This window comes from Lagopus leucura, unplaced genomic scaffold (genome assembly GCF_019238085.1).
Source record: "Lagopus leucura isolate 7727_CA_CO unplaced genomic scaffold, USGS_WTPT01 Super-Scaffold_100001, whole genome shotgun sequence".
NCBI classification, from domain to species: domain Eukaryota; kingdom Metazoa; phylum Chordata; class Aves; order Galliformes; family Phasianidae; genus Lagopus; species Lagopus leucura.
This window is the reverse complement of record NW_024962262.1, coordinates 45,285,844-45,357,932: the sequence shown is the minus strand read 5'-3', so window position 1 is coordinate 45,357,932 and position 72,089 is coordinate 45,285,844. Positions and strand designations below refer to the sequence as shown.

At 39.4% G+C, this 72,089-nt stretch overlaps 1 protein-coding gene across 1 annotated transcript; it reads left to right on the top strand.

Moving 5' to 3' along the window:
* The first annotated feature begins 35,010 nt into the window (after window positions 1-35,010).
* Window positions 35,011-67,948, top strand: MRPS9 (mitochondrial ribosomal protein S9). Its single transcript, XM_042868064.1, has 11 exons — window positions 35,011-35,117; window positions 40,921-41,100; window positions 49,086-49,148; window positions 49,244-49,274; window positions 51,583-51,662; window positions 57,757-57,839; window positions 60,550-60,625; window positions 63,281-63,449; window positions 65,424-65,532; window positions 66,353-66,522; window positions 67,744-67,948. The coding sequence occupies exons 1-11, from the start codon at window positions 35,049-35,051 to the stop codon at window positions 67,833-67,835; spliced, it is 1,122 nt and encodes a 373-aa protein (XP_042723998.1). The 5' UTR covers window positions 35,011-35,048; the 3' UTR covers window positions 67,836-67,948.
* The last annotated feature ends 4,141 nt before the right edge of the window (window positions 67,949-72,089 follow it).

Below are 72,089 nucleotides of genomic sequence, written 5' to 3'. Positions count from 1 at the left end.
ACCCTGCAGTCTCAAATTACCCTCAGACATTGTTTGAGAATCCCAAGGAATATGAATGCAAGTAGCACTACAAGTATGTTTTGTACATCAAAACAAAAAGAGTGTTACAAAATTAAAAAAAAAAAAAAAGTATTGGAGAACTGAAAGGAAAGAAATAACTGCCTGCAGCCAACGTTTCCGTTAGGGGAAAACACTCACTTGCTAAGATCTAGATAAATCTTAGTTACAAAATCCATGTACAAAGGTAGACATCTGACATGCGGCTAAAGTATTTCCATCGCCTGGCTCCTCTTGCCTCCCCCCTCTCCCTGCGGAGCCAGTGCAGCTCTGGCAGCTCATGCTGGCTGAGAAATGGGCTTCTACTCCTTAGGCTCCATTCTTGTGTGCACGTCTTCTCATTCTCACATCTTCAATTCTGCTTGTCTCCAAGGCCGAGAAATCTGCTTTTGGAGGAAAAAAAAAAAAAAAGTGGGGAAGATCATTAGCAATTTGTTTAGAACATGAATGTCAGTGTAGTCACTTATGTCTAAGTGACAGAAAAATGTATGAGTCTTCTGACTTTCAGCAAGAGATCCAGTGTTCTAACATCAGAATAAACAATATAATTACTGTGTGTATGAAGACATATTGGTCTCCGTATAATGAGATATTCAAATCTGCTCTACTTGAATCAGATCACAGAGATATATTAAACACACATGGCAAAAGAATTCAGTGTAAGGGTAACCATGTGTTCTGCCAAGTCTTTCTATGCATGAATGGGCTGCCAGGGCACCATAGGCTACAGACAAAGTACAGGAGAGCTGTGTTCAGAGGTAAGGAAATGAGGTTGCTAAGGTATTTCCTCTTCATTCCCTCTAACATGCGAGTGTCTCCCATTTCTCTTCCTCTTTCACAGGCTGGTGCACCTCAAAAGCAATTCCACCGGAATTTACTGTAACATTACTGTATCATGGTTTCTTGCTTCACTCTAGTACTGGGTATTTATAGCACCTGGGAGTGAGCTAGCTTCTTGAGAGGGGTAGCTACTGCAAGGGCTTTTCTCAGTTTGGGTTGCAGAATTGTTTTCACAAGTTCATAGCGCTGTAGAAAACACACCTCCTTCTCCAGGATGGCTGCAGTTATTTTCAAGCCAGTCTGCTTGGACTCACTGGCTGTGCATGAGCCCAATAGGTGCTGAAGGGTGATTGACGTGTCGGGGACCTGAGGCGTGGGCCCCTTGCTGCGCCTGAGATCATGTATTGCTACATGCCATCAGTAGCAGCCATTGTCAAAGCATAAGATGTTGAGTTTTTTGGCAGTGTTATTTCAACATCCAGATACTATGAAAAACATGGGAAGATGAAAACAGTAGCTGCTTTGCTTACTTGTAGGATTGTCTAAGCATGGATACCATAGCAGATTGAGTTACGCCCAGCTGCCAAAACAGACGCGGAGAACATTTCTGCGGGTCAGAAGAAAAGTCGTAGAGGCAAAGCGTGCCGTTCCGCGGGTGGCTGAGCTGCTGCAGGGACCTCTGTGTGATGGATCAGAAAAGCGCAAATGGATTGAGGCCATGATTCCAATCTTTATCAGTCACGAGCTTTGCGGTTATGTGGGCAAGTTTCTCTGCTGAGAGTGCTGACAGGGATTTTAAAGGGGATTTTGCATTGCTTTTTCTGTTCCTGGGGCATGTGTGACATATATGCTGTATTAACCATTCACTGCGCACAGCTGCCTGCGTGCCTGCTGGCGGGTATGGGCATTTGCAGAGGATGCTTCTCTTTCCCATGTGTGACAAAGCAAAATGTTGGGGTGGTGGAAGCAAGCTGGGAAGGCATCTGGAACCCATTCCTTGCTCCTTTCTTGGCCATGGCTACATTCAGTGGAGCACTTCTCAGTTCGAGGATGGATATTTGCACAGAAAATAGGTGCTGGACTGAAAACACCCCCTCCTGAGGCTGCCAGAGAGACAAAGTTGGGAAGAGATTTATCAGGAGATGCTTGGCTGATTTTAGGAAGTGAGAACTCACTATTTCAAAGCAGAAAAGAGAATGAGACCTATCTGTCTTTTCAGTAAACCATAGCTGCCAGAGGGAAAGGTGTCAAAGAGATGTGGTTACCAAACCCAATGTCTAAGAGGCTTCAGTGGTAGCTAGGGAAGAGGATATTGGGGGTTTGGGAAGATTTAATGGGAGTTGCAAAAGCACAACAACTCTTAGAACAAAGCTCAGGCTTTGTACTTTATTTCGCTTAGAGATGAACTGCATAGTTTATTTTTGCAGAATCAATGAGGTAATGCTGCAGTTTTAGAAAAAAAAACAAACTGTGGATGGCTTTTTTGATTCATAAACTCTTTCAAGTCTATGTGAAGTTTTAAATACTGAGCTAGGATTTAGATATCTAGCTTTGTTTTTAACTCCTGTTTAACAGTTCATGCATGGAAAGCCTGAACACTGCAAGAAGCTTTTTTCAAAACACTATTCTAATAGTGAGATCAACCACTGGTGAGCTGTAATATTGAGGTCAACTCTATGCTACAGCTTCAGTGAAAGGAAGACCTACGCCATGGGTTAGTATGAAAGTTCCCCACTCTGGCTTTTAAAAAAGCAGATGTAGTAACATTTAGTAGAGAAACCAACACAATGGTAGATTTCTTCTTTCCAGAGCACGAGGTTGCCTCTTAGTTTCACCAAATCTATCTTAAAAGGATGTGGAAAATCAAAAAAGAGATGGATAAGCAGATAGTTAGGCTGGATAGATACACTGACTTCATCAGACAATGTTAGTCTGCCTAAAAACTGCCTTTCATCATTATGAGAGTCAGCTCATATCCTCACTCTGTGGAAGTGGTTAGCTTTTAATTCATTCAAGAGATGCTATCAAAACAGAGGGAGGCATTTTTTACAATCCCCGAATCAAAATAATACTGCTAAACAATACATAATTCATATCTCTTCAGAATTCTGAATGTGGCCAGAAATAAATAGCTGTGCAGGCATTTAAGAGATATTCTCGTAGAAAAATGTAATTAATTGGTGTTATCCACAAATTATTTCTTTGAAGGGGGGAGCCTGCATTGCTTTAATTGCAAGTAATTCTCAAAATCATGCAGCTCATAAATTGTGCAGGCTAGACAGCGATTATGCATCAATACACTAATCTATCACCTTCATTATTTTAGTCATCTGGGTGTGATCATCAAACTTTGGAGAGTAACCCAGACACCGAACCAGACATAGCTCATGCTTCCATTCTTTCCAAGTCAGTTTGTTTTAAAAGAAAAATTCTGCATTGGTGATGCAAATTTCAAAGCTTTTGTTTAAAATGGAGACAGTAAATTAGATTAAATTCCCCTTTGTGTGTTATTAGGCAGTGACAAGGAAAAGGATGTTCTTGTGCCTACATGCTGGCATGGGGGACTTGGGACCCCCTTGATATTTCTGAATTCTGTCAGAGGCTCTCTTTGTGGACTGGGAGGGGGTTTCACTTTTTGTGCTTTGTTCAGACTGTCTAGCAAGCAGACTGGGAGTTGGCTGCTGAAGATCAGGAACTCCTTTCTCTCTCCATGCCAGACACCAGAGTGGTGATAATGCTGATGCCAAACACTCTCAGGTGCTTGCCATCAGGGAAGGAGAATGACTTAACCTCCTTTCAGCTCAATAATGAAGGGAGCCTTAAACCGTTAGCGTATGTACAGCTTTGAACTTCAACTATTTAAAATAATTTTTAAAAAAAGTAGCTAACTACTCGCAATTTATTATTACTGTCATTGCTTTTATCATTACTAGATGGAAATAGAGCTGAGTTTGTTATTAGCTGAGACAATGCTCATCCCAATCTTTAGCTTTCCGTACCTGAAGTACCATACAAATGCTCATGTAGAGCAGAGTTAAGCAGAGGATTAAGTGCTGTCCTGCATAAAGATGGCTTAAGTACATGTTTCCTGAAGCAGGGCATAAGCTGGCATTTTACTACTGCTTCTGCAGTACTGCTTTTTCTACCTCATTAAAATGAGAGGATGCTTGCATAAATTCCTCATATTGACACACAAGACTATGCCTGTCTCCCTGAGAATTTGGAGATTTCTCTCCTTCTCCCCCAAATTAATAAGTGCTGTCACCTGCATCGCTAAACACCAATTCACTGCTTACCGCTAACAAGACCTCCACGTAATGTAGCTAACAGTAGTATTTCAAAAATAGAGCTCTCCTGTTTCCAGCATGTCTGACAAGAATACATTAGAGGCACCAGTCCCTGGCACTAATATTTTGTTTTCTCTTTTATGCAAAAAGGAAGAAATCTAAAGCACTGAAATTTTCCTTGAAAGTAAGGTAAATGTGAATGCACTAATTTCTCTTCCCATCCTGTGCCCTCCCTTTCAATGCTCTCTAGCTGGAGGGAGAATTCTAAAAGTAAGCTGACATCAGAAACATATCAATTTGGGTGAAAAACTAAAATGATCTTTTTCTTACTGATTTTCATTTAAAAACAATCAGGCAGTAAAAAAATTTTTAATTTCATTTGGGACTGTGCTTATCAATTCACAGATGTAAATACATCGTATATCAGTAATACTGAAACAAAGCCATCGTATCTGTTATCTGGGCCAAGGCCACTAACACTGGTACAACAGAAATTCAATATTAGTAAAATCTAGGTATTCCCCATCTCAAAGGGCGTAGCAGAGCAAAACACATTTTTGTATTCTTGAATGAATTGCAAGAATACTTCTGTAGGTTGTGGGATGGGCTTTTGTCACTAACTTTAGACATTTGTCCTGTATGTATTAATACCTCAGGTAGATTCTTTGGATGCCTGCAGTGTGGATGTCCCCTCCCCAGAGGCTTTCAAGGACAGGTTGCATTGGCCTTTGAGCAGCTTGGTCTAGTAGGAGATGTCCCTACAATGGAAGTTGGAACAAGAAGGTCTTTAAGATCCCTTCCAACCAAATGGTTCTGTGATTCCATGATTCCGTCATCAACAGAGTGAAATCATTATTTTGAAGACTCAGTTATCTGGCCAAATGTAGATGCCAGCCCTAGAAGATAATGAACCTCCTAGAAATGTCCATTTCTCTGTAGTGACTTCAAAAGGATCCTGAAGCTATCTGAAATGGAAACATCTACTTTTCATTAAATGAGTTCCAGGATGCTAGGTGCTCAGATCCATCTTCAGACTTCAAAAATCCGCTCAGCTTCTCCCGCTGGGATCAAACTTCATCCACTTGCATTCATTTTATTTGGATGTCTTCTATTAGAAAACAACTGATTTATGCTTTTGCCCCTGTGAGAATTACAGTTGAGGATGACAAAGCTTTTTTTTTTTTTTTTTTTTTGCCATCTGTTTTTTTTTGCACTTCTGTTTAGGCTGCTTGTGATTTTATTCAGTTTTCCCCAGCATGAGGAGCAGATTTGAATAATCTTAGAAATGAATTTAATTCTAGATCAGGTTTAGTGCAGTCCCAACGAAAAACATCTGAAAGGCATCTACTGACCAACAAGGAGACTAGACTGATTCTCATAAGTGTGCTGCCATGAAACCAGCCAAGACAGCACTGTAATTCAGTAATAGTAGATCAATTTCAGTCAAATCCATTGACAGTAGTTGAGAATGCAGATGTAAAATTGTTTCATTTCTTATCCACCTGAGAAATTAAACATGTTATAGGAAAGAAGGGAATATCCAAACAGCACATTTGTATTTTTTCCCACATTTTTTTGGTGTTGCTGTCATGTGAAGAAACAGAAAATGTTGCCTCATTTTCTCTATGGTTTATATGGGATTTGAAGTAGGATCTTTTGTCTTTTTCAATGTCTGCTCTCAGCCCAGCCCTGCATTCAGATAAAAGCAGACCATTTATAAAAAAATAAAACAGCAAAATAAATGGAGTAACAGAACTTTCTGAAAAGCCTGTTTACGACTTGCTGCATCTGCTTACTCAGATTTGATTCAGTCTCTTTATACATGTTTCTACTCAGCTTTTTAGCAGGATTTCCATGTATGTGGCTTTCGTGCACCTGGTAGCCCTAAGACACTGCACAAACCTTGCAGAAGTAGCTGAGATAAATTTTTATAAGGTAAAAGGAGAACAGAGCAACCCCAGTCTGAAGTTTCCCTCTTGTCTGTTTTCTTAAGTAAGAATCTAAATGCCGTTTGAAAAAGTTGTGCTCTTTAATGAGCAGTTCACTTTATAAATAATAAGGTTGTATCCATTTTCTTTTACGAAGTTAGTCATCTTTTGACTATTCCATCTGCTTCTAGATCATGTAGTAATAAGAAATAAAGGCATTTTATGGATCTGATTTTCCAAACACTTACCTCACTGTACAGCAGAAGTAACTCCCCTGCAGTCATTAGGTCTGATTTCTCTCATACTTCATTCTTGCCTGGCTTCCAAAAAACTGGGGTGTGGGGAGTGGAGGAGGATCTGGACTGGGCAGATCTTTTGTCCTTCTCGTTCTTGGGCTGCTTTTAGCTGTGTTTACCCTACCAGCTCTAGGGGGATTATGGTGACCCTGGAGAACAGCTGGAACATAAGAACCACTCATGGTTGTATATCATTCCTTTCCCAGGACACTGAGGTGTCCTCTAAAAGAGAGCCTGGAAAAAAGTTCCAGCAAGCAGCAGTGATATCATTTTCACACAGGCCAGTTGCACAGGTGAGAGGGATGTACGGATTGGTCTGTGCCCTTGCAGTGTCTCTCCTCAGCCTTGTGCAGCTCTGTCATCCTCTGGGATCACACTGCTGGGAAATAGGATCAATTAAGAGCACTTTCAAGCCTTAGAGAAGGCCCTTTTAACTTACGTAAATGTTTTGCAGTTACATTAAGTCTTATTGTGAAGAAATAAACTCTGCACTTTGAAATTGGGACAATTTTGGTTTGTCATCTTTTGTGTTCATAGTTATTAAAGAAAGAAGTTTGACCCTTCACAAAAGTGTTAGTTTGCTGGAAAAAAAAAAGCTGCAGTGAAGTGACACTTTGATTATAATTAAAAACTTTTCAGTTGATTTAACAGTTCACTTTAGGCATTTTTGGGGCTGTGGAAATGGCAGTGCTTTCAAGTTAATGAACATTGTATGATTGCTAATGAAATCCACATCCACATACATCCACATATATACGCGGTCTTTATGCTATGCATATATCCATCTACATACATATATGCTACTTTTAGGTTTATTTAAAAAGAAATCAAATGGGAGGGAAAGCACATTTTTCAAATGTGTCTCTAATTGTCTTTTGTGCGTGTTCTGTAGATCATTACTGTTTACAAACCTCGCTTGGAATGGCTTTGCAGTGATAGAGGGGTAACATATCTTCATTGTTTATAAAATGACAGCTCCTAATGGACCATATTAGCTTTAACACAAACTATTAAATCCTTTTCATTAAATTATTCTGTGCTCTATTTTGGAATCTTGTTAGCTCTGGGAAGTAGGTGCAAACTCCTAAGGAAACTTGAGCACACATTGAGACTATTATAGATAATGTTTATTAAATAAGCCTCTGAGGATGTTTTTCTTGGGTTGCTCTCAAGCATTTTGAAGGAGTCATGTTCCATGTTTGAGGTCCCATGTTTCTTCCTCTTAAACTATGAGCAGCTGTAGCACATGACCTACTTCTGTAGAACCCTGTAATGATTTCCTTCCTTCAGTGGCTTCAGGAGTCCCTCTTCTGCCCTGTGAAAAAAGGGACAAATATTTTAATCCAAGCAAAATGCTAAAGCAGGTTTTGTTGGTTTCAGGGAAGAAACTCAATACAGCTACATCACCGAGTGTAGGCCTCAAATTGGAACCATCTGGTCCGCAGAAGCACCATGAGATCTTTGGGGAAGGCATGGATATTTTTGCCTTGGGCTGTAACGCATACACCTGCAGAAAGGGTAGACATGTTGGCAGACAAGCCGGACTCGTACAGGAATACAAGCCTACTCTCACAGTGCCGTGGCAGTGCTGGAGCTTGGAAATTACACTGACATGTTTAATAAACGCAGTCACTGTGCTGCACGCTCTCTGGGTAGCAAATGTTCAGCTATGCTCTCACATACGTTAATTCAGGCAGGAGCCATGCCAGGACCCACGCCTTTTAGCCCCCTCGCACTGACAGCCCCTTTGAAGGCAAAATGAGGACAAGGGAAGGAAGACAGCAAGCACAAAAACAAGCATTACATCTTAAGGCTGCCGCTTGCAAGAGGAAGCCTTATGTGATATTCATGTGAACTGGATTAGACTGAGGAGAGATTCTTGTTGGTAAATATTACAGGTCTTTGGGAATGTGTAAAGCTAAAAGAAGGCAGGCAATGTCGTGATCTAAAACCGTCCATCCACCTCCACGGGAGGTTTGTAATGTATCAGGATGGGGAGCACATGGACAGTGAGGTCTCACTCGGGCTCTGAAACTGTCAGGAAGAAGCAGCATCCTAACCCAGCCAGAAAATGCTAATGCACATCACAGAAGCAGGAGGACACGCATCTTCTGTCTGGCAAGCTGCTAAACAATTAGGAGTGCAGGTTTTCACAGGCCTTTGCATGGTGCCTGGGTTTCTGTCTGCAGCCTGGTGGGTGGCAGTGTGAAAGATCAGAGCGTGACATTTGCACATTCGTGGTCTGTAGTTGCATGCACTGATTTGCACCTGCAAATGTGTGCCCTGGTCCTACGGGTGCTCTTCAGACGTAGATCCCAGTGGTCCCTCAGGACTCAAAGGTTAAAGCCTGTGTTGATAGACATCAATTCCGTGCTATTATCTTTTGAGCAGAGTAGTGTACACGGCATTCTCAGCAGAATTTTGGGTGTTATAAAGTGTTGCTGCATCATGAGGCAGACAAGTCACAAGAGAGCAATTTTTCCTCAGTCTTCTCCCTCCCCATATAAAAAGTGCTGCAAAAGTACTCCCACTGGGAAAGTTTACATCCAGAATCATAGAATGGTTTGGGTTAGAAGGGACCTTTAAGATCACCTAGTTCCAACCCCCCTGCTACAAGCAGGGACACCTCCCTCTAGACCAGGTTGCTCAAAGCCCCATCTAGCCTGGCTTTGAATGCTTCCAGGGAGGGGGAATACACAACCTCACTGGGCAACCCGTTCCAGCGTCTCACCACCCTCACAGTAAAGAATTCCCTCCTCATATCTAGTCTAAATCTACCCTCTTCCAGTTTAAAGCTGCTTCCCCTCATCCTGTCGCTCCTGCCCTTATAAAATTTCCTCCCCAGCTTTCCTGTAGGCCCCTTCAGGTACAGGAAGACCACTGTAAGGTCTCCTTGGATCCTTCTCTTCTCCAGGCTGAAGAGCTCCAGCTCTCTCAGCTTGTCCCTGTAGGGGAGGTGCTCCAGCCCTCTGCTCATCTTTGTGGCCCTCCTCTTCCCCAACAGCTCCTTGCCCTTCTTGTGTTGGGGGCCCCAGAACTGGATGCAGTACTCTTGGTGGGGTCTTAGGAGAGCAGAGGAGAGGGGCAGAATCACTTCCCTCAACCTGCTGGTCACACTTCTGTTGTTGCAACCCAGGATATGGTTGACCTTCTGGGCTGCAGGTGCACATTGCTGACTCATGTTGAATGTTTCACTGACACTCCCCAGACCTTCTCCTCAGGGCTGCTCCCAAGCCATTCTCTGCCCAACCTGCATAGGCACTTGGGATAACTTCCTTCTGCATCTTCCCATACCCCCACAGAACTCCAAGGAGAACATTTGGATCCATCATTTCTTTCAGGGTGCTCTGTATTGCTACCACCTGGAGCCATGGGCGTGGGCTATCCCAGCAGTGAGTTGGAGAATAAATGCACAGCATCAGCACAGAGTGAGACCAGAATATTTTTTTCTAAGATCTACTGAGATATGGTGATTTTGTGGACAGTGGAAATAAATGTAATAGGAAAAAAAAGTCAAGCTACGCTAAGGATAGCTTAGTACTCATCTCAGTCCTGTCTGATTTTGGAAAAAAAATCCGATGTTATGTACTGACATGTAAAATGAATGCGATACAGTACGTGTTTCTGGAGGCAAACATCCTCCTGTAATCATATCTGAGGTGTTTTGCTTTGTTCCCATCACCTTGCTGTACTCCTGACTGCTGCCCCTGCAGCTGGGATAGCGCTGCCAAATACACAGCTCCAAAAGTCTCCAGCCCTGCTTCAGCAGCAAGATGGGAGTTAATGAGGCTCAACACACTTCCTAGCAAACTTTATAGGGGAAACCCCTCGAGTGAGAGCAGGAAATCCATCCTGTAAGCATTACAATGCGGTCTTAGTTCCTCAGCTAGAAACCAAAGAAAATACTGATATTTTCCAAAATATCAAACAAAATATGGAGGGTACCCCAGCTATATTTCCCTTTGGTTCAGAGTAGCTATTTTTCATTTCAGTGCTGCTTTGATTTTTGAAATAATTAATTATATACTTTAATAATATACAGCCAGATTCTGCTGCCTCTATTTGCTGTGAGTGTGCGTAAGCAACCCAACTGACTCTAGGAAAAAAGTGCTGTTTACCATGAAGAAGACTGAAAGAATCAGCCCCTTCCTAAAAGCCTTCTGAAAGATGGGGAGAAGCAGAAGGACCCGTGTTTCAACAAGTGCATTTTGACAAACTGCCTTGCAATCTCAACCAGAAAATGGGAGGCAGACTGCAGCCTTTCTGAATGCTGAAATCCTCCCCCCGCAATACACACACGGGGAAGAACATCAGAAAAGGAAATCTTTACGAGGGAAAAGCAAACGCAGCTGCGAACCTGGGAGGCCAGGTAATAGGATATGTGAGCACATAACATGAAAAACACTTTTCCTGAGCAAGTTTTCCAGATTCCCCTTTACCCCCCGTCCTGGAATAGCAGTCCCCTCAGCACGCTTTGCCATGTGCACCAAGCCTGGGTTGCAGAGGCAAACTGCAGCTCTGCTCCCAGACGCGCCCTCTCTCCACTCCACACAGCCATCACTGCAGGCGTGCTGCAGGGCTGGGGGCAGGAGGAGGAGGAAGGGTTTCGTGCACAGGTCCCATCCCCACACACAGTCAGGATACAGCCAGAACCTGCATCCAAACCCATGAGCCAGGCAGCATGCTGGGCTCTGTGGTTTAGATGCAGTCCAATTGCCACTGGAGGAAGCACACATCTGCAGTTTGCAGGAATAGAGGTTTTTATAAGACGCTGTTCCCTTACCATCAGTAAAGCCAATAGAGAGCTCTTTCTCCTCTGGAGCTTTGGGCCGAGGAGTTCACGCAGCCTCCTTTGAGACTGACAGGGTTCCAGCTATTGATTTTCCTGACTTGTTCGTCAGTTAATATTTACCATAAACATCTCGATGAGAAAATTCAAAAGAGAAATGGCATTTTCAAAACAGCAGAAGCTGGGGAGATAACAAACCAGACACAACCTTAAACAAGATATTTTGAAAAGCATTAAGACTTCCTTGCTTCTTTTTTAATTAGTGGCAAAAAGAAAATATGAATAGAAAAAAAAACCAACAAAACAACAGAAGGGTGATACGCTGTTTTTATTATTGAGTTCATTACTGTGATTATTTTGGGAGAGCAGATATTTTTCTCTTAATCCATGAGCCAAAATGAGCTCTTCGGAGGCTGAATTAAAAACATCTTAAAACAACGTAGGAGAGATGGCTTTGGTAGAACACTCCATCTGGCTCAGCTACAGCCAGGTGCCTCATTCCCCAGAGCAGGCCGAACTCCTTTCCCCGCTGGGGTCACCGTGCTTCCCTGGAAATGGCAGCAAAAGCATCCCCCTGCCCCAGCCCCTGCCTGGGGAGAGCAGCTGACAACTTCACCGTCAGCGAGGGCAGAGCATGAAAGAAAACACACAGCCGACGGAAAAACGCAGTGCACACAGCAGGGAATAATATTTCATTTGTGTGGCGGCCGCCCTGCGCTGGCAGAGTGAATAGAGCAGGTTACACTGCCATGAATATGGCACTGTTTATAAATACGAGCCCCGCTGCCCGGGGACGTGCATGGGGAGTGCTGGGCACACGCGAGGTCACCGCGCCGCCTTTTATGATTTACATAAATCACATCAGGCCCATGAAGCGAGCTATTCAGCCTCCCCCTGCCAGCCTGGAAACAGGTAGGAACTGTTAATGGGCCCACCATGTCTCTTGAAACACATCAGGGTGTGTGCGTGCATCCAGCCCAAACACCTCTCACTTCCCCCAGAGGAGCAGAAAAGAAGCCAGAAAGTGGGTGCTGGAGAAGCTGGGGAGGTAAACTTGGCTTTAGTCTTTGCCTCCACAGTAGAAATTATCCTGCTGAAGGTGATGGTGGAGAAAACACTGCATCGTCACAGCCTTCTGGGCCACTCCTCCTGTGATTTCCCAAGTGCATTGCAAATTCTGATTTTTTGCCAGAGGAATCAATACTGTGTGATGAAACAGAAGCCCCTTGGTGAGTGGGCTTGCACCTGAGTGCCTGTGGTTTGGGGCTGGAGTTGAAGGCAAAGCAGGGACGGAAGTAGGTGAACAAACTTCTGCCAATTTTTTTCTGGTTCCTTGGATGCTCCACGTCTCTGGATCATGTAGAACAGCAATAAGCCTAAAGCCGCAGCTCAGGACATGAGTAGCAGAGACTATTTCCTTTTCCTTGCTACTTAACAGCCCTGTATCGCTGTAGGGTTGTCCTATTTTTGGAGGACAGGAGTCCCTTCAGAACCAATTTGCCCAGCTCCTGAGACAGACGATGGCATCAGGGTAGGCACCTGAAACACTGTGAAACATTGAGGATCTGGCTCGCAATCTTTAACTCTGCCCAAATTTCAGCTTAGTAACATGTAATTATGTAAAATAATTGTAAAAATGACAATTACACATGAATCGTGTATAATTATGCAGAAGAAATGTAAAAAATATACAAGCGCACAAAATCCTTATGATACATTGATGGTATATGGACATGTACTATTCACTACTCTTAAATGCGAGTTGATTTAGAAATATGACTTTGACCACAAATCAACTGTGTGCTGTGTGATTCCTGTTGATCTACAGCTGTGACACTTTCTCAGAGAAGAACAGATGTAAATATCACAGAAAATTGGGAAGTGTTCTGGGAAATGTTTTTCACTGAAAAATGTGGTTTTGTCAAAATCAAAGCCTTGGGGAGGAGGGGATTTTTTTTTTTAATGAATATGCCATATTCACACACAATTGAGAAATGTTTTTAAAATGATCAAAATATTCTCTTTCTGTACTTTCAAAAGAAAAGATGTAATTTTTAGGCTGGAAGTAAGCTTCTGTTTTGAAATCTAAGTAAATTTACTCTAAAAATGTCAAAAACAAAAACACTTAAGTCAAAACACTTCAAAGCTTACCAAAGGCAAACTTTTCAGAATGAGGTTCTTTCAGATCCAAATTTTGTATTTCATTCTTTACCCATTCTTTTTCCCCCAAAGATTTCCACTTTTGGGGCCAATCCAAGTCAGAAAAAGTTTTTGCAACTTTGCAAAATAAGAGCAGAAAACCATTTCCTTTCACTTCTTCTAGTCTGTAGAGATGTATTTCCAGCAGACTACAGACCAATACATTACAAATTCTGTCATCTGCTTCAGAGAAGCTCTATCAAGCTGGAAAGGAGAAGATGTGGCTCTCCAGTCAGATCACCTCTGCTCTGCTGCCCTAGTCTCTGATATCATAGTTTGGACATCAGGAATGGTTTTTTTCCAAAAGACAACTGAGAGGTGCCGTGGTGCTGTTGGCATCACTTTGAGAAGGCATGGCAGTGTGGTCCCTCCATTGAAAGGGTGGCCTTCGTCTCCTGATCCAGTTGAGGTCTTGGCTCAGAGAAAGCCACAGACCTCTTCTTACTTGAAGTGAAGCCTTGACTGAAAACCAGAAGATTTGTGGCACTTTTTGTTGTTTTGTTTGTTTGTTTGTTTATTTTTTTTATACCGTTTCCTCCTGATGGTGATTTCTTTTCAGGGGTAATTAATGCTAAGCACTGGTTTGTTAAATTTAATGGCAATTTCAGCTGTAGGTAGCATCAAGTCAGGGACAATTTCATTCACAGGGCGGCCTTTATTTCATGCTTCCTTCTCAAGACCAACTTTTTTTGAAATAACACGCCCCATGTTTCTGTGGCCCTGATCTCACAGCCACACAGGAAGGACATCCCACACAGCCAGCATCCTGCTGGGAACTAAGTGGTTTCAAGGGGAGGCTGAGGTCCTGAAGAAAGGGCTGGGACTTTCTGTGCATGCCAGGCTCAACATGGGGTGGACATCTGGCACTCTGCATCTTTCACTCTTCCTTCTTCACAGAAAAAGTAGTTGCAGGACTTGCTTGCAGGACCTCGAAAGGAAAGAGCTTCCCGAGCTTCCTTAAGGCTCGGGTTTTATATTACCAGGTAAATTTCCTTTTAGTTTTTTTTGCATGGAGCGAGAGTGACATTCTGTGGCCAGTCAGATTTATGGCAGCTTGCTCATGCTGCCTTTTCTCCCTCCCATGAATGCCTCGGAGTATAAACCATTCTACGATAACCTCTTGTTTTGTTTGTGGCTTCTATCACGCTTTCTGAGAAATGAAACCAGAGGAATTCTTACATGCATTTATGTGGCATAAGATCCTCAGGGACTGCTTTGCCATGAATCCTTGACAAATTCAGATGGCTATGTACTGATTATTATTTTATGAGAGCAATGCCTGATTGTAATGTAAGTAACCAGGAACACGGGAAGCATAAAACATAGCCTTCGGGCTCCATGCTATCTGGTTCAGCCTACTGCACTTGGAAGGGATGAGGAAGCCATATTCCAAAACCCCATAAAAATCACGCAGAGAGCTGTTTAAAGAAAAAGCAGTGGGCTTTTTAGGTACTTATGTGCTCAGATAACCCACCAACTCCACTAAATTGACCCCATTTAGTTGTAAACAGAATATTACACTTAGTTTAGTGGTAAAACACCAGACAGTCCATGCTGAGGAGAGAACACCACACGAGGAGCAAAACTGATCACAAGTACCCACAAAAGGGACAATGTGGGTGGGAAAAAATGCCATCCTTCCCCCACAGCATTTGTCAGTGATCCAGAGTCAAAACCCAGCTCAGACACGTGGCACCAAAAGCAACCTGCCTGGTTTAAGTGGCAGAGAGCAGGCACTGGAGTTTATGTTGTTCTTCTGTTTATTAAAAACGGATGGGAGCACTTGACAGAAAAATCAAACTTCTGGCCATGCCTCATTAATCTCTGTTGTATCTGTCAGATATGTGTGTCTAGAGTTTCAATGAGGCTCTAGAATTGAGATTGCTGCTGAGCTCTGTAGTTTTCTCTAACTTCGAATGAGGAGAAACGCTGCCAGTCACTGCTGGCTTGTGAGCTAGCGCATTTCTGCAGCCCTTTGCTTTGGGTCTCTTCCTGTGCCAGCCTGCAGGCCTGGTGTAGGAACAGCGAGAACCTTCCCTTCATCACAGCCTGGGTTAGGGCCGCATCCCAGTGATGGGTGCTCCTTCATGCCCATGTCCCTCCTGCAGGCCCAGATGCTGCAGGCAGTGGAGCTACTCCAGTGTAAAACCAGCATAAGTGATGGGCTCAGCAGGAGGGAGGAGAATACGGTATGAAACAATTAGCTGCAGATGGTAAAGGAATCTCGTTTTCTGGAAGTACAAATTTTGCCTGGAGATCCTCCTATATATCTTGGATTTGTCAAAGCCATAATGACTTGAACATTTGGAGGGGGCACGGCCCACTGCAGGGCTAGATGTGAAGGACATGTGCGTCATGTCCTTCCCTGTGATGGGAAGGACAGAGCATGTGCGTCAGTCCCAAATGTGTCTGTCTCTCTGTCTCACCTCTGTGTCAGTCTTGCAGCCCACAGCTGTGGGAGGAGCAGAGCTAGGCAGGGGGCTCACCTCTTACCTCCCCTTGTGCCTAGCAGAAAGGAGCAAGGAGGGCAAGTGCACCCATGCACTGCAGCACAACACCTGACAAGACCCCTCTCACAACCAGTTGTATGGTTTGACCTGTGGAGACACGGAATGACCTATTAGATCTTAATGCACAAAGTGGACCCAGCTGTCTGCTCATCTGCCTGCTATGTGGCAGGCTTTTCTAATCCTAAGTGCAAATTCCCATTGCCATCACGTGAGCTCCTAATACTTAGAATATGCTTCCAGTGGTGTTTTAGGAGTGTGGATTACTGGGCCACATGATCTGCTCATTCTTGCAGATGTGAGCAGCTACATTAGCTGGTATCACTCACTGTTGCTCAGAGAAGCCTGTGCAGCTATATATATTTGTAGCATATCTGAAGCTTCTCCGTATTTAACACCTTATTAGTATTTTTTTTTTTTCAATAAAGCATAAGTGATGTAGGAGCTATTTGCCACAGTCACATCAGCCCTTAAGCCCAGATCCTTTAAGCTATTCAAGTACTTATACACACATATACCTACATGGAAGCGTTTCAGATGTCTCAGTGGGTTGGATTACCAGCTTCCTTAGTGGTTTGTTCCCAGTTCCACTTTCCCAGCAGTTGCTTAAGTTGTTCCTTCGGGATTTAGATACTGAGGTGACAGGTACCAAAAATGCACAATAGACGGATGACATGTACAAGATATAGATGGGTGTTTGAACACCATGGAATGCAGGATCAATCTTAGCTGAGTAACAGCTGAGGAAAAGGCCACGTGCATCTCCTAGCCACCAACAGCCCCGGAGTAAATCTCCAGGCAGTAAGTGCAGACAGGGGGCCATGAGGGTATGACATCTCTCATGCTGATTCACAAGGCACAGGGAAAATCCTCATTTAAATCAGTTTTTTTGGGGACCTGAGCTGCACTAGTGACCCTCTCAACCACAGGTCATCATGGACGTAACTGGGAAATGAGGGGACTTTAGCAAGGGGTTGGACTATATGATTTCCAGAGATTCCTTTCAACCCTTATGATTCTCTGATCCTGCGATTCTGTGACTCTCATATCAATCTGCTAGAAATACAAGTTTGTTTGGTTGAAATAGAGTAGGGGGAGTGAGTGAGGGGGTAGAGAATGATTTAATGGATAGTAATGATGGAGCTGTAATCTATCCTATAGAAAAATGATGCAAGCATTGTTAAGAAGTCAATAGCTGGGCATTCTTTTTGGGCTGTATCACTTCCTAACTGCACGTCTAATGATCATGGAGTCATCATGGAATGGCTTGGGTTGGAAGAGACCTTAAAAATCATCCAGCTCCTACTCCACACTATGAGCAGGGCTATCCCCCACCAGATCAGGCTGCCCAGGGCCCTATCCAACTTGGCCTTGAGCACCTCCAGGGATGCCCAGTTTCTCTGTGTGAGTGCCTCACCACTCTCTGAGTAAAGAACTTTCTCCCAGTACCTAATCTAGATCTCCTCTCTTTTAATTTAAAACCATTCCCCCTGTTTGAACTCCTAACTCTAGGAGACTGAGCACACAGAGATCTGGGACTCCCTTACTGCGTGGTATGGCAACAATACTGCTTTTCTTCCTGTAAAGACTTTATGTCTCTTTGGAAAGATTCAGGAACAGTCACTGTGCCTACTAACTTCATGGTTTTTTTTCTGTTCTCTACTACTTGTTCTTTTTGTTTCTTTTTTTTTTTTTTTCTCTCATGCATTTGCTACTTGAATAAAGTAAAAAGCTGTTTTCAAGTGTGTAAATATACAATAATGGTAACAGTAAGTTACCAGTAGTTTGCTGTGAGGGTAAGTGCAAATGTTTTAATGCTTAGTGAACAGTATGGATGAAGATATTCTCTGCTTTGAACTGCAAAACCAGAAAGGACTACAAAACATTTTGTTACACCAGACATTGTGTCACTGAATAAAGAATCTTTTGTGAACAGAATGCTAAAAAACCCAATGATATTATATTCAGTTACACTGAAAATGCAACCTTTCTCCCTACATCTCTGCTTCTACCATTAGCGTACAAAGCTCCTCTTCTTACCACAGAATATATCAACTGCAGGTCTCCAGTTAACTCATGTGTGAAATGTGCTTGATACCAAATGAATGGATGATCATAAAAACAGCGTTCTTTTTTTCCTGGAAACACAAACCAGTGGTGATACATATTGCTTCTGTTTTCAGCCAAAGGCTATAGTATCAGATGGCTAACACAACTGTAACAGCTAACTGCATCTGGATTAAGAAAAAAATAAAAAAAGGATGGTGTGAGCTAATCTTTAAAAAATGCCAGATAACTTTTATCTCCTTAAATCACATTCGTGCTGAGCGTATTTCCTGCTCACGCCATCCTAGGACTGCTCAAACATGCCTCAGACAAGTTCATTAAACATCATTAAACTGAACAAAAGGTAAGTAACCGCCTTTGCTAAGCCAAAGGTCAGCTTTTGGGATATAATCCAGGATCCATGGAAGGCAATGGAAGATGTCTCACTGATTTCTATGGCCTTTGAACTAGAAGCCTAGTAGTTATTTCTCCTTGTCTGCATCTATTATCGTTTTAGACAAAACTTACGCTGGTTAAGGAAAAGAACAGAGAAGATGACTTGTCTCTTTGTATGAACTGACCGGGCTTCCCACACTTAAGTGCATTTTTTCATAGAAGTAAAGATGTTTGGGCAACTGCGTTTGGCTAGCTATGTAATCTGAATACTGAACAGACAGAGAAGAAATACATCTTTTCATTGTATATGATTATCACACAGCCAAAACAACAAATCAAAAGGAGATCCAAGGCTTAGCTACAGATGCTTGCACTGCAGCAGTCAGGTATCATTCATTTCAAATTAGTTTTAATCCAGTATCTTTGAGAATTAGATACAAATGAAATGCATGCTCTGGGATGAGTTGTTGGAAGCATTTTGACTTTGTGAACAGCAAGAACAAAATCTGTGGGTGATAAACTAGGTATAGGCTTCTGAAAGACACTGTTACTCCACAACTGTAACAGACGACCAAATGATTTTCCAAGTGCTGGCTGTTGGGCTGGTTTTCTTGTCTTCCCCCTTCCATTTATTTCCTGTAATGGTAGCAGTGCAGCTTAAAAATGCCAGGATTTCCCTCCATAATATTTGTCACAATGTCTCAGACACTCTATGGGAAAAATCTCACAATTATCTAGCAAGAATCTGCTCAGAGTTTTGTAATGTTAAAATGTCGCAACCATTCTAGTATTTTTGATGCAGGAACACTACTAAATTGCATGAATGACACAACCAGAATGGAAGAAAGAATGGCCTTGCAATGCCTTGTGCTCTTTCTTGAATGTTGGTGGGTTTATTTGTTTAATCTTCCTCCAGCAAACAAAAAAGTGACTCAGCTTCAAAATGCTGAGAACGGAGAGAAGTGTAGTAGTAAAAGATTCAGTTCAAATCTATTTTCTCAGAATATAGGTCAATGGTTTGAGATCAACAGCATCAAATCACAGCCTGGATGAAGTAGATGCTGCTTCATCTGAGAATGAGCTCCTAAAAAGCACTGTGAAGGGAAGCTTTAACTTTTCTCATTGACCAGAGGCCATTATAACAGTGAGAAAGTGTGACCTGACCCTCCTCAGCCTTCACGCCCATCTGTTCCTGGGAACACACTGTGCAGTGCTTTGGGTCGGAAAGGCACCTGAACTTGCCCTCTTCTCGTCCACCAGCAGCCTGAAGATCCAGCAAAGGAAATGGCAGACTGTCTACCACAGAAGGAAATACTGCCGTTGCCTAAGACCATCTGGCCCCAGTATGATGTCTTATATTTGCATCTGGAACACACATTGTGCTGCAAGATGAGGTGCTGCACCAACAAACCACAAAAGATAAAGCTGGAGCCATCAGTGGGAACATGGATGTTGATAAGGAAATGCAGAGAAAGTCAGCCAACATTGTTTAACATCATGGTCAGGAGCTCTGGTGCACCTGTTGTCTGATTGCTGTCATGTGTGTTGCAGGCAACAGGGCGCTTTCAAAGCAGGGAATGACATAAGTTTGCAGATATCTGATGGGAATTCCTCCCAAGTGGAAGCTTAAAGAAAAGGCTTAGAGTGCTTATTTGGAAGTGTGATAGGTGTGCAGGAACTATGTCTTCATGTGGCAATTAGGTGCAAGATTCAAATAAAGGCAGAGGTGACGGGTTGATTAGGAATAGACAGCGAACATCCAGGAAAATCTAAGCAAGCAGTTCACATCAGCTGCAATCACTGAATCACAGAATCAATACAGGCACCGAGGTGGGAGCTTGAAAAGAGAATAAAAAAATACAATCCATCTGCAAACTAAAGAGTATTTTTCAGTAGCAACGAAAACAGACTTGAGTGACACTCAACTTTCCATCATTTGGTTGTCATGCTTGCATGAGTATTATCTGAACATCCTTTACCTTCTCAAGCCTGGAAGAGACCCTCAGAAATCCCTCAGTGGTCATGTAGGAGTTACTGGAATTAAAACCCTACAGATAGGTACTTTCTATTGAAGATTTTAGTGTCAGCGGTCTCTAAGCACAACTGTTAGTCTACAGAGATGTCTACGTTATGTGAATTTTCTAAATTTTGAAAGATCTTGACTTTGACTTAATAGCCCTCGTGTTGTTCCCCAGGTCTTCATACCTCTGGGTTACACGTAGGCGTAGACATAACAACATGCAAATTCAATGTAAAGGTGTTGTACAGATTTCAATCCCATGTATGGAAAAGTGTGAATATATTTCTACATGTCTGTTTGGGCACATATTTTTAGACAAAGAAACTGACAGACAGGAAGATAAAAATAATCACCCACATACTGAATGTTACAAATATTCTAATGCCAGTGAAGTTGTCTGCATTTCCATAAAAACATATTTTTGTTTGCTGATTCATAACTTTTTCTTTCCCAAAAACATTAGTTAGTTTGCTTGTTTCTTGAGTCTCTGAACAAGCACAGCATAACTGCCTTTCATGTCCAATATCTGCCATTGACTTTGCTTTCAAACATGAAGTTTCCTAGACATCAAAACAAAGCGTTCTGCACATGTTTAAGAGCTCTGCTTTCATACGTCACAAGCTAGGCAGTTAATTCCCACATATTTCAGTGCTCTGCTAATCCTGAAGAAAGCCACACTTGTCTAAGCCCAAAGGGACTCGTAATCTGTGATTCCTTTTTTTTCCATGGGAGTTACGAATTGATCAGACTATAGATATTCAGCCACAGCATACAAAAAAGTGCAACATACAAAGGGCCAGAAAAAGAGAAGAATGAAGAAGGAATCTCATTCTGTCACCAGTGACAACAGGAATTCCACGGGCAGGTAAAGCAGCCATTACTTCTGTTTTCTGCCCTGCCCATGCACTTTATCCTCATTGTATGGTACTTTATAGTCCCTGGGTTGCTGTGACAAAACCTTGACTACACCTTCAATTCTGACTTGGAAAAAGTGGGTCAGAATGCATGTGTAACAGATAATATGTTGTAACTACAGAAGGAATAAAAAATGCAGAACACACTTGTGCATTATAATCCCATTAAAACCCTCTAAAACCCTAACTTTGGAATTTCCTGCTGTTATTTTAACCTTACGATGGTTTTAGCATTATATTAGAAGTCTTCTGCATAATGCTCAGGTTGAGCTCAGCAAACACAGCAGGAACTGAAATATAGGTGTCTGTGTTTAGTAGCTTTGACCTCTGCTGTCCAACACTACATATGTTGGTCAGGGGAGATGCACTCCATTCCAGCAAGTGTTATATTAATATTTTTGTTGATTGTTTGCCAAACTACCCCCGTCTCCCCACTTTCTTTCAGAGCATAAAAAGAAGGTCAACAAACCTGAATGATGGTGGATTTAAGCGTTCCTGGACTCAAACTTAAATGATAAGACCTATTTTGAGCATTAAGACACATATGCATCTGCAGAGGATGGGAGTGAGGTAAAGAAAATATATGCAGCATGGGTGTTAAGGAGAGAAAAACAGTGTCGGCTTTGCTGGTTAGTATTTGGTGCCCTCTTCTGCACTCATGCATATTTTTAAAGTTCTTTACAACTAGAGAGGAGCATCTGTCTGTCATTCACTTGTACATAGTTGTGCTTTGCTCATAGGTGCAAGGGGTCATCCTAGCAGATGTCAGCCATCATGGGGATGGGAAAAATAGAATTTCTTTTAGGTGAGAGGAATGAATTCGTTAATATTGTTGAGATGGAGAGGCTGTGAATAGAAATTAAAAAATATTTAACTGAGATTTCTTTTATGATGCCTAAATTATTATATTAATAAAAGTAAATGGTATTTTGACTGTGACTGAATAAGAAACATACCATGTATATGCAGTATATAATCAGTTTAATCACATGCTGAATCCAGGACAATCTCATCCCAACATGTTGTGAAATTACAAATAACATATAGCGCACACAATTCTTCACAGTAATTTAAATGTCACTTTGCTAAATGAACTTGAAGACAGATTTGCACTTCTTGAATGTGGAATCATTTTAATATTAATTTCTATTTTTTCCATTACTGAAAGATAATGTTATGCTAGAATTTCACATACTTAAATCCAAAAGGCTCACTTATTCTGCTCTCAGCTTTTGAATTTCAAAAGTACCAAATCAATGGGAAAGCTTGCTAACTACCTTTATTTTTTCACCATGATGCAGAAAGCTTTGCAAACATCTTACAGCAATGCTCTACCAGTGTGCCACAGTTTGCACAGCTTTTGCTTTCTATACAAGTATTATTTTGAAGAGAGATAATATAAAGATTATCATCATGTCAGGTCATATCTCCTCTGCTAAGAACTGAAGAGAGCAATATTTAAACCTTAGATGTTATGAACAGAACAAGACTCAGCTCCCAGTTTATCAGTACACCTGAGCCCCTGACAGGGGGCAGGGGTGATCAGAAACATTGTCTGAGCAAGAAGCAGAGGAACGTGGTCTGGTTTTACTCTTACAGGTACGCCTGCATTCCTTCTTACTGATGGTTGACTTCATGAGAAGAAATCCATCTGACATTTTAAAATTTACTTCCTTGGATACATGGGTTTGAGCAGCTGCTGCTAACCTCCCCTACAGTTTTGAAGCCAGTTTGTTTTCAGTCAGGCTAAACCTTAGAGCCAAAACTGTCAAACTTGGGTGACTACATTCCACATAGAGACAGCAAAGCCTGATTCTTGAGGATGAAAAACATGCAGAGTTTGCATCCACTCAGCATCTCCAAAACTCAGGCTGTCCATTTCAGTGAATAAAAAATGCATTCAGTTCCCCAAACATAGATTTCCATTAGAAAAGGCTGGCTAGTGCTTTTTGTTTACTTTGGCAATGAACTGCCAGACTTACTGACCTGTTCTGCAAACTGAAACTTTCTTTTTTGTCTCTTTTTTTCTTTTCACTCTGGGAAAGGAATGGTATGTGTTCAAAGTCATTGCTAGTGTATGTATGCCAGAGGATAGGTAGAGTGGGGAGTGCTTACAGCACTTTGTTTTTTGTAATGTGTCATACTTCTACATCACGTGGAGCTGACCTTCCAGCAAAAGGACTAGTCAGAAGGTCACTGAAATATGGAGTTGCCCTTTGCTTGTATTTGGATAACTCTGATGGATAAAACATTGTTCAGCATTATTCAGGAATGACATCAAATGTTCTGCCTCCATACACACACACACACATACACACAAAAAAAAGCAGTCTAGACTGAGAGGAGGCTTTTGACATCCTGGGTTTGTTCTCAATTTTACTAAAAAAAATAAAAAAATAAAAAAATACCACAGTGAATTCATTATTAATGAAGGCATTTAAAAATGCTAAGCCAAAGCTGCAGTTAGAACTCAAACAACAATGAAATACCAGTGGAAAGAAGGACATTTGCCTACTTTTACCACCCGACCTGCAGCTTTTGAAGGTGATTAACTATTGTATGCTCTAATATTAAAAGGATTTTTAAAAGTCATTTTATTGAGAAGATTTCTGATTTAAAGAGGTGCTTCAGAAAGTAATCAGCTGTTTTACTACTCAGTTGAGATAGCTATTTCTCTCTCATGTAAGCTCAAGTAATATTCATATCGGTATAAGCAATGTTATGGCATACAATCTCAGAATAAACTGTGTGGAAAGCAGCTTCTAACATCGCATCATCTACATAGTAAAAATACACACCACAAATAGAACATACAAAGAGAACAAACATATCACAAGTAAACTCCCTGGGAGAAACAAGCTTTATCACTACATCATAATCATGTTCCTCTAACCTAATATAACTAAAATAACTCTGATGAGTCAGTTAAGAAGATGATTTGAGCATGAAAACACTTTGGATGTCTTCTTCAGTGTCGTACTCTCTGAACTCCAGATCAACTGCCTTGGCCTTAAAGCTGCTTGCCCACTGTCAGGGTGCATCAACTAAAAGGAGCAGGACTTGAATCAGAAGTCATTTCTTTAAAGAGGAGCTGCCTGGCAGTAGGTGAATTTCAGAGGAGCTGGACTTGCTCTGCACCCATTTGTTTATCGAGGCATCTTTTAGTTGAGTCCACCCTTACAGATTTAAGAAGCCTGAAAACAAGGTTCTGAAAAAGCTCTGTTTTATCTCTAACCATCACCTAACACAACAAGCAGCTAGCAACTTCCTCAATTCAGAGATCCTGAGGAAGCCACTCCAATCTACTAAGCTGGCTCAGCATCAAGCCATCAAAACACCATCAGCTATACTGTAAAATCGCACTGCTAGAATAGCTCATGGCACAGTTTTGGTCTGTGCCAACAAGACCTTTGCCAAGCATAGTTCAAGAATTAGCACAGCACTGGCAGATGTTTTCTGCAGATGTTTTGGATGTGGTGGCTCTTTGCTGAACAGTGGAGACTCTACACAGTTGTAAGCCACTTTGTGACAGCTAGCCTCAGCACCAGAAAAGTCATGGGATGTTTGGCAACCACTGCCTACAAAGTTGGATTCGATGATCCTTATGGGGCCCTTCTAACTGAGATTATTCTGCGATTCTCTGATTCTGTACCACTGCTTAAGGATCTGCCAACTGAAGGTCTGCTCGGACTTTGCAGAAATTCAGGGTCAGGTGTGAGAAGATGTTCACCAAAGGTCTGGAGACACTGAGAAGGTGGATGCAAGTCGCACCATGTTCCTTGCTCTAAGACAGCCAGGGGACTTTGACATGCCCCTGGAGAACAATTCCAGGGTGCTGGTGTTATTCTGAATTATTTATTGACGAAAGTAATGTAAGAGGTTTTGGGTTTGTTTTTTTTTTGGTGGCTTCCAGAATTGCAAGTGAAATCACCATGGAGCATGGGTTTGCAGGCAATATGGAAAACAAAAGGATCTTCCCATCAAGGTGCTCATTTCAGTAGTTGCAATATCCTGCTGCTGTCTCAACTTCAGCTAAAGAAATATATGTTTGATAACAAGCATACACTGTGGCCCAAAGAAAATAGAATTATGTGCATTAGTGCTACGCAATAAACCTCCTGGATTCCTTGTATTTAATTAATCATTGCATAGGGAATCTTTTATTTTAACATCAAGCTACTCCTTAACTATTAGAGCTCGATCTCTGGAGAGAAATATCACTAATTATCATAATTACCTTATAGTTCAGCTTCTGGAAATTTTGTATTATACATTTAACTTTTGGCATTATAAAATGTGAAGTGCAAAGTACACTTGATGTGCCTTTCTGGACAACTTAACACTAATACAGTCTACTTCTTAGCTTTGCACAATTTTTGTACTTCTAACATGGAATTACACAAACCCTACTCAATCTTCTCTGTTACCAGACGAAGGAAAAACATATGTTTGTTTCAAAAACACATACTTTAAATCATTCCTTTTGTATGGTAAACATCCCAAAACTGTATTCTCCATTTTAAGAAAAAATCCCAATGAAATTCCTTTGTCATCATTAACATGTAATTTGGTGAAGTCTTTTTTCAGTGCTGATCTACAAGAACATCTCAAACAAAAATCTTCTGTCTACAGAAACTTGGCTGATTTTCTCATTGTTTATTTTTGAGAGGTAGGAGATATTTCTCTCTCAGTGGCACTGCCATACCAAGACTGCTCCCAGAAATAATAAGGTATTACATGCTTTCCAAGTGATAATGAGTTCTCTGCAACTGCTTAGTGATAGCCTACTTGGTGAATGAAATATTCAATAAATTCATTTCATGAGTATACTTACTTTCTTATGTTTCTTTCATAAGTTTTTCCAGATATTTACTTGAGGAAAGATAAGAAAAAATAATTGTTCAACATTTTAAGATATTTCTGCCACTTGGATTGCATTTCTGAATTAAATATAATTCCTCTGTATTTTGTACTTATGACATTAAAAGTTTTGAAACTCTGATTAAGCAACCAACTGTGCATTCAAGAAGTTGTTTCCGTGCATTTATGAACAAGAGATTTTCCTTTAAGTCTCATTTACTGTGTACTCATTATCTGTGTTTCAGATACACAGTAAATCTATACCCACTTTTTATCTTCTACCTCTATGTTCTAATCCTTTGTAGTTTCCTTTCTTGCCATAGGCATCCATGCTATCATCATCTCCATCCATATTTTGGAGTTGTCACTTAAGAGAAAGCCTACTTTGTTAACTTCCTGTTATACTTTATTCAGATCTGATTCTTTTCTTTGTGTATATCCAACTTCATTTCTTTCAACAGCAAATGCTTTAAATATTAACTAAAAGACAGAAATCCTCATTGTTTTGTGTTGGAATTACTTGTAATGTACTATGTCACTGCAATAGAATAAATCTAAAAAACAGATTTTGATCTAAATCAAGAAAATCTATCCTAAATAATACCATGACAGTTTGTTATTATAGAGTGAGAATACTGCTGTGTCACAAAAGATTCTAGATTTTTCCGAAGACAAATAAAACAGTAGTATTAAAAATAAGAGATGGAATATGGAAAAAGGTTCAAGAATTTGGATTCACTTTCAGCTACCCAAAACACCCAAAATATTCCAACAATCTCATACTCATAAAATCCGAAGTATAAATGAAAGTTTAAGGAGAAGTTATTTAGGAAAGGTGAATCATCTTCTTAAAAAGCTGATTTTGATTCTTTAAAAACATTTGACTTCCATCTGATATAAATTAAGAAACAAGCACAGAATAGGTATAAAAGAGAGGATATTAATTTCAATTTTTATTCTTGTATTTGATTTATGGTTATAATCTTGGGTTAGAATAAGCGAGCATTGAATATGTTGGTGTAAACAGCACATTTTTTAGTGGGATGTTTTCCAGAAAATTATAGAAAACAGTATTCCAAATAAGACCATGAGTGCTGAACTTCTCTTCACACATTTGAAGCAACCTCAGTTTGTGTGGTTCTCTTCTGAACTTTCCATTCTAAGTGTGCCTCCTAGGTCTTAATTGTATTATCTTCATGAAGAATTGCTTGAAAATAAGCAATTCAAATAAAATGGATCAATTTTCAAATGTCAACCACTTCACTATTTTTACTCATTTTGATTGTATAACTTGACTGCTAATGCTTTTAACCATATATGGAAGATAAGACAGATTAGGCACATTGAGTATGAAATCCTGAATCCTTTTAGAAGTCACTTGTGAAAAGACACAGAAGATCTGATGATACAGGTAAATGCAATGAATCCAAAGCACATCTTGAAAAATGAAACAGTGTCTTCTAACGCCATGCATGTAAGCTAGTTTAAGCAACTCTACTGAGCTCATCAATGAGATCACCATTGGCTACAGAATCATAGAATCACAAGGTTGGAAACGACCTACAAGATTATCTAGTCCAACCATCCTCCTATCACCATTATTACCCTCTAAGCTACTAAACCATATCTTGTAGCTCCTCATTCAGACGTGTCTTGAACACTGCCAGGGACAGCGACTCCACCACCTCTCTGAGCAGCCATTCCAGTGCCTGATCACTCTCTGAGAGAAAAAGCTTTTCCTTATGTCTAACCTAAACCTCCTTTGGTACAACCTGTGGCCATTTCCTCGGGTCCTGTTTGTTGCCTGGGAGAAGAGGCCAAACCCTTCCTCATCACAGCATCCTTTCAGGAAGTTGTAGAGCGCGATGAGGTCTGCACTGAGCCTCCTCTTCTCCAGACTAAACAGATTATGATGTGATGAATATTTAAGTGACAGGTGAAACACATTTTTTCCCCTTGAATAAGGTTAAAGATTCTGAAAATATTTTCAAATTTACAGCTGATAATTCTTAAACCTTCTGGGCTAATAGTGCTGTCACATCTTGCAGTGTATGCAACCTGAAAACGTAACTCAAAGATAACAGAAAAAGTTATGGTAACAAATAATGAAAGGTACTGTAAGGAAAGCTATTCTCTGGTGGCATTTTGACACAGTAATAATAGCATCAGCTCTGACTAGAGAGCACTAAGAAAAACAAAGTTTTGAAACTATACAGTATGTTCATATATGAGATAAATTAATAACTCTTTTTCGAGAGGAAGAAAAATTAGAAAAGGAAGAAAAAGAGGAAGAAGAATAAGTTAAATGTTATATCTCTAAAAACACTACAGCTTAACACATTGGTTTTCCAGTCTTTAGATCTGTGAATCTGCTAACTTATTTCAGCAGAAGAGTGTAAAAACCCCTCTCAGTAAACCTCCACAAATAATTAAGGTAACAATTAAACTATGTATCACTTGCAGAAATTTTCAAAGTCAATGTGGCAAAACCACATTTTGTTTTCCCAAGTCCGGTCTTCACTTTGAGGCTCCCTGCTTGAAAGTTACCAAAAGACGTTCAAAAAGTGACCAGAGCACTATCCTGATGTAGAAATACTTTACCAAATAATTCCTTATTTTACACCATACTCTCCAGTGTATTGCCCACTGAAAGAAATAGAACTGGGACAAAGCCCCTCACCAGAGAGTTTTCTAACTTTTAAGTTAAGCTCAGAATTTCTAAACCCCAGCAAAAACTCCTGATAAAACCCCTGTTTGTTTCTGGTTGTTTTTTTTTCAGTTTGTTTGTTTGTTTAAGTCTATCCAGAAAACTAGCACACACAGTCCACTTAATGGGGGACAGTGATGTCCTCTCCCAGGAGATATTTAACAAGCTTTTTCATGTTGCTTTGCCTTTTACCTAAGTAAACTGAAATGGTTAAATCTGATTTATTTTAACCATATTTTATATTTCAGTACAGTTTGACCTTTGCATGTAACTTATTATAAATGACTGGGTAGGCTTGACCAAAGAGACAAAATGTCTGGTATACTTTAAAATAAGCTGAAGCCTACTTACCTCTGCAAGGTTCAGGATAATTTGCTGCCAGCCAACCATGTTCAGTCGGGTTTTGACAGCTCATTATAAATGGCACGTGAGATATGTCATCAACATGTAAGTAAATCAGCCAGTTTGTGACTATGCCCACAGAAGTTGCAGAGTCCTTTCTCTTTCCCCCAAGCTCTTGCAAACTTTCTCTCCCATTTTGCCTCCTGTTTTATAAGAGAACTATCATAATCTGAGAAATACATTTGCTGCAGATGTTCAGATGTAGGCCAATATACGTATTAGACTATCATGTGTAAGGAGATGATGATTCATGCAGTTCCTACTGATACTTATAATCATCTCAAATGCACATGCTATTTTATGGGTTAGCTCCTGACTGCACCATTTGTCCTCTTAAGTTGAAATCCCCAAGCAACTTTAGTAGACAGTGGCTGATAGTTTCTCAAGGCTAGTGTACAATGCCTGGAGGCCCTCCTATTAAATGCCAGCCCCACTCATGAAGAGCAGAGCACTGCTTCAGGCTAGCTCTTGCACACGTGTGAACACTGAAGAAGCTTCCCGTGCTTGCTTCCCCCTTCAGACCTACGCAAAGAAGGTTACTGCAGACAAAGCTCTTGTGTGGGACTAATACAGGAAGCATCTTTTTCAGGTGTTCTGCTGGCTGGTTCATCATCTGCTGGCACCCATATCACAGACTGCAGGTAGTGCCTCATTGCTGTAATAACAGAGAAGCCAAAAACAAGCCAGCAGTTCCTTTGAGGAACACCTGTGGAGGACATCTGTATTAAGTTAGACACTTGTTTTTGCTGGACATTTTATAGCCTTCACATTACATAAAACATTATATTCTACCTGAAACACTGTAACAGGTACAAAAAAACATTTATTCTCTTACTTAGTTGTCTAGCATAAGGGAAAGCTAATGACACCAATGTCATTAACTGGATTCAATACAGACACATAAACTGATATTTTCTGGGAAGAAAACTACAGCAGAAAACTGACCAGATTATCTTCTTCATTATTTGAATATAGTGGTCCGAATGTAGCAGCAGTACTTGGTGCTTTTTTTCTTCTTTAATCCAGATTCAGCTTTCAGGTGAATACAGTCTCTTGCCAGATCAGTTTGTGGCCAAGGTGATGATGTCCTCAACAACCTGACCTCCTTGGCAGGGCTAACAGCGTGTAGAAGCACGGTGCTCCATGGGATAGCCTGTGGGCACCAACTGCTGCTCTGCACCTGCACCCTGCATGAATTTCAATTCAGCAGGAAAAATGTGAAGCTGTAGGAAGACAAATGCCAGCCTTAAAATCAAGATGGCACTTGCAGTCTGACAAAGACGTATATGGAGTTCACAACCTCAAATAGCATCCATAAACCATATACAGCTGAATTGCCGGCATCGTCCCAGGAGGGAACACTGTAAGATGCATTTTCTGGTTATCTGGTGAGGTAGGCAGGACTTACAGTGTCTACTCCCTATCTATAGAAGAATCTTGGGAAGTATGTACGATTTGAGAAATCACTGCTTTCTTCCGTTTATTCTGAGTATATGCACACAGAAAATATGTACTTAGAAAAATCACTAATGGAAAGTTACTGAGAAGGCTCAGTAATGGGAATAACAATACATTTCTATGTGATTAAGAGATAAAACTACTATGTCTATGGAGCAAAGAGATTATTTATATTTCTGATTCTATTTCAGGCTGCTCCATCCAGCATCATAGCTCAGGGAAAGTCTAACCAGAGCTGATGCGATCCAAGCAAGGTCACTCAATCTCTAGGCCAGTGTAAGGCCTCCTTTATTCAGCAGTACAGACATAACTTATGGATCTAATGTCAGCTCTGACCCTAAGCTGCTTCTAGAATCAGTAGTGACATTTGTCTAAAAGCTCTGATGCAAGCCTTAGTTGAAAGCACAGCTCTAAGTGATTCTAATATTGAAAGACTGAATCAGCAACAGTGATAAACATATGGAGGCAAAGCTTATGGTAGACAAATGACAAAGACATTACAGAGTCTAAAAGCGCTTGCCAACTAAAAATAGGCCCAGACACTGTATTTGGATCTCTTTGGGCTGATTCTGGCATCCATGTGGAATAAAACTGTCTTCAAATGCCTCCAAATTACATCCATACAAATTCTCCTACTTTCTGAGAGCTGTTTGCAGATTCAATGGGGGTTACTCAAGCACATAAATTATGGTAGAGCTGGAACATAGCGATGCAGAAAGGAATGCTCCCCAAAAAGCTTTGCAGTGCTCAAAGATAGACATAAGCCATGAAGGGAAAAATATATAAAAAGAATACTATCACTTGGACTTTGAAGAAAAGATGAAACAGATGTGGAGCTGTGATACAAACTGTGATGAAGTCAGTGGGATTAGGGCAGAATCTTTTTTGATGAAGAAGGAATGCTGTCCAAAGGAACAAACCAGAGGCACAGAATTACAAGAAATAATCTCTGGTGATGTCATACTTACTGCTTCTGTGCTCACTGCAAAGCATTCTTGCAATAAAATGAAATATGATCCAACTGTATTTGGTGTTTTCATGTAAATTTTATTTTTATATTCAATAAATACTATTGGAATAATGACTCTTGAAACCTCTCACAACAGGCTTGATTGACAGCTCCTTAAGTGCTGTGTCTTTTATAGCATAACGTAATTGACAACCCTTAGGTAGCTGGCACATGCAGTCTACAAATTGGAGTGTGATCAGTCTGCATTTGAAGAAATCTAGGTACAATGAAGTAGTTGCTCTTATTATTCATTTTTAAAAGTAAAATTAATGTGTTTTCATTTAAGAAAGCATGATTTCTGAATATATCAGCTTTAAGCCTTTCAATAGTGATGAAAAAGATTAATGCAAAACAATTTCATTGTCAAAAAGCACACAGATGCCATAAAATATTGGGAAATTACTTAACTGGAACAGAACTAAAATACTGCTGAATTATCTGCATTTTTAACATGCATTTTGTTGTGGTTTTTTTTTGTTGTTGTTGTTTTGTTTTGTTTTGTTTTTTCCCCAAACACATATCAATTATCTTCTGAAACATGAGGATTTCTGTCAAGCCATGGTTCTCCTCTCCAGTGCTCTCCGTAGCCAAAACTCAAGCCGTTGTTGAATTCCAAGTGACCAGACCTGGGTTTTTCTAAACTTCCTGGCTCCAAGGAGAAGTCAGAAGTTGCCACTGGTTAAGATCCAAGTGGATGCTTTGCCTAGCACCCTCTGTCACCCAACTGCTTGATCTCTGGACAAGCCAAAGTACTCATCGACTAAGGAAGAAAACAACAGGTGAAAGAACAAAAAATTTTTTCTAAGAACTTCAGAAATCGAAAGCAAATCTACTTTTTTATTTCAGTGCAGCAGAAGTGAAAACAGTAACATAGTCAGACATCTCTTCAGAAGCACATTTAGATTACAGGATCCCAAAAAGTCTTATTTCTCCTACGACTATTTCTTTGGTCTTCTAAATCATAGAGTCCCTTACGTTCTGTCACAGGCTACCTTGCTTCACGCATAACAGCATCCTCAAATTACTTTCGTGCCCACATTATCTAGCCCCAAAACAAAATTAGCTGATGCTGTGCAAGCAGCAGTTACCAGTTGCATGATTGTAAGAGTACAATCAACAAGGTATGATAAAGTTCACTACTTGAACAAATTCCCAGAGTTGAGCATTGCCCATCCAGGCTCAGAAAGACATTCCTGACACAAAGAGACTAAAGATTCACAGAGGGCTTAGCAAAACATCAGCATAGTTTGCATGGATTAGGTAAGCATCTACAGTATGTCAACTAAATATAGAGATAGATAGAGAAACCCTTTGGAATTAGTCTTGGGTAAGTAGATTAAACATGGTTTTCTTGCATTTCTCCTAAGCGCTGTCTTAATAAACTTGACAGAGGGCTGGGAATGCAGAAGTTGAGCACGTAAGTAACTTCCACAACTTCATTTTTATCTTTCAGTGGCTGGTGCTAAGAGTTGATTTTGAGCCGGTAAACACAAACTCATGTCATCCGATTAGGAGTGGCAAGCCTTATATCAGAAGGAATCCTTCTGGAACACAAGCCATGCCCACCTCAAAAGTCCATTTCCTTCAAAATACCACAAGCAATAACCAATAATTACCTTTACCAGTAACCTGGACTTCTGGAGAAGTGTCTTCCACAAATAAAAAGTTCAGGTAAGCTCCTTGGCAGCAGTGGGATGGTTGGAAAAATACCTGACTCAAGGATTTCAAAGCAATTTCTGCAAAAGTTTCTTATACTGAAGGTGCAGTTTCTAAGGTTTGACCAGTCAAAAGAAACACAACACAGTCCTTGTCATTAAATACTTGACTCCACATATACTGAGGTCTCTTCATCTAATGAATTGTTTTACATTTGTGAGAACAATTTTACAACCTCAGACTAAAACAGTGAACCATATCTAGACTCTCATGTGCTTGAAAGCGTGTTTTTTACTTGGACTGCAGTAGTATTTGGTTTTATTTCCCCATAGGCATAGGAGTAGGTGGACTTAAGGTAAGGAGGGAGCTGGATTGACATCAACTAGCTACAAAGTACAGGTAGCCAATATTGTATAGGCGTCAGTGCTCTTTGGATTTTACTGACAATTAATTGCACGTAGAGAATTAAAGCAGTTCACTCCAGTGGTGTTTTGCTTCTAGGCAGCTGGCAGAGAGGTGATGATTATTTAGCTAGGTGAGGACTGAGGCATTTCTCCATCCCCAAGCAGAGCCAAGAAAGGGGGCAACAGGTGGCAGATGAGACTTGCTATGAACCTTCAAAAGGCTGCACTACCCTACCCTTCAGATCCTTCAGGGGATCAAGTAGGACTGTGACCCCAACCCAACTTCATTTTAGTCTCATTTGGAGAAACAGCTGCTTACCAAGTGCAATCCATATGCACTGTGTGAATGAGAGCTGGCTGCTGTTCCCAGTGCTTGGTCAGCTGTGCATGGAAGAGAGCCATTTCACTGCTTCCCTTTGGTTCAGTATTCATAGTAGTTGCTTATACATATCCATGTCAATAAAAATACTGAAGTTGTCATTTTCATGGCTGGTGACCTAGGGAATAAATACACCTTTCCAGTTGGTTTCTCCTTGACCTCCCTGCATGAGCAATTTCCCTTGCCCACTGCCAGTTTTCTTATACTCTCTTTTAAATCCCTGGGAAGAAATCATACTTACAATCGAGTAGGAGGATGCAAAAGCTGACAGTGGATATGAAAAAACAAAGCTGGAAAAGCTGGGATTTGCTTCCAGAACACCCTCTCAAATAGTGAGTGCGAAAGTCTAGAAATTAACATTTATTTTTTTTTTTAATAAGGATTTTAATTCATTTCCACTTTCCCTGTGGCATAAAACACAACCACCAAAATCCAATCACTCGGAGGTGCATACATATGTACCCCATGGATATGATGAAATAAAGCCTTTGGCTATAGTTTCCATGAGCAGTAGGGTTGCACCAGACCTGCTACAACTTTCAGCACCGCCTGCTCCACCAGGAATCTGATGATGTCCATCTCACGGAACACGCGCACCCGCTGCCTGCCATTGACCCAGTCACAACCTTAAAGGTTAAACGAACCATAAACCATTTCCTAACCCCCAGCTGCCCCTCCTCTGTCAGCTCCATGCTGTTCCCTCGGGCCCTGTCGCTGTCACAGAGAGCAGAACCCAAAGCTGAGCACACTCCAGCCGCTCCACGTTCATACAACAAGCACCGCACACCCGAAGCCCCACCCCCCATCTTCCTCTCAGCGCTCCTCAGCACCGCCCGCTCACGGCGCGAAACAGCGCGCAGGCGCAGCCCCGCCTCATCCTTCCCGCCAATCGCCGGCTGTGGGGCCTACTGTGGGCTGCGGCGCACCGGGCCGTCCTGTCTCCCGGCGGCCGGTATGGCGGCGGGGCGCGTGTTGCGACTGGGCGGCCGATGGAGCTTGGCGTCGGGCGGGCCCAGCGCCCAGGTGAGAGCCGCCCGGGCACTGCGTGGCGGCCGAAGGGGAGCGGGAAGCCTGAGCCGCGCGGGATCCTGCGTGCGTTCGCCCCGCTGAGAGGCTCGGGAGCTGCAGGGGTTGGTTGCAGTGCAGCCGCTTCCGCCGGGCTGCGTTTGGTTTTCGTCGTGAAGTTAAAAGTGCAGGGGAGGCTTGGTATAGCGTGTGTGGGGACAGAAGTAGCGGGGCTGGGCTGTAGCCCACAGCCATCCACAGAAACAGAGCAGTGTGAGAGTTGCGGGTAATTAACAAACGATATTACGTTTGGTAAGCGGATGAGTGGTTATGGAATCTCCGAATCCCCGCAGTGTGGAGGGAATTGCTCTCCAGAAATGAGGTTGCTCCTGTTTGAGCAGAACCAACCACCTGTTCTGGTAGATGCTGGCTTTCAGCTGCTGTCAGTGCAGCGGGCAGCTGTGGTGTTGCAGCAGTGCTGGATATATGCATTCCAGCAGTGGCCAACAAATTTGTTCAAAGGCAGCCTGCTAACAGTCCCAAGCGACTAACTGTGTGAGCTGAGGATCTGTTTGGTGACTGAACGAAACCCTGAGTAGCAAGAAATTGATGTAGTAAGTAAATCAGAGGTAATGCTGGAGGGAGCAATTGGAACTATTTAATACTGCTGAATTGCGGATGAGCATTATGTATTAGGAATGAAGACCTGGGTGGTTCCTTGTGCAGCAGGCAGAAATACACTGAAGTTGCCCAAGGACTGAGAAAAAAGCTGAAAAAGTCCTAGTGCTTGATCATAGTGCATAGAGCATTTGGAGGAGTTTGCCTGGTTTTGGTTATCCTACGTCACAGTTATGACTGACAGTGGTGTGGCATTTCTGGGCAGGCACCTGTGAGCTGAGAAATAGTCTTGAAGAAGTGACTGTAGAAGACAGGGCTGGAAGGGGTCTTCTCTGATGACCTGTCTAATTCTCTCTGCCAAAGGTGGGATCTGTACCTGAGCTCACAGCTATAAACTTATCATCCTGTTTGCAAATGTCTGACCTAAAGGGTGCAAAAGGAACTAAGGAGACATGGGGCACAGGCAGTTTGAAAGATTCTTATGCTGTTAATCTAAAGAACAGTTTGGTGAGGATGTTCAGAGTGTGAAGCATTTACGTGAGTACGGAAAGCACCTCATGGAACTCAAGAAAATTGCAGTGAACACTGTCAAGAATCTGTACTGAAAAATGGTCTTACTTTGTTTCTATCATTCCTGTTGTGGTTGTGTAGGTTTTTTTTTTTGTAGTAGAAGAGTTCAGAATACCATGTGGGCTCTTGCTTTTGATTGGGTCTGGTATTGTGTGTGAATTTCTGTGGTTCGTGTATGTACTCGTATCAGAAATATGATACCACTTTGTCCTGCCAGCAGAGAACGTAAAACCAGATTGGGTGACACTGTGTGTATAAGAGCAAATCTCCAGCATGGTCTGGCTTCAAGAAATGGCTGGGCATGAAGCAGACATTGGTTGTAACACTGTGGATGTTAGGCTGCTTATCAAACTGTGCTTGAGAAATGGTTTGTCATAGCATATTGGCCTCAGTATTTTGGGAGATTTTGTAGCTGCATGCTAAGAATGGAGTAGCTTTCTGTGCAGTTGCTAGCCGAGATAGAGTTGAAAAGCCTACTGGTATTTTATAGTTTATACCTGAAATCCACTAGATCTAAATCTTTGCCCCCATTACGCAGGTTTGATATTTACCCTGCATCTCTACATTTATTTTATACATATATTTTAATAATACATATTATATAAATATATATAAATACAATATATATATATAAATATGTAAATACAAATACATTTATTTTATAATATACAGTACAAGCAAAGCCTAATACATAGATTTGGTCAAATAAGCAAAAGAAGTAGATTCTGTGGGTGGGAGAGATGTGGTTTTAGTTACCTTGAAGAGAGAATTCAGTTAGGGAGAAGTTTCTTCTGATTAAATACTTTGGCAAGTCTTTTATTAAAGTAATATAAAATTACTTCAGCGTGTTTAATGATATCTTGTGATACTTCCTGATGTGTTTCACAAAATGCTTATTAAAACACAAACCTGATACTGATTTCTCTATTTAATTTGAAGGCCAACTGGAATCTGAGACTTTGTAAATGTCATTTAACTAAATGAATTAAAACACTTTGTAAAACATCACACTTGATAGCAAAAAGCTCACATACCCATTCTGTATGATAACTACATATTGCATGCTTTGTTTTGTGCAAGACTGAGTGAAGGACTGCTGTTTGCATCTTTCTTGACTATGCGACCAGTAGCTGGAGCAGTAGACACAGGGCAGCTCTATTCCTGCATGTTGTTGTGGTTATACAGCTCTAACTGTGCATCTGTCAAACCCCAAGACATTTATCCTCGTGTTCAGATGGAATCTCCTGTGTTCCGGTTTCTGCCCGTTGTCCCTTGTTTGGTTGCTGGGCCACAAGGTAGAGCCTGGCCCCATCCACTCGATACCTGCCCTTTAGATATTTATAAGCGTCAATAAGATGCCTTCTATCCCGGGTCTCTCAGCCATTCCTCATAAGGCAGACGCTCTAAGCCTCTGATCATCTTTGTAGCCCTTTTTTCTTTGCCCTTAACATAGAATCGTGGAATCACTCAGGTTGGAAAAGACCTTAAAGATCATGGAGTCCAACCACAGCCGAACCATACTACCCTGACTCTAACAACCCTCCACTAAATCATGTCCCTGAGCACCACATCCAAACAGTTTTTAAATACATCCAGGGATGGTGACTCAACCACCTCCCTGGGGAGCCAATTCCAGTGCTTCACAACCCTTTGTGTAAAGAAGTGTTTCCTGATATCCAACCTAAATTTACCCTGGCTCAACGTAAGGCCATTTCCCCTCGTCCTGTCACCAGTGAGAAGACACCAGCTCTGCTTTTGCTGTAAGGACCTTTCAGATGCTGGAAGAGAGCAATAAGGTCTCCCCTCAGCCTCCTCGTCCTCAGGCTAAACGGCCCCAGTTCTTTCAGTCTCTCCTCATAGGCCATATTCTCCAAGCCCCTCATCAGCCTTGTTGCTCTTCTTTGGATCTGCTCCAGCACCTCAATGTCCTTTCTGTACTGAGCTGTCCAAAACCAAATGCAGTACTGGAGGTGAGGCCTCACCAGTGCCAAGTCCAGGGGCAGGATGACTTCCCTGGTCCTGCTCACCACACTCACCAGTGAAGCCATATTCATGGGACAGTAGTTAAAAAACAACAAACCAACCAAACAAACCCCCCTGGAAATAAAAACAAACGAACAACAACTCCTGGTTACATCTCTTAGGGTGATCAACTTGGAGTTGTCTGAAAATTGTTTTTTATTGTGGATTTTTTTTTTTGGAAGCAGATTTTACATAAGCTGATTTTTCTATATGTTTACTGTCTTCCAAGAAAATAGGGATTTGTGAAACTGTCTGAATGCTGGGTTGTTTGGGGAGAAGTTGATCAGGAGATGTGTCCAAAAGTAGAGGTTTTCCATTCTCTCCTACTCTGCTAGAATTGCCTACTATTTCAGGAGTACTGGCAGTAACCTATATTATTTAAAAGTGGTGAGGTTGCTGTCTGCAGTAATGCTCCATGAAATGTGTAACGAGTAAATGTAAACCTCTATAGTTTCCTCTGGAAAGTTGAGGAGTGTTTTTTTTTTTTTACAGAAATGCCAGGAGCATCTGGTGCTACTTTGCAGTTCTTGCCTGTATTGCCCATGAAATAGTGCTCTTATCCCAGAAGAGGTTCCCAATACAATAGATACTGATTTGCATAAGAGGCTGTTTTCTAATTATGAACAGTTTGTATGTCCAGGGACTTTTGATTAGTGATGAATTGAAACTAGGGAAGAATATGAATAGCTTGAGGGAAGGAGGACAAAAATGAGAAAATTACAATAGAAATTGACAGGAATAAGATGAAAGCAGTCTTTTTAAAGTGTCCTGTTTAAAGCATAGGAGAGAGAAAGCAATTTTGGGCTGAGTAATATGGAATCATGTGTTCATTAACAAGAATTACAAGTAATTAATTACTATTACAACAAGTAAGAGGATGAATTGAATTCTTTCCTGAGGAGTGACTAGGAGAAGAGTAGGTAATATGCAGAGAAACCTTATTGCTTTCTTAGGATGTCATCAGAGCCTTGTAGATGGAAGATGTGTATTTAAAATATTTATACATATATATGTATGCATATATATGTGGCATTGTATATGGTGCTTCTAAACCATGGAGAAAATAAGGCAACAGCACTCTGCCATGAAGCTGTTTTTAAACCTTCTGTGGCCAGTGCACATTTATGTGTGTTTATGTCTTTGTGGTTGTACCCAGGCTTGAAGATTGCTACTGTGTTCATATTAGTTTTAGGAAGAAAACGTTTTAAGCTGCTTATATTAGCTTAATTTGGAATGATCAAATCAGTCAAAATGGTCAGCGTGTCCAAGTTGTGATTTACAGAAGGCTGTTTCTGTGACTGAGAGGATGTTTAGTTGTTTTGGTTGCTAGGTTTATTCTGTTCCTCATAATAAGGCTACTAATTCACTTTGTTATGAGTGTTTGGGTTTTAATGTTTCATGAAAGGTAGACTGAGGCTGCAGCATCAGAAGTGGAGACAGTTTAATTACTTGCTGAAAGAAATTAAGGTAAAGAAGGGTAAAGGTAAAGAAGGGTAAGGTAAAGAAGAAAAGTCTTCTTTCTTCCACTTCAACCACCTCCTGTTAGCTTTGGCACTCAGGAGGGCCATTTTGGGATCTCTGGCACTAGCTTAGCAGAGAGCTCCCTACTCTTTGGCAGGGCACAGAAATTTCAGTATTCTGCCAGAGCCATAGAGCTGCAGAGGACTTTGTCTCTCCAAAGCTGGCATTAACAAAATAATGCACGCTACTGGCAGTAAGCTGAAACTGGAACATTGCAGCCCTGTCAATGAAACTCCTGTTCCTCTGGCAGAAGGCTTAATTGAAATTAGTCATCGTAGTTTCTGATTGTCTTGATTAAAAGAAAAGCTTATCTGTCAATCTTTGTGGGAGACAAATATTTGTCCCTGGAGTTTTGATTCCTGAGCTGGAGCCATGCTTGGTAGTAGCTGCTGCTGAGAATCATCCTGCTTTGTTTCCTCATCATTACACCAGAAGCAGTGAACCCTCTGGCACTGAGCAAAGAAGGAGTAATTCATACTTTTCCAGAACATCTAGCAGTGGTTGTCACTGTGCCACAGGACACAGGGTAACCAACATGTTTCCAAAATCTGTTAGAGGGCTGCCCTGTAGATTCTGTTCATACTTTGTTATGGAGTGCCTTTAGGTAAATGCAGAACCTGCTTATGTACTGATAGATATATGTGCAAATGAAGACTGCATCTTTTGATCAATGCTGTGTTTTGCTTTTGCTGGATGTTCCCAATATGTAATACTACTTTTCTTTCCATCAGAAAAATCTGACTGAATTAAACAAACAAACAAACAAACAAAAAAAAAACACCAAACAAACAAACTTAAAAGGCAGGTGCAAAAATACAGATATTTTCAGTAAGAGGAAAAGTGGTTGTCCAAATTGATAGTGATGTGTGAAAATGTTCAACTTTTAGAAGGTTTTTCTGTTCTTAGGCATTAAACAATTGAAAGAAAATGGTTTTGTGACTGTAACTGCATTTGCTAGTTTATTGCAGTAGTGTGTTGAGTCCTGTTATAAATAAGCAGTAAGCATGACTTGTTTTACTGTTGATTTTATTTAAAACTCACGATGCTAAAAATATGAAAATAAATCTCACTTCTTTTCTGTTTTTGTTAGACATTGAGGCTAATTTATACCACCACAGCTGCATGGAGGAAAAACGTAGCAACCTCAGGACCTGAAAAATACACGGAGGCATTTATTAAGAAACAAATTGAAGAGTTCGACCTAGGAAAGAGACATTTAGCCAACATGATGGGAGAGGATCCAGAAACTTTTACCCAAGAGGATATTGATGTAAGTGCAGTTGCTCTGTTGGAGAAGTAATTTACTGTAGAGTTTCAGATATTGAAAGCACTTTACTTCAGCATGAGCCCCTCAGCTCTCTGTGATTTTTAATCAAACTGTCAGAATAAGAAAGACTACTACTGTATGTTGCAAACATTGCAACTGTGACTGTGAATAGAGATTCTACTCATGCTACCGTGTGAGGTCAGACATCACAGTATAGAGCTGTGTGTACCATATCTTGCTGAAGCACAGTGGGTTCTTTTTAAAAGTACTAATGGATAATCCCCTTGATCTGAGGTTATAAGAAGCCCTGCAAAGGTTTGTGTAGCTCTTTGGAACATTTAACCACAATTTGACCTGCTGTGTATATTTAAGTTGGGTTTTCTTGTGTGATACTCTGGTTGCTGGTAATGCCAATTAAGTCTCATAGGATGTTTTACAAGTAACCCCCTGGTTTAGCATAGAGATTCTAATAAAGACCTGCATCTAGGGCTCGTGTTAGTATCTCAAAACATATTATTTTATTGCCATTCTCTCTGACAGCTGATAGGTGGGTGGCCTCTTCTTTCTCTGTGCCATTTAACTTATGTATAGATACGCTGTCTTTCACATAAATAAATAAAAATTGACGTCCAACTAGGACTTCACTTCCATCATTTCTATCTTATTTTACCACACATCAGAGGTAGTGAAGAGAAATGTCATTTGGTGACATTCTGTCGTAGGTGAAGCTGCATGCTGCTTTTTCTGCACAGCAGCAACACTATTACTAAAGCCGTGGCAGCACAGTATATCAGTGGTGCCCCTAGGGTAGATGTTGTGTGTGCTGGAAGAGGTATTATGTGGTTTTGTTTTTTTCAGGGGAAGGGGATTGTTTTGCTCACATGGTTTTGTCACCTTTCTGTGGCAAATTCTGTTAGCATAGCTGTTTCCGTGTAAGAGGTCTTGATAGCCTGCTTTTGCCAAGGAAGAACTACACCTGTAGGTGGTGATGCAGGGTGATTTCAACTGCTTTTGACAGAGAGGCTTCAAAATGAAGTTCATAAGATTTCTCTGAGAATAGATGACAAAGTAGAAAAGAATGAAGTTTAATGGCCTGCTGAGAAAAAGGTTGAAGTGAGACTTGAGTCTCATCAGGTATCAGAAAATTCATAAGGGAAACTTGTCTTCAAGTCAGATATCATAGGAAATCAAGCTTTATGAGTAAGGACTTAACTGCCTTAACGGTAGTTAAGGTCCTATCAACAGTGAAGATTATTAATGAAGGAGGCATTTGGATTAGTAGTAGTGTGCTGCTTTACACTGGCTTTCTTGCTTTCCAGCAGGTTGCAGAATTTCCTTTCCTAGCATTTTTCTGATTTTTTTTTTCCTACCTTTAATGATGCTTATGTTACAGGAAAGTACTTAAAGAGTATTCATGCACAAATCTGCCACTACAAAGGCCTCTCACTCTACTACAGTATCACAGAGTCTTTAGAGTTGGAAGAGACCTATAAATGTCATCCAGTCCAGCTCCCCCTACAGTGGACAGAAATACCTGCAGATAGATCAGGTTGCTCAGGGCCTGGTCCAGCCTTACCTTGAATGTCTCCAAGGATGGAGCTTCCACTACCTCTCCAGACAATTGGTGCCAGTGCCTCACCACTCTTATTATATAAAAAAAAAAAAACTTATTCCTTATGAGCAATCTAAACTTCCCTTCTTCAGTTTAAAACGACTCTCCCTTGTTCCATCGCAACAGACCCTGCTTAAGAGTCTGTACCTTTCTTTCTTATAGCCTCCCTTTAAGTACTGAAAGGCTGCTCTCAGGTCTCTCCAGAGCTGCCTTCTGCAGGTTGAGCAGCCCTAGCTCTCGCAGGCTGTCCTTGAAGGGAAGGTGTTCCATTCCTCAGATCATTTTTGTGTCCCTCCTCTGGACTCAGTCCAACAGGTCCACATCTCTCCTGTACTGAGGATTCCATATCAGGATGCAGTACTCCAGGTGAGGCCTCATCAGCACAGAGTAGAGGGGTACCTCCCTCAGCCTACTGGCCACACTTCTTTTGATGCAGCCCAGGATACATTTGGCTTTCTGGGCTGTGAAGGTACATTACTGGCTCATGTACAGCTTGCTGTTCACCTGTACCTCCAGGTCGTTCTTGTTAAGGCTGTGCTCCATCCTTACATCCCCCAGCTTGTAGTGATTGCAGGGGTTGCTACAACCCATGTGCAAGACCTTACACTTGGATATATTGAACCTCATGAGGTTCACGTGAGCCCACTGCTTGTATTTGTTTAGGTCCCTCTGAATGGCACGGGACATCCCTCTGGTGTGTTGACCACACCACACAGCTTGGTCTTTTCTGCAAACTTGCTGAGGGTGCACTTGATCTACTGTCAGTGTCATTGATGAAGATCTTAAGAGCACTGCTTGCAGTACGGACCCCCAAGGGACACCACTCGTCACCAATTACCAACTAGACATGGAGCCATTCTCCACCACTTTTGGTACAGTCTCACAACCTATTCCCTGTCCATTGAACAGCCCACCCATCAAATCCATATTTATTCCATTCGGAAAGAAGGATGTTTGGGGCACAGTGTCAAAGGTCTTACTGAAATCTGGATAGATTATATCAGTGGCTCACTCTGGTGCTGCTCCTGATAGTTTAGTTAGTTTGCCTGAGAGGTTAAGGGTAAGTGCATTAACTTTCCTTCTCTTGATAGAGTATAGAGGAAAGGCTGTCAGGCAGCAAGACTGAAAGTGGAAAATGAGCATGTATAGGTAGCAATTTCTTCTGTATGAATCTACGGCACTGGTCACTTGCACAAAATTAACTGAGCTCTATAATTAGTAAATGCAGTGCATGTGGCAAGTATGTGACTGCTTTGCAGACTCTATTTCTGAAAAGATGAAGAAATGAATCCAAAAGTGCAGTGTTTTGTTTAGTGATACCAAGTGTCTGTGTTGCATATTTAATTTCTTCATATTACATCAGGTGTTGGAAAATACTTAGTGTATAATAGTGTCTGCTATGCATAATTAAATTACTGTTATAAAAATATAAAAGCTGCTTAAGCACCGGCAGGAGAATTACCAAGCTTTACATTTTAAACAGTAATAATTCTTACTGCTGAGTGCTTACATACCTCTATGTCTTTTACTGTTAATCAGGCTGTGCTGTGTAGTTCAAAAGTAGGCATCGTAAGATTCTGTCCTTCACTGGAGTTTTAGGTGTAGTTTAATAAAAGCTAAACCTTGTGAAGTTTTAAACCGGAAAATAAGTTGACTTACTTGTTAATCCTTCTCCTGGATGTTGTGGAAGCAGAATTGCCTCTTATCGATGCTTTTATTTAGGAATGAAAAGTTAAGCTGTGCATTACAACTTTGTTTCTGGAGGGGAAAAAAAAAAATCCGGCAAATTGATGTATAACTCTGCAGAAGTCTACGAATTGCTTTTTAATTGGTATTATAGACCTTGCTCTGAAGCTGAGATGTTTTATTCTCCTATGTGTGAATATGTGGTATGAGGTTTCTCTAATTGATTTGCTTTGCCCATTCCATTTGATGTATCATTTTTCACAATATTTCATAATTTGTGCTCATTTCTAATGAACAGAGTCGTTAGGACAGGCATGTCTAAGTGCAACTGACAGCTAACATTAGGTGCCAGATGCAGTTTATAAAGCTATGTAGAACTGCAGAGAACAGTTTAAATAAATTAGCACCTGTACATTAGTCTCACTTGCTGGTAATTTATAAGCGAATCAGTAGAGATGGCATTTAGGTACGTCATTGATCAAGTTAACAGCTGCATACCCACTGCCCAGCTGGGATACCTAATTAATAGAGATTGCAGTCCTGACCTAGTGCTTTTCCCTGATTGAGTCTGTAATCCTTTTATTTTTGATTTAACTTCCTTGCGATTATAGTAAACAGCCCACTTTCATTTTCCACTGTCAGTTCTGTGATATTCCACTTTAAAGACCAGAAACCTAAGTAAGATTAATATAAGAAAAGCATCTTAATCTCCTTGACCCATTTATATGATATGTCAGTATTTTTATTATTCATTTCTGTGCAATCACTAAATGCTCTCTGAGATATGAGTTCATCAGGAACTTTCCCCATAAGTTAGTAAAACTTGAAGGCTAGAAATGTGTTAATTTTCTTCTGCTGTCTGCCATATGACCTAGTAGGTTGTTGTGATGAAGACAGTTGGAAGAATTTTAGACTAAAATAGACACTTCTTCCTAGGTATATTCAGTTGCATGTATGTTGTTGCAAAAGTACCAGTAAGATTATTCACAATGAAAACGTTATACAAGTGGAAGCTTCATTCCTTAGAGGGTGTAGTTTCTTTCAATGAGTCAAGACTTCACTAATGGGTTAAAAAAAAAAAAAAGTGATATTTAGCTGTGTTTCAAAATGGCTCAGAGCATCTGATTTCCAAGTAACCTTCAAATTTTAGCAACTCTGATTGTGAGAAATAAGTGAATATTAACATATGTGAAATGTCAGAAACGTTACTCAGAACCAAATATGTTTCTGAACTTTCATTTGCTGCAAGAACATGATGTCCAGTGTTGTCCTTACCAGAAGTACTGGATTTGTATTTTTTTTAACGTAGCTGAAGCTAGAATACTTTTTTTCAACTTAACTGGAAATTCTCAATATTAGGTGCTGAAAACTTTTAAAGAATGTTGCTAATATCGTTAAGAGTCATTCAGCAAACATGTAAGATTGAGAAATGGTGGAGCTCAGTGCTTAAGTAACGTGGTTCAAGGCCTGGAGACTTTCAGCAGAGTCCAGGTTTTAGAAGAATGGTGAATCTCCTGTGAGGAGTAGAAGCCAGAAAGCTTCTGTTCAGACTTTCTGTTAAAATGCTATGGCATGAAGTGTCACTTCTCAAGTCAGCATTCTGATTATTGATACTGTTTAAATGAGAATGTGCTGTGTTCTTCAGCCCTCCATGCCAAAGAGGATAGATACTTGGGCAAGGTGAATTTGCCCTGCCAAACCTCTCTCTTCTCTACATGGGTAATTTACAGATTGGACTGACTCTCTGTCTCTGTTCAGCCCCACTATAATTCCCTTCAGCTCTGTCTGATTAAAGTATCAAATTCTTAATTTCCGAAGTTAGTGACAAAATAATAAAAGTAAGAAGAACAAAACAGTCTTTTCTGACCCAGTGGAACCTCTTTAACTCAAAACTATGATCTCTGACTTTCAGATAGTGAGCAGAACTTTGGCTTGCAGGCAGAAAAGGCAGAAAGAATCAGGAGTCAGCACATGCAACGTACACAATAAAGGGGGAAGATGAAGGTGGAACAGATACACTGAATTTGCAAAACACACTACATACAGTGCTGGGCAGCTTATTTAATAAATTCTTTTGCATGTAATTTGTTTGAAGGTCTGCCAGGTACAAATTTCTTTTTAATATGGATAGAGCCTTGTTCTCATTATGCCTACTGGCTTGAATTCAGGTTGGAAGGGAAATACATTGTGGTCCTATAGCAGTATCCTGAATCATCTGGTATCTCCACGAGTGCTGATAAAGCGGGATTCCTTTCCTTTGGTAAAAAATGTTAAGTCTATCAACATGATGTAAGAAATATCGGAAGTAAACCATCTTAATAGTAGAGTGTTAATTGTGAGCTGCCGTGTTTTGAGAGTATGACTGCAGAGATTGTTTTATTTCCCTAGAAAATGACGACAGTATGGTGTAACAGGTTTGAAGTAGCAGCCCAGAATCTGTGGAGATTGGAGTGGGATTAATGCACATTACCTACCTGAAATGATGGCCTAAGGAAAGCTGTTCTTGGTCAAATTCAGTAAAAATTGAGGATGCAGACATTTAACGACAAGAGACTCCTCTGAATAAAGGACAGCAAGACTTCATCTGGAGTCTTTTGCATCCCAGTAGAGTTCCTAACAGTTTGTAAAGACAGATATCTCTCCTTGATTAAATTTCCATTAAAGGGGAGAATGCAGTAAGACTCTTCATTTTGACAGGGAAAAACAGCAACAACAAAATGGGGAATCTGCAAAGTAGAAAAATTGTTCCTTGGCTATTTGTGGGGAGAGATGAAAGTAGGTGTTAAGATTACTTAATGCAGGGTTTGTTTATGGTTTAGCCTGAAAGACATGATTATACACTTGCAATGTAAGCTACATTTTCAAGACATAATATATCTCAGATGACAGTCGCTCTTCCTTATAAATAGTGGATTGTTATAAAGCATTTATTAAGGCTCTGTAGTTACAGTAACTGTTTTGATTGGGATTCTGTAATACAGACGCTTGTATAAAGTCTACCTCTTAAATACACAGTCAGTCTCAGAATCCTGTAATCGATTCTTTTAATATATTATATAATGTGTTTGTTTAACATCATTTGGCTCACAGCGGATTTCTCTATTGTCATCATAATTAATCCCCATTTGTTCATAAATAGGTGTTCACCTACTGTGTGTATGCATAAAATGCCCATTGACTAACAAATGGGAATACAGTAGTCACTAAGAGAAACAAAATTACCATTTCATAAAATCAAGTTAAGCCTTTTGTTTGCTTCGGAATTCTCAAAATTTCTGTTCAGAATACCAGTAGGGGATTAATGAAAGTAATAGGTTAGGTCCTTTTACACTCTGTGCGGATTAAATCTGTTGAAGCACTGACAAACTGCTCCATATCCGTGGAAAAAATTATCAGCAAATAATAGCCCTTAGGTTGCCTAATGGACATTCTTCTTAGGATAAGTTATTTTAACTGAGATTCAATTGTAATTCTACTTTTCCTTAGTGCCTAACCAATATATAAATGAGTCTACAGCCAGAGATTTATTCAGTCCATGTTATCAAACAAAAGACTTCTATCTCAAGTTCTGCTACCCACTGTATGAAGTTTGTCATGCTTGCCAGAGCCCTGCATCTGGGGGGTTCTGAAAGCTTTGCCTTTTTAGTTTTCAAAACAAATGGAAATAAGCAGCTGTCATGTTTAATAAGATTTCCTTCCTTGGAGATCTTCTAAAGCCACCTGGACGTGGCTCTGGGCAGCCTCCTCTGAGTGGCCCTGCCTGAGCTGGGGTTGGACCAGTTGACCTCCAGAGGTCTCTTCCAACTCCAGCCTTTCTGTAAATAAAGCAAAAATGCACAAGTATGTTTCAGTTGCATTGAATAGAGATGGCAAGACAATGTTGAACAGATACATCCTGTTGGGCTTAACCCTGCTTTGCTTTCCATTTTACCAGAATGATTTGTAATTTTATTGGAGGCAAATAATCATGACTATGTATCACAGGAATCGCGGAATGTTAGTGAAGTAAAAGCAAATGATGCATCTTGTGCTGTTATTAATAAGAACCGAGGTAGTTTACAAGTGCACGATATAATTTTCTAAATTGTTGCAGCAAACCCTTAGGTATCTTTAAGGTGAGATAATTAACCTTTTAAAAAAAGGAAAAAGGGCTTGAGGAGTCTGCCTTCTCTGCACTGTTAGTTCAATTTCAGCAAAGGTTGCAGTGATTCACAGTGGTTTGAAAATGCAACATTCAATGAAATGCTTTATTAAATTATGTAAAGTTATGTTTCAGAAAGATGAATTAAATGTTTTAGTTTCCTGCGTTTGTTTTGATTTCCTGTATTTATTTTCCTGTAACTGCAGCATTCCAAGCTTTAGGATAACAGTGTTACATCTACTTGTTAGAAAGGTAGACTTTGCACTTGAGTAGTTCTGGTAAGCAATGACAAATGTGTATTGCAAAAACCAAAACTTTGCAGAAGATTCACTCATTCTGATGTATTAGATTGCAACTGTCACAATGAGATTTTACTTTTCCCGAGGATTCCTGAGGAAATTTTTTTTCAGCACAGCAGACACGCGGTAATCTTTGTTACTGATGTGCTTATATGTGTGCAGCGCTTCTATTTTATCTACAACAAAGAACCTAAGTAGTGTTTTGATGCTGCTTTTATGGAAAAATTACATATGTGATCTCTGTTTTCAGAGAGCTATTGCCTATCTCTTTCCTTCGGGCTTATTCGACAAACGAGCCAGACCAATGATGAAGGTAGGATTTTTTGTTGCCTTTTTGAATAACTGTAGCATGGTATTTCAAATAACTCTTTTCCTTTTGATGATACTGGTTTATTTATTTATTTGCAGCATCCCAACGAAATTTTTCCAGAACAGAGGAGTAAGTGTTCATGATTCTGTATTTACTTACTTATAAGTATTACAGGTTTGTTGTGTGTTTAAAATGCCTTTCATAGATTTATTCTTGTGAGGAACAATGGGTGTGTTTGGGAGGTGGGGGGGGGAGTTACTAATGAGCAGTGCAAAAGCTGATCTAGTACTAGAGCTTTTTGGTATAAAAAACCAAAAAACTTCTGGATTCTGGTCCTTTCAGGCACTTGTGAACTGACCATAGATAAATGTTTTTCTCTGTTTAAAAATAAACAGTATGTAGAATGACTTGCAGAGACCGCTGAAGTTACAGGAAAACCTTTTGTTGTATTCAGTAGCTTTTTTAGACAGTGCTGCCTGTCACATCCATAAAATATTCGTTACTGCTATTTTAAACCAAAGACTTTCTTACTGACTTTGGTGCTGTAAAAACAGAGAAATTAAGCCTTGTAATTGTCATTTAAGAGAACAGAGGGTGGTGTGAGGGTAAACTCACCCCATTATGTCCTATTTTTTACCTGAAAGTCATAACTCCGCATTTAATCCATATTCTTTGGTTTTCCTTCCTGAGGCACCTTAGGAAGTCTTGTTTGTATCAGTGACATGGCAGCATGTTGCTTGGTGAGAACCTGATTGAAATCACCAAATTAATTTTATAAAGAATACTTAAAAGATATTGCTGTTCGTTTTATTTTCCTGACATTTAAAATGAACTAGTAGCACAGGTATGGAATTCTTTACGCACTGAACTATTAAGTCACAGATATATATATATTTCTGAGTACCAGCAAAATCCTAGCGTTTTCTTTCCTTCCTTTTACTGTACCTGGAGTCAGTAGATTCTTGATGCTTTGTGCGTCTTCTAGAAAGATGTCACTTTGCCAAAAGTCGTGGGATGTCAGCTATCAAATGATATCATGCATTAATATCTAACTAACCCCTTACATGAAATACAAAGTAGAAGGCAAAAGGATAAGACTGTTAATCATGCTATTTTAAAATCCAGGAGTTCTTTATGGCAGAACTAAGCTACTACTGTGTTCTTTCAGGGCCAAAGAATTCATTGAGTTGCTAAGTCTGCCGTAAGAAGTGTATGAGCTAATTAATATGAATCTACATGTCTTAAAAATAGCAGTTTTCAATATACTTTTTTTAAAGGCAGTGTTGCCTGACTGTCTGTTCATTGTGTCATTAACAATTTTAAGTACAAAGCCATAAATTTATCCTTCAGAATGTGTCCTGGATAGTCATTTCTGCTAAATACGCCTTCAAAGCCACATTAATGGAAATTCATACATTCCCTAGTAGTATGTGTGGGTAAAAGACCCCTTCATTTTTTCTATCTTTGTAAAATTTGCACCTTTGCATTGCACTTCTGTTGTATTCCTACTTAATGTTCGAATCCTTATTCAATATTACCTATCCAAGACAGGTTCATGGAGTCTTATCTTTGTCTGTAGCTTATAGATTGCTTCCTGTGAACTTTACTGGATAAAATGGCTGGAAATTTCTTTGCAGTTCAGTTTTTAAAAAGCTGACAGGTATTTATTTTTGTTAGTTTTCTTTATTTGGAAGAGATGGGTGTCATGTTAAGACACTTACATTTGGTAATCTGTTATTTTTTCTTAGGTTGAAATTCGTGTCTTTAAATAGCCTTTTTTTAATGGACAAAAATAAACTGGATGTGCTGAATTGAATGTTTTGTTCCTGTACTGAGAATACTGTACTGGAGAATTATGTAAACTATAGCATCAGTCTTCTGTTTTAATATAGCCCAAAGGCATCAACATGAACAAATCTTAAAATCTCCTAAGTTCTGAAGTTAAGTGTGTTACCTGCAAGAAATAATTGTACGAATACTTGGTTTGATTTAGATATGTTGTGCTAATAAACAATGTGCTCTGCATTTAAAGCATTGTTTTCCAGGGCAGTTGATCTTTAGTCTTTTACAGGCATTATGTGGATTTCAATTCTCTTAATTTTTACTTATTTCTGAAGTGAATACTTGCATCTGTAATGCCAACAGTACAGTCTGTTGAAGTTTTTTTAAGGCATACATGTGAAATTTCTTCACATTAAAAGAGATACTTAGAAGTATTATATTACATCACTATAATTACAGCTAGAGATTGCTTTTTAACAAGGTAGTCTAAATCACTGCATTTCCAGACAATTTGAATACTTATGAAATGTCTTTGCTCTCTGATACTTAAAAAGGTAATCAGTATTACGAAAGAGGTTTATAACTGCAATTAAATACAAAGGGTTTTTTTTAGTGTGTGTGTATTACTTTCTTGTCTAACCATGCTTTTCATTAGAAATCCAGTGGGGAGAAGATGGCCGTCCATTTCACTTTCTCTTTTACACTGGCAAGCAATCGTATTACTCATTAATGCATGTAAGTACATCATAATCTATAGTAAATAATGTTAGTTGCAAGTCAAGTACGTGTTATTCTACAGATGCACGTCAGGAGATCCTACTTTATTTTCACAGGAGGCCATATAACCACTGAAGATAGATGCAATGTATATTTTTGTCATAATGTCTGTTATTAGGAGTGTTTTAATGTCACGCTTAGGAGAATAGAGTACGTAACAGTTGCTGCTTAATTTTTGATTTATTTTTCAATCTTGGCTAAGATCTGCATCTGAATAGTCTGAACGCCTTCTTGTAGGCTGTACCCACTTAGTAGCATAAGGTTAGTAGTGGAGAATGCACAGACAACAAAAACATCTAGTCCTAGAGAAATCATTGTGGGATAAAATTGGAAAAAAAAAATTGTTTTTTTTCCCTTGAAGGGCAAAGCTAGAGGAAACGTTATTTGTGCTGACATTTAGTGTGAAGAAAATTTGCATTTAAACTGCTTAATTGATTTTTTTGAGACTTTCATTCATGCAAACTTGAGGCTTTTTTCTGATTAGTATGGTTCCAGGAGTAAAAGATCTGCATCTGTTTACCTTTATGATAGAAGCTTTATCTGAACAAAACAAGGCCCCAAGTCCTAACGTGGGTTATGAATAGGCACTTCATATCTGTGACCATCAGTAGGGCAAACATTATCTGTCTCTTTAGAAGAGTTTATGAAGATGTGCCTGTTTCTTATGTGTACTTAGAGAAGATGAAAGAAATGCTGCCGTATGCCAAAGAATTTAATTCCACAGACATTTTGGATTTTTTTCCTCATTTGACAGTCTTAAAAAAAATTCTGTGATTAGTCTGTTCTCCAAAGAAAAAAAAAATGTTATCGAAGTCAGTGCGTAGATCTATGGAGTGTAGTGTTTTCATTAGAATTATCTGGTATTTGTATTCTGTGTACCTAAAGGACAAAATCCCCACTTGTCAGGTATATTTATTTCTTTAGGAGAATAAAAACCAGCTCCCCCCCACTCTTTTCCTCCTCTTTCTTTTTTTTTTTTTTTTTTTTTTTTTTTTTTTTTTGTTGACCTTGGGCAAATGAGCTTCTTGCCCTGGCAGAAATGAAATGAATGATAAATGTAGAGTGTGTCTTTGCTGAGTAATGGAGCTGCAGCATAGGCTTTCCACAGAGGTTTTCTCCTGCACAGCCTGAGGCAGCCCGAGGACCCCTGCTGTTCATTTAAATAGGTATGTCAAATCTGCCTCGAAACGCCGCTGGTTTGATCTGTGGTAATATTTGTGAAGGTTCCATATGGACTTGAGCCCCCTGCAGTGCTAAGAAATAATGTACAACGCTTCATGGTGCAGACGCAAATTTTCTCTGAAAAGGGATGCAGTGCTGCGTTTTAGCTGTCGGAGAGGATGATGGAGCTGACGCGCTAGGCCTGTCAACTTGTTACACGGATGGGTTGCACGCAGCGAGGCTGTGGAAAATCTGTGCCTTTTAACTTTTCTACTTAATCACGGTTGTAGCATTGCCTTTAGACTGTATGCTACATTAATTCTCTTCCTGCCTTCTGCCTTTCATCCCAAGTTTCACGGAAAAAAAGTAAAGCATGCAGGTCTTGTAGAGGAGCCTTATCAAACAGCTGTCATCTGACAAGCCATTTGCATTTGTTTTGGCTGAAACAGAGCAACCCAAGGGCAAGATGTTTTGTTGCATTCCATCATAATGAAGAAATTACAAATTTTACAAGGAGCACAAGTTTATTTTTAGCTCTTCTGAGTAGTTAGAGTATGCAAGATTGCCTTGGAAATCTCAAAGAGAATAGTGTGCATCTTGTTTCTAACAGTGGCAGCCACCTTCAAACAAAACCTCTGTGACAAGCACGAATTTCATTAGTATAGGATATTTAAGTGCTGGAGTGTTCTTAGAATGTTTCTGAATATCTTCATTAAATAGACTTCAATAAGCCTGAATCCATTAAATGAGATTTAAGGTTTGTTTTGTTTTTTTTTTAGTCAGCCAAATTAAAGAAGAAATCTGCATGAAATTCCCGGTGTTGTTTTAACCTCTTGTTAGGCTAATGTGTATTAAAGAAAATGTATTTTTAAATCTCAAAGCTAATTAATTTGGCTAGGAAAAAAAAAAGGGGTTGTGCATTAATACAGTCTGGTTTAAATGATCAATTCTGTTTGAGGATGTCCTTTTAAATTGCTACATTAAGTCTAATAAATCGGATAAACATAATGTTTAGCTTGAATTTGTGGCTGTTAATTACTGCATAGACTCCTGCAGAATTTCACTTTTATTAATTTTCAGTGGCATCAGTGTTAACAGCATTGTTTATGTAGTTAATGCTAGTAAATAATATTATCCACTTAGTGAAATTAGAAATAGTGTGTATTCACATGTTATAACAGCCAATATATGCGTTGCTATGACTTGAATATTAAATGAACTCTCATAAAGGTTATTCGCTTTATATTCCTTTGTTCTGCCTGTTGAATAAAGTTTAGCTGTAGGGACAGAACAGTTTCTTTTTCTTCAGATAGATGAAAAATTCTTACTGCATGAAACAGTTTCACAAATGTTTGGCAGTATGTTTAATCATCATTTAACTTACAAGTTTTTCAGAGATGATATGGTCATATTTTTGTAATGTGGAGAATAACAGACAATGGGCTCTTCGTACAATTCTGTATGCAGCAAAATAGTAATTTTATATAACTGCTGCTTTACTTTTTTAGAAATATCAGAAATAGTAGGTAATGCATATAACAACATTTCAACTCTTAAAAAAACCCTACGTGCTGAAGTGAAAAAACATAAGCAAGAAGGCAAAATGCAGTGTAAAAATGTTATGTAAAAATGACTTTGCAAAATCCAAAGTATTACAGTTTAATGCTGTAATAGGTATTTTCCATTTAAAACAACAACATAAAAGCACGTCGTCCTCTGGGTTTCCATTTGCTAATTTCTTTCTAAAATTTTATACAGGATAAAAGAATATTAGTTCTTATTTCAAAAGGCTGCATCCTTACATGGGTCTGAAATTTGATCGTTCTCTTAGATACGGAAGCAGTTCAGTTCGTAGCCAATCTTGTAAAATCAGCTATTTTGATTGTGTAATAGCTGAGTTTACAAGACACACAGATGTGTACATTCATGAATTGGACTATTGAATCCTGAAGTGATTGGTAAAATCTTCACCTGCCAGCTTTGGAAATGCAAGCGTGCCTTCAAGGCGCTTTCTTTAGCCTTTGGGGAGTGAAGATTTGTCAGATAAATTATTGGGCATTACACACAATTCCCGATTTTTGCAAAGAATCACCCACATGCTTTACTGCACACGTGAGTGGTTCTTTTAGTCTGTTGACTCTGTCTATACAGAGATTAAACACTTGCATTCATTTTTTTTCAATACTTCAGAGCAAAATTCTATCTCGTAAGAGATTCAAATTGACTTTTGTTACCAATTTGTTTTGCACATGAAAGTATTTTACTATATTTTTTTAAATTTCAGTGGAAATTAGCACTGCAGGTTAGCCAAAGCGTTTTAAAGAGATCATCTTAATTCCTGCAAGTGCACATTTTTAGAACTTAAGCATGCCCTGGTTGGGAGTACCTATGGAGGGCCTTGAGGAAAGAACAGTTAATAATTGTGAATTTTTTGGTTAGAACAATGAATTTCTGAGTCTAAAAATTGGTGGGTGGCAACCAATGCCTCATTTTATTTACATGTATATTTCAGTAGCATTTTTAAAGAGCTGTGATATAGTTGGGTTAGGCTTTTGTTGGTGCATATATGTATTTATTTATATATTTCAGTAAAAAATCTATCTCGATAAAACTAAACCAATTAAAAATATATGCAGGAGTGTCACGAATATGATGGAAGTTGATGAGTAGGCAGAGCTGACTTCTTTGCCAGTTAGGAAGGTGGCACTGCATGCCTTCCAAGGGATAAGCATAGGGGCTGGCACATGAGTGCGAACTCCATGTATGTATTTGTGATGACCCTGCCCACTATGGAGGTTGGAGCTAGATGATCTTTTAATGTCCCTTCCAACCTAAGCCCAACCTATAAATCTATATTTATGAGCTAATACTCCATTACCCTGTTTGATTATTTGACAAGTCTTCTCAACGTCCAAAGTATCTTCTCCATGCCTCATTTGATGACTGCCACCTATGGGAGCTCATAAAGCTCACTGGAACCTAAAACCACTGTTCCAGTTGTTTTGGCTGCAGATATCTGCAGAGAACTTTTTCTGTCCTTCTTTTCCCTACCTGGAGCAGAAGGTTCCTGGTTCTTGTTCGTGTGAAATTACAAATGCATACTAAATCTCTTGATGTCAGGCATACGTCATGCCCACTCACCCAAACCATGCATCTGCTTTTCCTATATAAAAAATAATCATTTCAGCATAGCAGTCTGCTTGGAAGTAGAGCTGTTAAGTTTATTAGAGCTGGTGTGAAGTGAATCTTGCCCAAAGTGGTGCTACCATACCTTGTTATCTTACAGATCCATATATGTATTTCTGAGGACTGGGAATCCTTGAGGTTATGATTTGTAATGCTCTATTATATATTGTTCCATCTATGTGAAGATAAATGGGCTTTTTTTAATTGAGAAATTTTCCTAGTTCCTCCCCAAAACAGTTATCTCTGTCAAAATTGAAGGATTTCTTCAAGGCATGCTACTGTAATATGTGAGTTCTTGTGCTGTCTCAAGAAGTGGTCAGTTCAGGATTTTGTACTGTGGAGTTATTAAAAAAAATACTGTTGTTTCAAAATCTTGTTAAAAATATTGCCTATGATCTGCATCACAGGCCTCAGAATAGTCCTCCTTTAAATACTTTGTATACAGCTCAGGTACCAATCATTTCTTAGTTCATATGTTTTCAGTGCACATTTTTAGTCAGTGTGCAGGTGTTTTTATTAGTGGATAAATCAGCTTGGGCAGTAGGTGCTTACAACTCTAAGCAGGATGGGGTGGTTTTTTGTGTTTTTAACGACTGTAAACTTGCAGAAATTTCATTGCATCCTGATGCAAATCACAATATTACTTATGTTGAGAGTGGTTAATTTTTGACAGTACGTAGTTTTCTCACAGTTCTTCTCCTGATTTGTTCTTCTGTAATATAGGTATGTAGAATTGATTACAAGCTTTGTGTTTTCACATCTTACTGGAAGTAAATGATTTAGCATTCATTAACTTTGTTGTAGTACAAAAGTTCTTTTTCTTCAGTATTACTTGTAATTATTTCTCAGAATATTAACTTGTGTTTTAAATCACTTTTGTAATTCAAAGTACTGGATGTAGAATTTTAGGACAGAATATTTTGAAAGTTTCTGAACTGAAGACAAGTGAAAATACTTCATTAAAATATTACTCCTGTCATATTTTCAGTATGGCTTTTTGAATATTTTTTGCTTTCGGTTTTCTGAAGTGGTAAATCACTGTCACAGCAGCATGGTTTGCAAATGCATAGCTGTGAATAGCAAGGAAACTGCTCTGAAAGAAAAGTTGTGCAAAAAAATCAGAGCCGGTATATCTGCAATGTTTGAAAGAGTAGAAATTCTGCTTTTGATAAATGTATGTAAATGTGTAACTGTCCCTGTGAGTGTGCCACGGTAACAGGGAATTCTGATTGATACAAACCACTGTTAAAACTGACAATCTAAATGTACAAAAATGTTGCTAAATGAAATAATCTGCAATTTTAAATGTTCTCAATTTTTTGAAGACGCTGAAACGTGGATGCTCTACTGAAATCATTGTGCTTTATGTTTTGGAGACATCCATTATACAGATGTATACATGATGTTTTACTGTATATATCTGAGAATTTTTGTATGAGCTCTGTGTTCTAAGAGGGCAATAAACACTGAAGAAAAACAGCAGAATTCAATATTAACTACATTGAATCGCATATGAAAATATTATATATACTGACTAAATGTTCACAAATTTAGCTTGAATGTAACTTTTTTAATCTTATTTGTTAGAGCTCTGCTTGTTTGTCTTGAATTCTAGATGTTTGGACAGTGAAAGCAAAGACTTTGCTATTAAAATGCACTTACTATTGAATGGGAAATGCATTTCATTATTCTCCTTATATTTTAGGAAACATATGAAAAACTACTAAATGTTCAGAGACATCAAGACCAACTGGCTGCTCAGGGCTTTTCTCTGCAGAAGGAGAAAAAGTAAGTTTCCAGTTGGAATGGATCTTGAGATTAATTTTCTTGAAATGCTTTGGTTGTTTTGGCACATTGTGTAGTTCCCCCATCCTGCCTGAATACATTTTCAGACTTTTTTCCGATTACTTGGCTAACATTTGTATGGTAATGTCAGGTTTAAAAGTCTGTCTGTAATCCATATGTGTGGAGTACTCATTGCTTACTCCTGAAGTTGGGGAGCTCCCAGCTATTTCTCTTGCTCTTTAATATCTCTCTCTGTTCTTTCCAATGTTCTGTCCTCTATAAAACTTCTGCAATCACGGAATCATAGAATGGCTTGGATTGGAAGAGACCTCAGGGATCAAGCTCCAACCCCCTTGCTACATGCAGGGCCGCCAACCTCCCTATTTAACACTAGACCAGGCTGCCCAAGGCCCCATCCAACCTGGCCTTGAACACCTCCAGGGATGGGGCATCCACAACCTCTCTGGGCAGCCTGTTCCAGCACCTCACCACTCTCTTGCAAGTGTGTCTTGAAAATATTTAGAGGGTATGCAGGGTTCTTTGTGTCTGTGTAAAGTTTTCTAATTATTTCTTCATTAATGATTTTTGAAAGGGTGGTAAGCTCTTTGAGAAAGCAAGGCCTTTGTAAATACCAAATAAATTGCTTGATTCTTGGAAAAATCTGAAGGCCGAAGCTGAGCTTTGTAATAGTTTTTCATTAATTACAATTCTTGAGTATTTCTACTTACCAATGCCTCTTTGAAGACCATCAAAATCCTTTGTTATTTTTCTTTTAAAGGCTTTGAAAATCTAGCTTGTCAAAACCATAGTCATTTTAGAAGAGTTATTTGTTTGAGTTTGTGTAAATATCACCATTACTAGGAATTAAGTTTCTTTCTTTAACTTTTTGGTGAGCACAGCAAGCTCTTCAGCTTACCTCTATCCACTGGGTATTATGTATTTATGTATATTAACCAGAACAAGTTATGGAGAATGCTGTAGTTGGTTTCTCCATGTGTACGGCTCTTTGAAATGAGTGTATGCTTTAATAACTATTTGCTTCTCTCAAGCTGTGTTCTTGCTTTTGGATACAGCTAGAAGCCTTATTTCAGTGTGGGTTTTTTTTTGCGTGATTACTCTTTTTTCAGTGTCCTAATTGTTTTCTTTGTTCTTGCTCTGCATTTTCTGGCCAGATGTGTGTGGTTTTAGCTGCAGATCATGTTGGCTTGTCTTTTTTTCAGCCATTTGTTTGAGGAAGAGAAAGTGTCAAACTTGTTGAGATTATTTCTTTCTTAAATAACAGTTACTTAAGAAGTTAATGTTTCTTCATGGTGTCTATATAGCATCCTATGAGCCACAGTATGTTTTGTCATAGATTCATGCTAGTTTCTAAACAGACGAGAACAAATGAATTTAGTTGCTTGGTGTATACTGCTGAAAAATAACCTAACTCCTTGCAGAGCTCAGATGGTGGATTTACTGATGTGAAAAATGACCTGAAGGTAGTGAGGGTTGAAAATGTGGTTTGTTTTTATCCCCTCCTTCTGTTATGTTTACAAAAGCTCTGAGAGTTTAAAGGATTTAAGGGATGTGGTACTTCCTCTGAGATTAGCCTGGATAATTTATCTCCTCAAGGTAGGTAGGAGAGGGAGGGAAATCTTTATTTTTTTCCAGAAAACAATCTATCATGGACACACTGTAATATTAACTGAAGGATTGGAAGTTGACCTTGAAACACTTAGGCTTATAGCTTTTCATATATTTAAAATAAATAAATTACTGATTTCACAGGAAGTAGCTATTTGTAAATACATGTATACTTGAGTTTATCAGAATTGGGAACTTCTTTAAATTCCTATTGGAACCAGCATTTCTTTTGATGTAGAAAAACATTAGAAACATACTTTATAAGTAGTATTCAAAATCACCTTGAGTAGGAATGCTTTTCTGAATCAGAACTTGTTCGTTAAGATCATTTCTTTTAAAAAACAAAGCAGAAAACCACAGAAAAACCCCAACCTACAGATGTGAGAAAGCTGCTGCTACTGCTTTGCCTTAAATTTACTGGGAAACTTTGGCATTGTATTGTCAGTCTTTGTGTGATGCTTGTTTCCCAAAGACTTGTTGCAAGCTTTTTTGTTTGTGTTAACATCTGCATACGAGGTTGTTTTCTTGAAAATATCTGTGCAATTGCAATCATTTCAGTACAGTTACTGTACTGAGCATATCAAGATTGCATAGTCAGTAAGATAAGGTATGTTGTTACTTTGACCATGGTTGCTGCTAGTGGAGTTCTGGTATTGAAGAACACAGACAAAATTTTGATGCTTCAGATTTTTTTTTTTAACATCCTGCCTTTTATTTTTTTCTTTGTTGCTTGTAAGCCAGGCTTTTCTAAGCAGAGAGCTAAAACTAAAAACCAATGTAAACTAAATTTTAAGCTGTGGAGTAGATAGCTTACTTTTACAAGATTACTCCTGCTCTGTATGAGACTTCAGTAATATGAAAAATGCAGGTGAAATACATAAATTTGATACATTCAATATGTGAAGTTGCTGTTCCTTTCAAAATATCTCTGAAAATCAACATAGGCCTTATCCTCTTTCCTATGGGATCTGCATTCATTTGTGATGGAAAATGTGTTTCTGAACTAAGACTGTAAGTGTGGTCCTTTGTGATGCAACTCTAATTGCTTGGTTAATTAAGGGGAGAATATATGTGATATTTTTAACAGAAACCTGGCTGGCAGCAGATGGGTGACTAAGACGGAATTGGAAGGAATGTTGTTAGAAAAACTGTCAGATGATGATGTAAGTAATTAATCTTTCTAATCTTAAGGAGGCTTGTGTCTTCAAAACATGGACTCTGTGCATTTTTTTGATTTTAAGAGGTACTACATAGAGGCAGGTGTTCTTTAAAAGATTTGTCAACCTTCCTGTGAAAATATATATGCTTAGAGCACTATCCCACTGATTTCATGTTGCCTTTAAAAGTGCCCAGTGTCCCTTTTTTTTTCTTTTTTTTTTTTTTTTTAGAAGTACCACAGTACAGAACAATTAAGGGTTTTCTAACCCTGACTTAAAGCTAACATAGCTTAGTTTTTCTTCTGATGGCATTGTGAGGCCTGGAGTAAAAACACTCATCATCTAATTGTGTTGTCAGGGATTGAGCACAGTGACAACTTATAATAGAAATTCTAATTACAGATGAAAAAATGGGACTAAACCCTTTCACCTCTTCTCTACAATAAAGATGGGAAACACAATGGATTTGTGTGTGTTAAATGATAAACCCGTGGAGAATGTTTGGCATAATATTCCTAAGTGATAGAAAAGTAACAGAGAAAGATGGTCAGAAATAAAAATCCATTTTCTTAGTGATTGGCTACAGAATCAAATATCAGAAACAAGATATAAGGCTGCACTATCTGTTCAGACTATCTGACTGATCAGACCACAGTCTGATCTGGGATGGCTCCTTAGTTATTCTTGATATGAAGTATGGGAGAAGAGAGAAGATTTTCTGTTTTCCCAGTATCAGTAGGTTGCATCACTTTGTTTGATCACAGATTCAGAGTACTTCTTTATATTGCAACTTGTTTTCTTATTCAGAGCTTTTTAAACAGCATTAGGTTTTGTAACAACTGTGTGACTGAACAACTTCAGGTTTGTTTTGGAAGTTCAAGCTTGAATATGATAGTACCAGAAAATAAAAATAAATAAAACAAATAAAACACAAATCTGAGCATTCCAAGTATTTTTTTTTTTTTCCACCTACTGTGTTCTTGAATCCCTTTTGGACAATATCATTACAAAAATAGTACAACAGTAGCAAAGATGCCCCTTGCTCATTTGTCATACAGAACAGTAACACATGACAGCTGGCTGTTTATGGGTGAAGTTAAAGGTCTTCAGCAGATTCATTTCCTCAAGTCTAAGTTTTGAAATTGCTGTTGTAAATCTCCATTCTGGTATACCAAGGAGATTTCAGCTCTCTTGCTTCTAATAGAAGTAGTTAGAAGCTCAGTGTTTTCGGTAGCTTCTGCATTTGGGATGGTTGGTTTTGTTCTTAGAGTCCCAGGAACTGATCTGCTTGTACAGCAATCAGTTCAGTGTTCTTGATTGGTTTTTGCACACAGCACATCTGTAAAGATTGTGCAGTAGATGGGTGGGAAAAAAAGACCTTATGTCATGTTTAGGCCTCTTGAATGTAAAACCACATTGTCAGCCTATAGGACAACCACTGATGTTTAAATGTGTTTGAAGCTGAGAATGAGCTGCTGGTGTTACCTGCTCAAATTCTTTTATTTTGCCACTGCAAAGAAGTTTTCTGTGGTGAGTGCTTTATTAGACAAAATCATAATTGTTGGGTTTTTTTTATTCATACTGTGTATGTGAAAAAAACTCTTGGGAGCTTTCGTCACCTGCAGCCTCTGTATTACTTAAACCTTAGTATATTCATATTCCTCATCTTTGAAGGCTTTACCGCAGATCTGTGTCAGATCATAAGGTAGAAATTGAGTGATGTCAGAACTCCAGAGTCTGTTGCTAGATTACAGAAAAAGTAATAATAATAATAATAATTTTGTGCTGAAAATTCTGGAAGCAGAACAAAAAAATAAGTTCTTGAATAAGAACTTGTAAGTAAAGGAAGTTTCAAGAATAAAGATCCAATGTCTGTATGAAAAATCCATTTTAGAAGATGGCATACCTTCATGCCCTGTGACTAGCTATCTGTTGCTCTCGCCAGTAATGCTTAATGGGACATCCCAGCTGGTAGCACAAAGGGGTTAACACAGTGGTGTTTACTCTTTAATCACGTGTTGAAGAACTTTGGAGGGGGTGTAAGGGGGAGAGAGAACCACACAGTAGCAAAGGATAATTTATCTCAAGAGGTTGCCCTTTAAGTCAAGTATCTCTTGAATTTTTAAATAGCTTGATTGTTAGGTTTTAAAGGAAATCATAAACATTAAAGTAACTCAGCTTGAACAGCCAAAGATGGATAGATAGGTATTTCCTGTATATATTATGAAATACAATCATTTAAGAGGTTCAGTTTAGTGAAATAAAATTACTTCCAAGTGAATGAATGAGCTGACTTACTGAAAATGAAAATCTTTTTCTTTTGCCATTATAATAATAATAAAAGAATGAAGACCCCCTCAATGTTTTCTTTTTAAAAGTGAGATGAACTTCATTCTAATACAGTAATCCTGTATTATGAAGGGGTTGGTTATACTTTGAATTAATGCTTCATTGTTGCCTGAAGAAAGAACTAGGTATCTTTAGTCACACAAAAAATGATGCATCTGCATGCTGTTCTTAAATCAGCATGTAGGTGCAGAAGTGTCATCTTGTCAGAAATCATCAATAAAAGTGAAGTAGAAAGATCAAGTATGTAAAAATAGAAAGTTTTAGCAAATGCAATTACACTTGCATCCTTTAATGAAGTCTTGTTGTCTACAGTACTCAAGGTTTATTCGACTCTTAGAAAAATTGATGACGTTGCCATGCGGTGACATCGAGGAGAATTATATTAAAAAGTTTTCCAAAGAAATTGCTGTGCAGTTGCAAAAAGTATCTATTGAGCCCTTGAAGTATGATGAGCAAGGAGTGGCCTTCAGCACTGGTGAAGGTAATAACTTCAAGTTGGTCGGAGCAGATTTGTTTTCTTCGCACTATGTTCTGTATAATGTGAATGTGTGCATGACTCGGTTTGAATGCTTCTTTTTATATACTTATATGTATATTGGATATGTAATTGTTAATGATGTGCTAAAACACTGAGTTATGATAGAGACAAAGTCAAAGTTTTTGGCACAGTGTATGAACTGTGAGTTCTGAGACCTTTGCAGAGAGGACCTCCTTGTTCTACATATACAATTAAAAAAAAAATTACTGTGAAAAGTTGTCTGTTGACCATAATGGAGAGAGGGCTGAGAGGAGCACAAACACACAGAGTTCCACGGCTACAACACTGGTGCTTTGTATGAAAGTGGTGTGCTTAGAGACCTACAAGTAAGTTTTAGCGTGGCTTGTGTAGGTGGCTCATCAAATGAGAATTTTGAAGATGCAAAGAATAAGTAGCAAGGCATTTCAGTGTACACAAACAGCTGAGGAAAATGCAGAGAATTAGGAAGCTTAATTTTTCAAGCAGGTTGATAGCTGGCACTATGAGACAGGCAGGAATCAGTCACTGGTGCTGGGACGGAGATGATATTAGAGAAGAGCCAAGAGTAATTGTCTGGGAAAACTAATATAGCAACAACATAGATAGGAATGTCTGAAGACCTTTTGAACAAATCATGCAGATTTGTGCATTCACATACATATTTCATGCTGTACTTTTAAAAGGGATGAGTACTGTTAACTGGGCTGGAGCAGCTCTCCTGTGACGAAAGATTGAGGGAGTTGGGATTGTTTAGCTTGGAGAAGAGAAGGTTGTGGGGAAACCTCCTTGTGACTTTCCAGTCATTGAAAGGAGCTTACATACAGATGGGGGACAGACTTTTCATGTGGGTTGATAGTGTTAGGACAAGAGAGAATGGATTTAAACTGAAAGAGGAAAAGTTCAGATTAGGTGTTAGGAAGAAGTTCTTCACTCAGGGTGCCGTGGAACAGACTGTTCAGAGAAGTTGTAGATGCCCCATCCCTGGAGGTATTGAAAGCCAGGCTATGGGTTCCTGGGCAGTCTGATCTTCTGGTTGGCAACATCAGGGAGGTTGGAACCAGATGGTGATGTTTGAGATTTCTTCCAACACAAGCCATGCTATAATTTTATGAACTTGAGAACCAAAATGGCTGGCAAACTGTTTTTGCTGAGTTGACTTCAAGATGACATGATAACAAAGAAGTGTGAAAGAGGCAAACTGGAATTTAATCCACGCTGGGTTTTTTTTGTGGTGTCTTCAGAATAGTAGTTACTGTATTTACACAAGCCATCGTATTTAAGAAAAGCCATCACAATACATTCAAGAAGAGTCTTGTTTGTGTCCCATCATGCCTCTAAATTAAGCAAAATGTCTAATTTCTTTCATTATAACAATGATTGTTTCCTTTGTGCTACAGAAGATTGTTCTGAGGCTTTAGGGTAGAGTTTATATTTTAACATGAATGTGAATTGCGTCTAGTAATTTCAGAGGAAGCAGTGCTGAATGTTGCGCAGGTATTGCTTATATCAGTGTAGTTAGTGTTAACCTTTTCCATGTGAATATTTTTAAACTTCATTTGTTTTTTATGAAGTCATTAAAGTTTGAAATTGTGCATGGGTGTTGAGCAAGCAGTTAATTTTTGCATACATTGATCTTGCCAGGTCCAGAAAGTGTCCTGACCTTCTGAACTTACGGGAGGTAGACTTTAAACAACTCCACATCAATTCACTTTTTTTCCCACCCCTAATAGTATTGATCAAAATATATTTAAAACTGATTGTTCATTGTTTATATTTACTCCTCCTCCCCTTTGCCCCCATTTTTGTTGTTTTTGCTGCATCAGCCTCCAAAATGGAACGTCTGGTATTGTATGGAAGTGTAAAGATCAGCTTGACTTCTTGGGTACTTGAAGTTCTTTAGAAAATTAAAGGCACGTAACAGATTGTTCTTTATTTAAGGTGTGAGAAAAACATCAAGAGCTACTGCAGTAGTTTATGGCAATGGGACTGGAAAAGTTACAGTGAATGGAATAGATGTTTTACGTTACTTCCCAGTCCTGCAGGACAGGTGAGAGCACGATGAAATTGTGTATTTCTCATGTACTGAAAACATTCCACCAGAAGTAATGCTATGCAATTATGTTTCAGTTCTATATTCTAGAGTTGGTGCTATCTTTTTTTTTTATGTATTACTGCCTATTTTATGAAGATTAGTCTATTTTCCTCCTACTTTTCAGGAGTCAGTAATATAGGAACTGATTGGCAAGCCTTGTTTTCTTTCTCATTTCCCTTTCTGCAGGGGTGCAGAAACAAAGAGCATGAATTTTGGTAGCTTTAGAAAAGACTCGCAGTTTAATTTAAAGAAATTATAATTAAAAAAGAAAAGTATTCAAGTGTTTCCTGAGAGATTGGCACATTATATTCATGTGTAATTACTCAGTCGTATAGTGGAGGCAAACAAGGTGGGAAACTTCATATGTTGGTTCAGATTTTGAATGATGTGCACAGCTTGCTATAGAGAAGACTTCTCAAAAAGGACAGAAACCTTTCTTTGTCAACCTTTTGGTAAACCTTTGGCTTCTGAGCTGAAGAATAGGATGAGAGATTTCTCAGTTGTAATATCCAGATCTTGGCATGCGCAGATAATTAGCAAGACAAAATTAATTGCAAAACTGAACTTCAAGTACTTAACATTGACAGTTTGAAAATTGCTGCTAATTCCGTATTGATCTCTTTTATTTCAGTGATACCTCAGGGATGTAAATACCTTTCTGAATATCTATTTTAAAGTTAACTGGCTTTGTGTATAATGTGATAGAAAATGTACACAACAACCTCATATACAATTTGAATCCATTATGAGTATTTTTTTATTTTTTTATTTTTAGAGAACAGTTGTTGTTCCCTTTCCAGTTCCTAGACAGAATTGGAAAGCATGACACAATTTGCACAGTCTCTGGTGGAGGAAGATCATCACAGGCTGGAGCAATACGTTTAGCCACTGCAAAAGCCTTGAGAAGTTTTGTGACTGAAAAAGAAGTGGAATTTATGAGACAAGGTGGGAATGGAGACTTGATTTCAGTGTTTCCCAGTGTGTTTCTAGTTTAAGTGAATTAATACAAGAGTAATTAAGGAGCAGATTGTGCAAATTTGAATAAATAATCCCAGTGAAACCTTGTATGCTGTATGAATGGGCTCTGACTTCATGAATTGTTTTCATTTTTTTCCTAGCATCCTTTGTATACATTTTGGATGACTTCAGAGTTTTTCCATCTGTTCATGACCTCTGCTAGATCTGTAAAGCAGCTTATATTGCATCTACTTAAAATCACAGAACGAGCTTGTAGATTCAGTATCAAAGAAGTCTGGATCGAGCACTGTGAGCTGTAGGGTGTTGAAATTGTATTTCATTTTACTTGCATAGTTGTGTCTTGTTCACATACAGAAAGTTTTATTCTCAAACTTAAGCACTGTAGCTTCAAAGAGATAATAATGAGCATAAACATACTGTATGAAATGAGCTGGACTTGAAGGAGTTTCTTTTCTCTTACATTAAAGTTGGCAATTTACTTAAATAAGATGGAATAACTACAGTATTTGATAATTCGGAGTGATTAGATGCAATACTGTTGCAGAAAATACAGAATTATGAACAGGGAACTTTTAACTATGCTCTTTCCAAACTAGTGGGGATTACCTTTGTTTATTATTGGCAAAACAGTTAATATTTTTTCCACTCTGTTGCCATCAGCAGATGTAAAGCTCTGTTTGTGCTAGTGTTTTTGCAACAAGATTCTCTGATTACAATTGTTCAGTATCAACAAGTGAGATTTGCTGGGAATACTCTTGTCAACTGATATTTTAATGAGTCTGGTACCTTTAAGGAGATCAGCATAATTCTGAACAGAGTGCACAAGATCCCTTGTGATACAGGAAATAAAATACTAGAACTTCAGTAGTGCACATATGTAATTAGTAAATGAATGAATATATGTAATTGAGGTGCTTGCTCAAAAATCTTTTACAGATAGGAGTGTGCAATTTAGAAAGTTAGAGACCGTTGCTCTAAAGGCTTAAACAAAATCTGTAATGGGATGTCATGGAATTTCTTAATGTCCATAAAGTAAAACGTGAAGAAAGTTCAGTTACCAAAGAAACTGAACTGGAGAAACTTATGAAACGGATCCGTTTTAGCTTGTTTTACACAGGACCTTTATCCTTCTAGGTGCTGTAATTCACGTACAAACTAATAACAAGTGGGTGCTTCTCTGTTTTGTAGCTGGGCTGCTGACAGTTGATCCACGTGTGAGGGAGCGGAAGAAGCCTGGCCAAGAGGGAGCACGACGAAAGTTCACCTGGAAAAAGCGATAAGTCTGAGTATTTCAGGAGAGGCAGAATGCTCCAAGAATTTCAAAGCATAGCAAATCACGATTTAAAACTGTGGGATAATATATTTAACAATAAAGACTTTTTACAGTTAAAAATAGCGTGTTCTCTACTTAAGCATCAACAAATAGCTTTCTTAAAATTAATTTTAAATCACTGAAAATTGTCACACAATTTGTTGAAATAACAAATTCTGAGCGCCGGCTTTCTGGCTCTACTGAAGTCAATAACAGTTTGTGAAACTGTTGGTGGATTGTACATTTTTGGAAAATGAACCTGCTCATTTAGTGACTCAGCTATCAAAGTTCTGGAATTAGGCAGCTCCTAAACAGGTGTTGGCTGAGTGTTGAAGTGCCTTCCTTTTTGCATCTCAGGTATGTGAGGATGAGTGATCCACAGAACTCAACCTAAGCTGTGGTGGAGTTGAGGAAAATACTTAGAATGACACTGACAGCTGTTGAGGGGATATTGATAGGGAAACATTCGCAAAGGCTCACTTCTGATGGTGGAAACTGCCTCCAGGATACTCCCCAGAGTTAAGGAGGAAGTGATTCATATTAAGCATCTAATTTTAGGTGCTCTGAATCACCCTCTGGAGGAGTCAGGGTTTTTTCTTCCATCAAATGCAAAAGCAGCTAGTGGGGTTAGGCTGAAGTTAATCTTCTCCACCCTTTCAAATCTCAGGGGATCCGATCAAAGAGGCAAGTTCTGAATATGGCTAAATGCACAAAGATAACATTGGACTCTTTGCCAAATCCAGTCAGAATTTTCTTTTTTTAAAATCAGAAGCGGGAGGTGATGACAGTGCAGCCCACCTCCTGTCTATAATTGTACCCTGCCAAAATAGATCAGCACAAAATTTTGGTTTGTTTCCATCTTCCTTCCTGGGACAGAGGTCAAATACACACAGCTTCCAGGAAAAGCATATCCTTCATCTTTCCCATATGAACTGGGCTACAGTGGAAAAGAAAACAATGTTCATCAAGCCAGGGGAAAGCAGACAAGAAATACCTCTTGGTAACTCTAACAACAGGGCCCTAAGTTTCTCTGAGCATGATGAGAACACAGCCCTTCCTCACGTTTGCTGTAGATACCAAAACATTACACCTCAGTGATAACAGAAGTTGCTCGCAAAGCATGGAAGCTGATAAATAGCTGAGTGATCTGTGTTGGGCCATTGTTTTCCCAAAGTGCCGTTCAAGAGGCAGCAGCAAACACGTACATCTCTCGGGCTGAATAAAAGAGAGCAGGGTGCATCCTTGACAGGTGTGTTTCTGATTGCTTCCCTAGAGCCACTTCACTTATATTTGTTTACTGAGAATGCTCAGTAAACTTGGGTTTGATTTCTCTCTAGGGTCACTGATAGGTTTCACATCACTAAAGTAGTTGATCTCATTCAAAATATGTGATTTATTCAAGCTGAATTTAACAGCTGAGACAGTTCACCTGATTCTTTGAAAAGCAAGTTGAGGCTAAATGAGAAGTGTTTTACACTAGTGAAAATGGAAAATGCTTTAACTAGCCTTTCTGCTAATTTAATTCCAAATTGTTCATGTATTGCATGATAATGTGACTTTTAATAAAAGCATTCAGTAAATACCCATTCTAAGACAGGAATGTAAGGATTCTTTTGATGTGAATACCAAGTGTTTACATTGCACACCACGTGCTTACGTACACACCAAAGCATGTGAACTTAAAGGTGTTAGCTGCACCTATATAAAAAATGATAAGAGAATAAGAGGCAAGAATCTTGTGTTTTAAAGACAAGTAAGTATGACAAATCATTTTTCACCTACCTAAGTATTAGGCAGTAAAGCTGTAAGAATGACATACTTGAAATGTGAAAATGTTTTCTGACTGCAGGAAATAAGGAGGAAATGAGCAGCCTGTACTTTGTGGTCATTGCATGCTGTGGTTCATATGGATTTGATTGTTTTTTTTTCTCCACTCCACCACACTGATATTTTGCTTTGGGGTAAACTACCAAAGTTGGCTCCAAGTCCAATAGAATGTATCAATGCAATTGATTTCTAGTAGTTTACCTTCTGACTGGTTCCCACAGTACAGAGAAACTAGAGATATTTGTATTGGTGCTGCTGTTTCACCACAAGATGGAGCAGTTTGCAACCTAATGAAAGTAGCTGCTTTCAGAAGTGCTGTGTATGCACTTGGAAAATAAACGATGAAGGATCTTCCCTATAAATACTGATTTCTATAGCTACAGATTAATATAAAAACAGTGGAATTGGGTTTTTAAAGTGTAGATTCATATTTCAAGGATTTTTTTTTTGCTGACAAGGGATATAAATTTGAGTGCAAAATAATACATGTGTGAGAATGCTGTTTTTTAGAAATCTAATTTCAGTGACTAAAACTGGAGAGTTTTGATGTTATTCTGGTAGTGCGTAGCCATAATCTTGATATGTTGTGGAACACAGGGATTTTACAGTACTGCTGATATAATGTGAAAGATGAGGAAATTTCTCCTTAAACAAACTAACAGCATCTGATGCAAGTTTAAGTTATGGTTCAGCCTCTTCTTCAAAGCCTATAATTGGAGGAGACCTCGTTCTGACCTTCCAGTGCTCGATGGGAGCTTATAAGCAGGAGAGGGACCGACTTTTTACATGGGCTGTGAGGGATAGCACAAGGGGAAATGGCTTTAAACTAAAAGAAAGGAAATTTAGGTTAAATGTTAGGCAGAAATTGTTTACTGAGTGGGCAGTGAGGCGCTGGCACAGCTGCCCAGAGAAGCTGTGGTGCCCCAGCCCTGTAGGTGCTCAAGGCCAAGCTGGATGGGGCCCCGGGCAGCCTGAGCTGGTGGGGGGCAGCCCTGCCCACAGCAGGGGTTGGGCATGGCTGGGCTGTGAGCTCCCTTCCAACCCAAACCATTCTGTGATAAAAGAGCAGGGATTACTTTTACTATTTCTTTCTAGATTTCTGTCTGAAAGCCATGAGCAGTGAATGATGGTCAGAATTCAGAGGATGCCGTAATAGTGCATTGGAAAAATAGACTGTCGTTGAAAAGTGAAGCTAACAGCCCTTTTATTTCACTTCATTTAATACTTATTTTCTTTGGGAAGTATTTGATGATGATACACAATGAGCTATATACATACTGTTCAACTCAGCAGCAACATATTTATTATTATTATTATTTTCCTGTTTCAGTATTAAATAGAAATCAACCTAAACAGAAAATCACGAGAAGATCATTTTCTTTGTGAATGTTACAGACGCTGTGATGAATTAATTCATTCAGTCATGATTTATCTGTACTGTTGTTTTTCCTAGATATTTTGATCTTTTAGAGAAATGAATACGTGTAAGCTGATAGAACTACGATTAAGAGCAGTTTGACTTTAGGCACTATAAAACTGCATACCAATTTCTGGCAATTTATCTGAATATTTGTTAGGTATATGAGTAGTATGAGATTGCCATTTGGTAATTCATCTGTACAATTTCTTTAATAAAATCCTCACATCCATAGAAGTTTCCACGCTACCCTATGTTATTTTATGTAGACTCAGAACTGGAATTGGAAGCAAAAGTGTTTAGGCTCTGCTTCTGCTTAGCACTCAGCAGTCATCAGCTGTATGTATTCACTAGCCATCTTGCAAACACATGTGAGTGCACATCACTGCCATGTACCTGCCCACATAACAGGGACAGTGTGAGAAGAGAAAACATGCAAACAAATAGGTGATAATGGGTTTAGGCTTCACGTTTTTTAGCATCTGCTCTTCAGCCCTCTGTGTTCACCTTTGCTGTTGGTTTTCAGCATGAAATGGTGGAGTCTTTCCCACTGGGCAGTTCCAATCCCATCTGCTCGCTCTTTTCTAGATACCAATCAGGATGTTCCTGGAGCCTCCTTGGAGGAAGTCTATAGTTTAACAAACTAAATCTTTATTGATTTTAGAATGTGTGTGGACCCTTCTTTCGTTGTTGCAAGGGGTGTCATGTTCAGATGCTGACAATAGCAAACCAATAAGTTATATAAGTGGAATGATGTGTGTGCTTACCGGCTGGGTGTGATCCTGAACAGGCTACAGCATCCCCAAAGCAATTTCAGCCAAAAGCAAACTGTTGAGTCCAAAAGAGGACTGTTTTGCCCATGAGCACTTTCCCCTGCTATCTGCTCTTTCTTATAAGACGAGATGATGTGTGATGATGGCAAGACAAAACTGACTGTTTACCCCTGTACCAGGGTAGAAGTGATTCCAAAACCTCGAA

Bases quoted from the DNA above. Each gene is read 5' to 3' on its own strand.
- MRPS9 (XM_042868064.1), top strand. From the start codon at position 35,049: ATGGCGGCGGGGCGCGTGTTGCGACTGGGCGGCCGATGGAGCTTGGCG. The intron at 49,275-51,582 runs GTAAGTGTTCAT...GCTTTTCATTAG, and splicing joins AATTTTTCCAGAACAGAGGA to AAATCCAGTGGGGAGAAGAT. The intron at 63,450-65,423 runs GTAATAACTTCA...TCTTTATTTAAG, and splicing joins GGCCTTCAGCACTGGTGAAG to GTGTGAGAAAAACATCAAGA.